Source organism: Dipodomys merriami, unplaced genomic scaffold (genome assembly GCF_024711535.1).
Source record: "Dipodomys merriami isolate MVZ:Mamm:240054 unplaced genomic scaffold, mDipMer1.0.p SCAF_40, whole genome shotgun sequence".
NCBI lineage: Eukaryota > Metazoa > Chordata > Mammalia > Rodentia > Heteromyidae > Dipodomys > Dipodomys merriami.
In genome coordinates, this window is record NW_027205604.1 from 5,651,541 (window position 1) to 5,723,629 (window position 72,089).

General features: G+C 40.5%; 1 protein-coding gene across 1 annotated transcript; it reads right to left on the reverse strand.

The window, feature by feature from the left end:
• Window positions 1-9,504: 9,504 nt before the first annotated feature.
• LOC138806521 (uncharacterized) lies at window positions 9,505-53,726 on the reverse strand. The gene is made up of 5 exons (XM_069991955.1): window positions 53,630-53,726; window positions 49,104-49,564; window positions 18,703-18,791; window positions 18,080-18,170; window positions 9,505-9,852 (listed from the first exon to the last, which is right to left on the reverse strand). Exons 1-5 carry the CDS (start codon window positions 53,724-53,726, stop codon window positions 9,727-9,729), a joined length of 864 nt encoding a protein of 287 aa, XP_069848056.1. The 3' UTR covers window positions 9,505-9,726.
• Between the last annotated feature and the right edge of the window lie 18,363 nt (window positions 53,727-72,089).

The window sequence follows — 72,089 nt, forward strand, 5'->3', positions numbered from 1 at the left end:
TGGGGAAATGTCATTCTTTCTGATGGAGGCATAGAATTCCATTGTGTATATATACCACATTTTCTTAATCCATTCATCTACTGAGGGGCATCTGGGTTGGTTCCATATCTTAGCTATGGTAATTTCATGTGCTGTTAATAGTTGGTCCTCACTTCCCTTCCCGAGGTCCCAGGTGAGTCTGGTGGTGACTGCGGTGTCCCCTGGGAGAATCCTGGCACCCAAATGCCCTCTTCACGGGCCCAGAGGCACATCCCTCCTCCCAAGCCAGGGGACCCTTTCTTATCCTTTTATTTATGACAGTTTTATTCTAAAAATATTCCTTTATATTCTTTTTATAATACTGGAAACTATGACATCATTATTGTGACTATGCTATTATACATTATCTTCAAAGTATTTGTGTGTGTGTGTGTGTGTGTGTGTGTGTGTGTGTGTGTTGGAATTTTTTAATAAAAGGAATCAGAGCCAGGACTGGCTTCAAACTGTGATCTTCAGAACTCAGCTTCTTGAGTAGTAAGGATAACAGGTCTGAGCTACCAGCACTTGCTTGAAACTTTTCATAGGAAATTTCCATAGTCTGAGAGCTGGGTGCTCAGTATGGTGGGTTCAGACACCAGAGAGTGGAGAGAGCCATGTACATGTTTGGAGGCTAGCATGAGTAAGACTATCGTGACTATGAAAGAAAAAAAAAATTCAGGCAGCTCAAACCGGGAAGTCCATAAAGCAAGGAAATAAATAGTGGAATTCCAGACACCCAGTCCATGGAATGAAAGATAGTTCCTCATGGAGGTCTAGGATGGGGGATGGGTGGTACTGGAGTACTGTTGTTTATAGCTAACAAAGTCCTTGTCACTTGTATTCTTGCTAACAAATTAAATAGTTAATTCTTCCAGAAAACATCTAAATACAATAGGCATACAAAAATACATAATCCTGCCAGGTACTGGTGGCTCACACATGTAATCCTAGCTACAAAAAAGGCTGAGATCTTAGAATTGCAGTTCGAAGCCAGCCTGGGCAGGAAAGTCCATGAGACTCTTATTTCCAATAAACTACATACAAAAAGCCAAAAGTGGCCCTAGCATTCTTATGGTCTCTAAGAACTTAAAATAAGAAATTGCAAAGTTGGCAATTTCAAAATGAAGGTGGAAATTTTCCTACAAGTAGTTCTATTTTTGTGAACTTGAAAAGGAATGACAAGAAATGTTCTCTGTAGGACTAGGAATGTAGTTGGGTGATAGCAGTGCTTGCCTAGTATATTTCAGGGCCTAAGCTCTATCTCCAGATCACAGAAGGGCGGGCAGGGAAGGATGAGGAAGGGAAGGAGGGAGGAATGGAGGAAGAAAATCCAGAAATTGATCCACTGTTATATCATTCTTGGCTTTATAAATTCATTAAATCCACTAAAAATGTATTTCTTCTCCTCAAAAAATAATATCTGTGCCCTCCCCCACGGTATAACCCCTGCTTTCACTGTATTTGATGTTGGTATAATTTGTGGAGGGGAAGGGAAAAAAACAAATCGTTTAAATAGGGATACAGGTGGACCCATTGCAACAATGAGATGTATAAGTCGTTATGTCAAAAACAAACTTTACAACTTTGGTGGGGGGGGGGAGAATTGGGTGGGGGGATGGGGGGAAGAGATGGGAAGGGGAAACAAAGGAGGCTACAATGCTTGATAAGAAATGTACTCATTATCTTGCCCATTTAATTGTAACCCCTCTGTACAGTATTTTCACAATTTAAAAAAATGTTAAAAAAATCTGTGAAGTGGTAGTTTGGTACACTTAAGATACAACAAGCATAAAACAGGAATAACAGCCATGTACACACCTCTGGCATAACTCTTCAAATCCTTGTGCTTATGCATAGATATCCTGCTTCTTATTGAAGCTCAGTGTCTTGGTCTGTTTTACTTCCTGACACCTCCTACGAGGCCTCTGTATCCATCAGAGCCTGTCCCATGGGTGATCCCTGAAGGCCATCACCCATCAGTCCATTATCCCTACTGTGTGCTGAATTTCCTCTCAGCCAGTCTTCCTGATGGCTCACTCCCTGCTGCTGATTTCCACATAGCAGTGCTTTGTTGCTCTCCTTTACCTGTGGAGGAGTGGGGGAGATGACCAGGAGCTAAAAACCAAGTGCCATATGTATAGGATTATTGGAAGCAGCATATTATTAATTTTATTAGCATATATTAATAGTTCAAGGAGGGTTTCATGGTGCCATTTCCACCCATGCACCTGATGCATACTGATCCATCTCACCCTCTCCTCTCTTCTTAAGACAATTTCAATGGGCTGCATTATTTTATTAGCAGACATGCAAATAAATTACTTCAATATTTACTCTCATTCACCCTCTTCATTAGTCCTTTCTCCTCCCACTGGTGCTCATCCGCACATCAGAGCTATTTTATTTTCCTGTCATCATGTGTGTGAGAGAATGCATATGTGTGTGCATGTGTTGCCTCAAAAGGTTTTGCTCCGGTATTTCAGATGTGTGTGTATCTCAACTGAGATTCATCGTAGCTTCCATTGAGGTTCAGTGAATTATTTTTAAATTGAGTCGTTACACTTTTATTTGGCCCAATAAGAACACATTTTTAATGTAGTCATTATATTCAATTCATATTATGTAAACAATGAACTATGTAACTTGAGGGTCCCTCCCCTCAATTTCCCTCCTCCCTCAGGAGCAGGGAAATAGAGGAGAGCAAAGGAAGGGGTGACACTGATCAAGAAGCATTGTACTCATAACCTGACTTATGGAATTATAACCCCTTTGTACAACTACTTAATAACAATAATTTTTTAAAAAACTTACCATCACCTATTAGCATCAACACTTTATTAAACACTACTTTAGTAGGGTCTGAGGTTTCTTAAATAGATTGTGTTTAGGTTTTTAACAAGTAAGACATTGCCTTTTTGGAAAAACAGAGATTTTATTACAGAGCAAGCTGGAGAGGTAAGTGGCTTTCAAGAGGGAGTTTTGGAGAGATCATTTTATATGCAAACGCTGATGGAGAGGAAATGCAGGAAGGGTTGGGATTTTTCTGGAATGGGGTTTATGCCTCTCTTCTTCCATTATATGGGGTTTTCAGAAGTGTTATGCATCAGAGCATGATGGAAGCAGCTGACTTTAGACTAGACATTGAGATACCATTAAAATGAGTCAAAGGACTGCCCTGGGGGACCAGATTTGACCCAGAAGTTTTGAGTAGTCTTGCTTCCAGGTTTAAGTGATCTCACAATGCCCTGTTCTAATTCAGCCCTGTGGTCACATCAGCCTGAATTCAGCCTTGAGCCAGGAAGTCAGGCTCTTCCCTGCCCCATTCCTATCTAGCCTACTTCATTTCTCTCTTCAGAGTTTCCATCCCTTAATCTCTAAAGTCTATAGAAGGGTAGAAGTCTGGCTTCTGGAATTATTTCCCTAACAGGTTAAACCAATGGACCCTGAGGGCAGTGGCAATCTCTGGCTGTCTGATCTAGGTGAGTCAGAGGTACCATAGGTGGCACTGAAGTGGGAAAGACTGGAAACCTTTCCGGACCATCATGTTAGCAATGGAATTGTTGCAAAGATACAACTTTTATAAAAAGGATAAAAGTATCATGAGCAAATATAAAAAAGAGAGTGATTCCTAATGGACCTAACAGGTCAGATTAGGTAAGTCTGTTTTTATTGTTATCTACATGGTGTTTGGGCCTAGAAAATATTTCCTTTAACCGAATGTAGACATTTAGTCCCAGAGTGAGAAGACTCACTGTAAATTATGAGGCAGACCATAGGAAGGAATTCAGCCTGAGACAAATCCAAAAGAAAGAAGTTGTTCTTTTAGGAGAACAGAGAGCCTAAAACAGCATGGATACCTTGGTATTACCTTATCGAAGTGCCCTGACCCTTTATCACTTTATGTCTTTCTGCTTTAGTTATTTTTAACAGGTTCTTGCAGTTATTCATGGGCTGATCTGGACTGTGGTCCTCCCATTTATTACCCCACATAAGCTGGGGTGACATATAGCACCACCATGCCCAGCTATTGATTGAGATGGGATCCCAGCTGGCCTTGACCAACAATCTGTCAGAGCTCTTCCTTCCAAGTAGCTAGAATTATAGGCATAAGTCATCATGCACAGCTGATAAATAACATTTTAATGAAACAAAGTGACACAAAAACCCGTCCATTTTAAACAAAATGTCACAACTTTAAATCAGGACAGGATGGACATTATACCAATTTTGTCTGCACTGACTGCAGGAATGCAAGTCACGGTGGAACAGAAATGATTAGACAGTACGTGTTCTGAAAGCATTTACCTTCATTATGAAATCTGTGCTGACAAGACACTGGAGCCCAGTGCATAACCTCCAACCTAGTGTGGTCTACCAATACATGAACACCCCTCTCTCAATGCTTATCCATGGAAGGCAAACTGATCAGTGTTTGCTTTGCAAAGGAGTTGATGTACCCCCTCCCAAAATGAAGATCATGAAAACTTCAGGTCTGAAAATCTATAAGAAGGGACATGGGGCTATCTCTTTGACACCTGCTGTGTGAGTCAAATGGGGAAGGTATTTTCTAAGGGGATAAAAGGTCAAGCCCATGAGCTCCATGTAGGCAAGAAGAATTGATATAGTGCTAAATAAGGTTCAATATGGAGGACATTGATCAAGATGTGTCACGCTCATAATCTGACTTGTTGAATGGAAACCCCTTTTTAAATACTTAAAATGGAAAAATAATATAATATAATAAAATACATTTAAAAGGAGCAATATATCTGTGTTCTGGTACGGCACCAATATTGTAACACCACTTAAGTAAGTCTACTAGTACATTTATTTAATTTACATACATCATCTAATTTCATGTTGATAATATCTCTGTGACTTAATGTGTCATCTTTTTTTGTGATAGAGACACTGAGAGTCATTGTCATAAAGCTAGGACTTGAGCCCAAGACAGTCTGATTCCAAAGCCTGCATGCTTAACCATACCGCCTCTTAGTTGCTGATACAGGTACAAAGCACTTGTCCAAAATAATATTGATGAAAAGATATCTGGAGAATATGCAGTCTGTCAGAATCCCCAGACATTTCAAATTTAAGCTGTGGATCAGCAAGAGTACTGGTGAGCTAACAGAGGTCTCAGCTTGATGCTGAAGGACACTGAATATTTAACACCAAGAGAAAGAGACAATACAAAGACACTGTTGAAGGTCTCATCCCCTACATTGACAGTGTCCTTACTGAGATAGGTGGCAAGGCATTTCTGTTGTTCTCAGCTTAAGCTCAAGTTACTTTGTGAAGTTTGAACCTGTTTGATCTCCATCTTTACTAAGACTGCTGGAAAGTTTTTTAGGCAAAGTTATATCCCACATCTAAAAACTGTAAAATACCATATGTAGTATGCCAATACTCATTGCTTCCATTATTAGTTTCTTACCCATATTATAATTTGGTTCTGATTTCCATAGCTATTTCTCTTACTCTTTCATTTATTTTACTGTTTCTAATCTCTTATACACTGGGTACCAAATAAGTGACTGAGTTTCTGTTTTTTGTTTTTTTGTTTTTTGGGGTTTTTTTGGTACTGAAGCTTGAACTGGGGGCCTGGACACTGTCCCTGATATATTTTTGCTCAAGGATAGCACTCTGCCACTTGAACCACAGCTCCATTTCCTCATTTTTCTGATCAATAAGAATTTTATAGACTTTTCCAGGCTGGGTGGCTTCAAACTATGCTTCCTGAGTGGCTAGGATTACAGGCGTGAGCCACAAGCACCTAGCAATGAGTTGTCTTTTGTACAAATTGGAAGAGACTCCTAACACTGTCAGAGAAGAAAGAACAAATTCCATCAACAAGGAATTGGAAGATTTTCACTGGAAACATTATCTTCACAAAGGAAGTGTCAGCAGAACAAGAAGCAAGGCCACTGTGTGATCAGGAAGGGTCAATAAGAGCCTCATGAGAGCAAAGAGAAGAACTATAGTGATTACTTCAGAGAACATCTGAACCACCCAAAGGTCCTACCATAGAGAGAGAAAGAACTTTGGAAGAATGGATTTCTACTGGTGATATCAGAAGAGTCTGGGATCTTAGGCTTTTAGCTCCTGTTTTTATTTTTTATATTCATTATGCAAGGGAAAATATCATTGTGACATCTCTACACAGGTATACAATATATTCACCCCCCCATCACTCTTCCTACCTCCTTTCCCTTTCCTAAAACAATGTCAACAGATTTCATTGCTACATTTTCATACATACAAACAACATACTTTGCTCATAATCATTCTCTTCCACTTTCCCTGTGAGCTCAAGCTGTCCAGCTGTACCACATACCAAAGCGGGAGAGAGTGAATATGAGCCAACTAGGTTGTTTACAAGCCCCACCAACCTATTATGGAGCATCAGCTTTCATTGAAGTTCTTTATACTATTTTCATACGCACTTACAATGTATTTCAAAACCATTCTTTATCTTCTCCGCTTTCCCTTCCCAGTCTCCTCCCAAGTACTCCCTCAGTTTGACTCATTTTCTATACTTTTCCATATATATATTTATAATTATGTATATAGGTCTGTGTGTACACATGAATATGTGTGTCCTTTATGTTTAGCTTCCAAAGGGCAAAACATACAATATCTTGCTATTTAAAACTTGACTTGTGTCACTCAATTATACTGTCTCTAATTCCTTCCATTTTCCTGTAAATGACATGATTTGATGACTGTGTAATATATAAATATTACATTTATAAGCTTGTAACATTCCACATATACATCCCATTATGGGGTGTATCTGCATGTATTTATAACACTTCATCTTTGTCCACTCATCCATTTTTCTGCACCTCAGGTGATTCTATTGCAAACTGTGCTGCAATAAACATAGATATACAGGAATATTTCTGGTGTATTGATATATTCTTTTGGATATTAGTCCAACAGTGATATGTCAGAGCTATCGGAAAGGTCTATTTTTAAATTTTGGAGGAATCTCTATACTCACTCCCATAGCAGTTACTCTTTGAACCTTAGACTTCTTTTAGTATCACCCAAACATTCATGCCCCTCCTTTGATCCTGTGGGTTATCATACTTGTTGAAGACTGAGCTGGGTTTCTGCATTGATTTTCCTTACTAGTTTACAATGTATGGCTCCAACTCATTATTTAGCTTTAGTTATCCTCTGTGTACAAATTACTAAGTGTTATCACTTTTCAGGAATTCGTAAATGCTCCCAAAGCTACTTGTTCAAGTAGGCCAACTTGTTAGTTGTTGATTCAGTAGTATATACCTAGAAAAGCCAAGGTGACTAACAGGGACCCAGCTAAACCTCTGTCCCAAGCATCCAAGAAGATAGTTTGATTCAAGAGAAAGCTTCTGGGAAGAGTTCTGGCTTTCTGGTTCAAAGGGTTAGCAAATCTATCCTAAATTCTGAATTCAGTGTTTCTCCAGTTGAGACTGACTGACAGAACAATGAAATTTTACTCCATTCCTAGCAGAGATCTGAAGCTTAATGGCATATGTTCATTCTCACACTTTTCCTAAATGATCACACCTATCCTATGCCAATTGAAAATATCTGGAGAAGTCCTTCATGTTTGTGAATCAATCACCCAACCAACAAGTATTTAACTGTCACCATCCATGTGTACATCAACGTAATCAGCTTCTAAGTGGTAAAACTACAAAATCAAAACATGACTGCCGCCCTTGGAGAACTTATTCTTCAGCTGAAGAGCCTAAGCTGTCCGTTAAAAACTAAAGCATGTTTATAATCAAAGTACTTGGCATTATCCATAAACATTCAAAGAAAGAAGAAAATGCCAAGAAAGGATTTTGCTAGCCAGATGCTAGTGGTTCATGCTTGAAATCCTAGCTACTCAGTAGACTGAGATCTGAGGATTACAGTTCAACGCCAGTCTGAGCAGCAAAGTCTGTGAGACTCTTATCTCTAATTAATAAGCAGAAAACTGGACATGGTGATGTGGCTCAAAGTGGTAGAGTACTAGCCTTGAGCAGAAAAGCTCAGGCCCTGAGTTCAAGCCCCACAACTGAAAAAGAAAAAAAAGTGGATTTTTTTGTTAAATTAGGACAACAATTTGAGTTAAGCTTGGAGAGGAGAATAGAGAATGAGAAAACATATTCTGGGATGGAAAGAAGAGAAGGTAAAGGTAGACACAAAGGGAGTAGCAGTTTGGGGACAATTGCTTCAAGCAGTTGCTTAAAAGGCACTAGTAAACAGTTCAGGAAGAGCAGAACAGTCCTCTCAGTATCACACATAGTCAGGAAACGCAGAACAGTTCACCCAGGATCACACAAGTTAAACAGTTTTGCACCAGCATCTCCTTATTTACTAAGTGAGCTTCATTTGATTCTTTCCCATTCTAATTGAGTCTTAATTTCCCACATATATTTCTCCTATAATACTTGAAAGCAAAGCTATGGGAATTTTGTAAAGAATGTTGTCAATGCAGTTATGATGCATTTTTAATCTCTAGTTCTCCCAAGTCATTGTGCTACAAGAAACCACATTTGTCACCTTTTGCATTGGGGTGGGGATATATCTCCTAGTTGTAAATGTTTAATGTTTCTCCTGTTTTTCTAGTAGCCACTTAAGAAACCTTCAATTTTCTTGGAGATGATAATTAACTTATCTGAGGAGTAGGAGAGGATGGGATTTGTCCTTCAGGATGGGGGCAGGGAGGTAATTAATTCATAGCCAGTACACATGTGGTCCCAGAGCAGCCAGGGACACTCCAGAAGCGACCGGAGCTAAGTGGAGCCTCCATTCTCCTGTCAAGCTAAGAGCATTGGCAACACCAGGGAGAAGGAAACAGCCCATTTTGTTTCTTCATAATAAATCTCCCATCGTATTGTCTGAGACATTGTGCCCTCCTGAGGGCTTGGTGCTTGCTTTGTAGACTTTTCCAGTTGAGTTCTTCTGTGCCTACCACCATTTCCATGAAAATGCTTTGCCGGGATCCAAAAGAGGCAACTTGTCACATCAAGCTCTTTATGTTCTGTGAATCTCCTCCCTCCCTCCCTTCCAATCTCATTTAGATCTTTTTTTCTCTTTTCCCCCTTCCCCGTCTCTCCGCACTGGTCTTCCTCAGCCATCCATCATTACCCAGGGGATCCCTTTCTATAGGTCTTTGGAGAGAAACAATTCCTGCCTTGGATTTGAAGCAAAGCATTATATGAGACTCTAACTCAATCTCAATTACTACTTGGCAGTACATTTTATGAGTGAGAAATGCAATAAAACAGCAATTTCTAAATTTAACTAGCATTATATAATGCAATTATTTATTACAGAATGCTGTTGTGTGTGTGTGTATATATATATATATATATATATATATATATATATATATATATATATATTGCCTGAGCTATTGATTTGTATGAAAAAGGCAGCATACAGGAAGTCATATAAACCAATCGATATTTAAAGTGATTAATCAAATATTTAATTTGCTTCCATAAATTTTCTTCCAATAACCATGATACAGATCACACAATATACCAATGGATTCTAATTCAAATCTATGGAAATAGAGCCTAGCAAAAGATACAAAGAAATGTCTTTCTCTTTCTGTTGTTTGGCATGCTTTAAAAGACTTTTTAAAGAGTCAGCTATGTTTTTCTTTATCGCGCCCATTCTCACGCGCCCCTCCCCTCACAGCCATAAGCTGGAAGCACTTATGAGTTACAATGATCCTTCATCATCGCTCACACTATGACGAGGCTGGTATCCACTGCAAATGATGCTGCTGAAAATGAATGATGCTCTCTTGAGAGATTTTTGTTGGGTTGGTCTTTGCTTTATAGGCTCCTTCAGGCAGAATGGGGGCGAGGGGAGGGAAGAGATGAAAATTCAGTCAGGGAAACAATTAACTAGCACAGCCTCACTGCACAGTATCATCAAATCAGACAGCAATTAGAGCTCAGCAAGTCCCCGGGTTTGGTTTCATGCGCACTTAAGGATGAAATCTGATGTGTACCAAGAGCTGATACTGGACAGCAAATGAAAAAATCAAAGAGGTAAACATTGTAAAATTTCATCCTTTTCCTAATTGCTTCTCAAGCATGTTGATTTGGGCGAGGAGTATTTTTAGTCTTTGCAAAAGGAAATTTGCCACTCTACTCAAGCCTTGGCAGATGGCTTAAGTTTTGTCTACCATTCCTTCCTTGCAACATGGAATATGGAAAAGTTAATGTTTGCTGAAATATAAATTACTTTTGTTGGTGGAAGAGTGAATTAAGTGATTGTTCTCACAGACTACCAGTGCCTTCATTTTTAAATCTAGAAATTACTAAAGCTTCAAGAAAATGGCTGGACAACAATTTTTTTAAAGGTTGAGAAACTCTTATAATATTCTGAGTTGTTGAGCTTACCATGTAAAAGAAATTTACCACTGCGTACCAGTAGCTCACGCCTGAGAACTGAGATCTGAGGATCATGGTTCAAAGCCAACCCAGGCATGAAAATCCATGAGACTCTGACCTCCAATTAACCAGCCTAAAGCTAGAAGTAGTAGAGTACTAGCCTTGAGTAAACAGTGAAGGGATAGCACTCAGCTCTGAGTACTGGCACATACACACACACACACACACACACACACACACACACACACACACACACACACACACACACACACACACACACACTCTCTTACCTTTTTCTTATAAAATTGCCAGTCTAAATTCTATAGCCTGCAAAATATTCATCCATTTCCATTTGTTTTTCTTCATTTTTTAAAATAAACTCTTCATGCTTGAGTACTTTTAAGTTTATAGAACAGGTGCAACTGTAGTTCAGAGTTCTCATATACTCACCTTGCACCTTCCCTGTTTCCATGTTGAGTTTCTTTTTTGGGGGGAGGGGATTGTTGTTGTTATTTGTTTTTTCAGTCATTGGGCTTGAACTGAGTGCTGTCACTGAGCTCTTTTTCTCAAAGCTAGTGCTCTACCACATTGAGCTACAGCTCTACTTCTGGCTTCTTGGGGGCTAATTGGAGAGAAGAGCCTCACAGACTTTCCTGCCCTGGCTGGCTTTGAACTATAATCCTCAGATCTCACCTTCCTGAGTAGCTAGGATTGCAGGTGTGAGCCACCAGTGCCTGGTGCAGTCTACCTATTTTTATGTCTTATATTACGTATACAATTGTCAAAACTAAACAACTAATATCAGTATGTTGCTAAGTAATTAGCGCCAGATTTTATTTGGCTTCCACCCAGTTTTGCATTACTGACCCCTCAAACTATGGTTCTATTGAGCTCTATGCCTCTCCAGTCCTCTAGCCTATGACAGTCTTTAGTTGTCTGTTACAACCTTTAACTGTCTCATGCATCCTACAGAATGTCCTCTAATCTGGGTTTTTCAGTTATTTTTCTCATGGTAAGCCTGTGATGATGAGGTTTTAGAAAGAATAGCAGGTGGTTTTTATGTCAAAAACGAACTTTACAACTTTGGTGGGGGGGGGGCGGGGAGGATTGGGTGGGAAGGGGGGGGAGGATGGGAAGGGATGGGAAGGGGAAACAAAGGAGGAGGCTACAATGCTTGATAAGAAATGGACTCATTATCTTGCCCATGTAATTGTAACTCCTCTGTACAGTATTTTCACAATAAAAAAATAAAAAATTTAAAAAAAAGAAAGAATAGCAGGTGGAAACATTCTTGACATCACTTCATGCCAAGAGGTCAGTAATATCACCCAACCTTCATCCTTGGTTGTTAAGTAGTTTGCCAAGCTTATTGGCTGTGAATTTATGATTTTCCCTTCTTTTACTTATTTTAAGGGGGGACAACCACAAAGTCCAGCCCATAACAAGAAGATTGAGGGTTGAGACCTTCCTGGAAAATATTGTTCACTGAAATCCTTTATCTCCTATAAGATTTGTCTTCTTCCTAATCCATCAGTTGCTTCCCTTAAGTTTAAATCATGATGAATATCTTAACTCCACAGAATAATAGGAAAGACACACCTGGAGTCATGACTCTCAAAGAGGTAATACCATTTCTAGGGCCTTTTCAACAAAATCAACCGTCATGAAAATAAAGCATGAGTAAGAACATGTATAAGGAGCTATACCAATACCTACCAGGACTCAGTGTGCATTGTACCATTTAGGTTTCTACAGCCCAACCAGGTTATAAAGACAAGCAACCAAGTGAAACTTTGGCTGAAGCATTTTAATTCTTTAGCAAATATTCCAGGGAGTCCCCAACCTCACTCAGGCAAATGTTTCCAGAAGACTGAGGAAGCAAGGATTCCTGTCCTGGGTAAAGACCTTATTCGACCATCCTGTGACCCTCTGAGGACAGCATATGGGCTATTTCCTGTGGCAATGAACTCATCAAAATGATTGTCTGGCTTTCACCACTCATTCTATCATTTCTGCCTTCAACCAGCATTTATTAAGGATGTACTATAGGCCAAATGCTACTCTGGATCTTAGGGCACAAAATGGAAAAGATTACAATAGTAAATAAGGTTCTCAGAGAATCAGTTGTTTGTTGTGTGAGACATGTCTATGGAATGCACAGGGACCACAGAGGAGCAAGTCTAGCCAAGAGATAAAAGGGCAGTAGTTGGTCACTGGTGGCTCATACCACCTTGTAATCCTAGCTACTCAGAAGACTGAGATTTGAGGATCAGGGTTTGAAGCCAGCCTGGGCAAGAAAGTCCATGAGACTCTTATCTCCAATTAACCACCAGAAAACTGGAAATGGAGCTGTAGCTCAAAGTGCTAGAGAGCCATCCTCAAGCAAAAGAGTTCAGGGACAGCACCTAGGCCCTCTGAGATCAAGCCCAATGACCAAAATAACAATAATAATAATAATAATATAATGAATGGCTGCAAATAGATACTACTTAGCCTGAGTCTCAAAAGTACAATGTTTAAGTAGAGAAAAGTAGAGAACGTGAGTTGAGTGCAGGACACTCAAGGCCATATGGAAGCCCAGAGCAGACACAGCACTGATAAAAAGCATGAACCACTGGTACCCAGCTTAACCAATTTTTAATAAGTTTCATTTCATTTTCTTCTATGTGTACGAAGGACTTTAAGGGACTTTTTAAAGCAAAAGGGAATGCTATGAAAATAACTCTTTCTTTCCCTGCTTTGGTTTATAATCAACTGAGAATCAGGAATGTGAGAGAAAATGAGCCTTTTCATTGGTAAACCAGTCATGAGTTGGCAATAGTAGAGAGCCTGAGCCTGATAATTCTGTACATCCGAAGCTAGCTTTCTTAATTTTAAGTGGGATGCCTTGACACCCCCAGGCCTTCCTCTGGGAGTATAGGGTGGTATGTGCTGTTGGAGATGAGTGAAGGGGACTGTCTTCTGCTAATTTCACCCCTTGGGTAAATGGAAACCCAGAGACAGGCCAGAGGTGTAAATTCTCCCCACATGGCAAACAGGATGCTAGGCATTTCACACAGTGAGACCAGGGGAAGATGTTCTTAGGGGAGGAACACAAAAGCACCATGCCTATTTTCCTGGGATCATATAAAATAATTTTTATCAAAATAAACTCCAGGAAATGGAAACAAGGTTTTTCTCTTGTTTCTGTTTTTGTTTTCTTTTCTTTTCACCTTGTTTGTTTATGTATCTGTCTTTGGAAGGGTAAAGGGTTGTGCACAGAAATAGAGAATGCACAGAATGAGCAAATGCAACAGAAGTACTCACTAGAAACTTTCTTGAAAATGAACTATACAACTTGTGGGTGGAGACAGGGGAAAACTGAGAGAGCATGAGGGAAAGGGTAACATTATTGAAAAACAACTGTACTCTTTACCTGACTTGTGTAATGGTAACCCTTCATATATCACCCTTATAATAACAATAAAAAATTTAATGAAATGTTTTTTCTAATACTAAACCATCACTGCAGTACAACCTATAAATAAAGGACTAAAATATTTAATAAATCATAAATGTCCATATAAGAGGGGGAATATGTAACCTAAACAGTGGGTTCTCATTCACTGTAGGAGGTAGTGAATATGGAATTAGTCAACACTGAACCTTAGAGAAAAGCTGGGCTGGGTTTCTGTGAATTTGTAATCCTTTCTCAACCAATCAACATATAACTCTGTTTTATGTGTGTTTCTGTTTAAAGATACATTATATAATAAATGTCATTAATTTGTGAACATTGAAGTAATGACCTATAGCACTAAAATCCCCACCTGAACAAAACTTTCTAACACAGGCCCAATTCCTTCCTGGCATACTTGTGTTTAGGGATAGTCAACAATGCTCCTACACCACATTCTAGACCATTTTAAAAACAAGAGTCATCCAAAAAGCATGGTGGAACAACCCCTGTTGATAGCCTCAGAGATGTAACAAGATGTCACTTTGTTTACCTCATTAGAGACACACATGTCAAATGACAAAATCCACACAGTTATGCAGAGATCCACTGATAAGCAATAATATTCATTTGTTGTCACAAAAAAATTTTAGTGAAGAGTCAGGTATGAAACACACAACATCTAACCCCATCTAAACAGGAAGTAGAGAAGGGAGAATTAAAGCCTGAGATGAGCTCTGGGAAAAGTGCAAGAGCCTACATGAAAAATAACTGAAGCAAAAAGGCCTGGGAGGAAGTGATGCTGTGGCTCAAGCGGTAGAGCACTCACCTTGAGCTGAAGAGCACAAGGACAGAGCTCAAGCCCAGAGTTCAAGCCCCACAACTGACAAAAAAAAGGCCTGGGAATGTGGCTCAAGTGGTACAGCACCCAACTCTCAAGCTTGAAGCCCTGCGATTATAACATGCACATACAGAAAAATAAAGTTCACCTCATTACCAGCAATTCTGGTTTTAATAACTAAGGACATAAATTAGGAAATTATATGCAAAGCTATGTCTATTATATTCTTTCATGTAATATTTATAACTAGTGAAGAGAACTGGGTATATCTTGTATTTTTAAAATCAAAAGACTAATTAAATGGTTATACACCCAAAGACTGAAATATTAAATAGATATTAAATGACATTAAATGATACAATCTATGTACATTGCATGTAAATTTATTTTTACTATCAAAAATTACGTATTATCATGCAGAATAGTGCCTGATATATTTATCAGTAAAATAATGCTTTAAATTATACTTATAGCTTGTCCCCATTTTTTATGAATCCACAGATATAGTCACCAATGTGTTTGGAGTAATTTCCATACAAAAATAACATTTGGATGCGAATATTATATTGTTGCAATGATACGGGAATTTTTTGCCTATACTAGGAGAGGGATTAAACGCCATGCTTTATGCTGGTTAGGGAAGTGCTCTACCCCTAGAGCAATGCCAAAGGGTTGGTTGGTTGCTTGACTGTTGGTTTCGTTATCTTTTCAGGTAGACATTTGCCCTTTTGCTTGTGGCTGGTCTCAAACCACAATCTTCCTATGTCTACCTTCCACATAGCTGGGATTCGAAGTATGCAGGACTATACCAAGTTCATGATAGCAGCATTCTTGATTTAAGAAGGAAAATCTGGTCCTTTGCCCTGTGTTTCTAAGATTTTAAGCATCAATTGAGCTAAACAGATGAACCAACTTGACAAGGAAAATGACTTGTATGGTTGGCTGATGAGAAATTGTGGCTCCATGGGCTGGGAAGGTGGCTCAGTGGTAGAGCGCTTGCCTTGCAGGCCTGAGGCCCTGAGTTCGATTCCTCAGCACCACATAAGCAAAAACAAAAAAGCCGGAAGTGGCGCTGTGGCTCAAGTGGTAGAGCGCTAGCCTTGAGCTGAAGAGCTGAGGGACAGCGCCCAGGCCCAGAGTTCAGGCCCCACGACTGGACCCAAAAAAAAAAAAAACTGAGAAATTGTGGCTCCCTTCCTTACCCTGCCTCAGGCACATGATTAGTTCCCTTCCATTTCTGCTGTGGGGTCTTAAGCACAGCGTCCCACACATAGGATGTCCCATGTGTCTGATGACAGAAGTGGAAATTGCCTGCTCTGTGTCAGAGAACAGCACACTGTGCCAGCTCAGTGTGCTGTGGCACTTCTGTCATTTTGTAGTGTGCTATTGGTAGCACTTCCTACAAAGCTACCAGTTTAGTTGAGGGTGAAGGTGTGGGAAGACAAGATTTCACCATATGGAGTGATTCTGCAGTGTATGCCCTGCCATTTCACCAGCTATTAATAAATACATGGAGCCTTTGCCTCCATACTGACTGCTAAGGTCTCTGTGGAAGATGTCTGGGTTTGTTACACAGACATTCTGATCCCAAGATCTGCTCCTTTCTTTCATCCTTGCTGGACATAATCAGTACCAAACCCTACAAATCTGGAGTGATCTGTTTTTATGACGACGTATCTTTTTGTTGTGTGGTTCTAGCTGATTGGTATGACACTGCTTCTTCACCAACACCTTGCTATGGGTTAGTGATCACCACATACTCTGAGCCAGGGAGGGCACGAAGCTTGTTGCCTCTGTCCTGAGGAACATGTGATGGAAAGAGGAACTCAGAGCCCCCCTGGGTTGTTGCTCCCCCTCAAAGGAACACCTCTAGCCCTTGCAGTCTGCATGTCTTCTAGGCCATACATCTTTCTACATTTAGAGCTCTTCCCTTGGGTTTTTCAGGGTTTACCTCATCAAAATAAGCCCCGTGGAGTCTGCCTGCCCATCAAACACCAGGCAATGGGTACTTGGCATGAAAGCCTGTGACATTTCAGAGCCAGGATGTACTCTGTCTTTACCATGGTGGATGTCAAGTATTAATTATTACACATGGAAAGATAGAGAGAAATTGTGTCTCCAACTAAATCCTAACAGGTGGCATGTGCCCAGAGCTGGGAAAGTTCATGTTTTATAATTAATGTAGTTGTTTAAATTCTGTATTAAAATGCAAAGAGGTAAATCAATAATGATGTAATATTCAAGTCTTCCTTAGACATAGTATTCATTCTAACTTCATGCGTTAAAAATAGCCTCAGAGTGAGGCAAATTTGGTTACTAGTCTGCTATAAAGACCTCCTTACTAGCTCCTGATCGTTGCTTTCCTGTCTAATATCTCTGAGCAGTTTCATGAATGACGGGGCCAATGAAGTACTACCAACTTAGTAATGTTGCACTAAGATTAAATTAAATAATATACATAATTGTACAGTCACATGTCATCAGTTCATCTTCCCTCTTAAAATCTGAAATGATGTAAAGAGTATTGAGTAAGCTCTATTGAGCTGTACTGAGTAAGCTTTATTGAACTACTAAGAGCCCTGGCTGATCACCGAGGAACTTGGTGGGCAGAAACAAGGAGCTAGCCTCTGTGGCCTGGGTGTCCCAGACTCAGACTAGTAGAGGACAAGCAAATTCACAAGTAAACATGGTCAGTAGAGTAAATTTATAATGAGCCTAAGCTTCTCATCTCTTGCTTGTAATCCTAGCAACTCAGAAAGCTGAGCTATGAGGACTGAAGTTCAAATCCAGTCCAGGCAGACAAATCTAGAGAGTCTTTTGTCTTGAATTAACCACCAAAAGCTGGAAATAGAAGTATGGTTCAAGTGGTAGAGAACCACCTAAGCATGTATGCAAGACAATGAGTTCAAGTTCCAGCTCTCTCTCTCTCTCTCTTTCTCACACACAGAAAGAAAGAAAGAAAGAGAGAGAGACAGAGAGAGAAAGAAAGAAAGAAAGAAAGAAAGAAAGAAAGAAAGAAAGAAAGAAAGAAAGAAAGAAAGAAAGAAAGAAAGAGAGACACAGAGAGAGAGAGAGAGAAGTCTGTACTGGTTGCACTGGCCTCTGGTGGCTCATGCTGATAATCCTAACTACTTAAGAGGCTGAGATCTGACGATCGTGGTTCAAAGTCAGCCCAAAGAAAGTCCGTGAGACTCTTATCTCCAATTAACCACCAGAAAACTGGAAGTGGTGTTGTGGCTCAAAGTGGTAGAGCACTAGGCGTAAGCAAAAAAACTCAGGGAAACTACCCAGGCCTGGAATTCAAGCCCCTTGATGCACAAAAGAGAGAGGGAGAGAGAGAGAGAGAGAGAGAGAGAGAGAGAGAGAGAGAGAGAGAGAGAGAGAGATGTAGAATACCTGGCTGATGAGTTCAAGGTGGTTTTCCAAGAAGCACTGAAGTCTGACACTCTTGGTGCTCTCCAGTCCAAATAAAAACATCATCTTTTTGCTAAAGAAAAATAAGTTGTAATGGATTATGAACTAGCTCAGAAAACATACATTCTTCTACCTCTGACAAGTGGATGTCCAAACCACACAGTTCTGACTATCTACGATTTTATTACATTTCTTCAATCAGAGTCTATTTACTCTGTTGCTTGGAAAAGAACTCTGGGATACAGCCAACTTGGATGAAAGCAGAGCACAATAAAACACAAATTTTCTCAACATTTCTCTGGATACTTACGGTAAAATTTCAACCATAGAAACTTCAGTTTATTGATTATATGTGATCTATGCAATATCCTTTTTTATATATAAATCCACGATTGTCAGAAATGATTCTGAGATTTCTTACTAAGTTAACTAGACTCTTTGGATCCAATAACTGCAATGTTTGCAGAAATAAATCAGTATAAGTATACTGACTGTAATTTTGGCCAAAGGTCCAAGATGATACTAGTAGATTAACCTTAAAATTTGGCAAACCAGTAGTAGCCTCAGACAATATTACAAAACAACTAAACAAACTATTTGCTTACCTTGTAAAATGAGGCCTAGGGAGCAAGACTGGTATAACTGCTCTGTAAACTTTGCAGCCGTCAAGCCAGCCAGTGTGCTCAGTGTGGAACTGAGTAGAAGATCAAAATAGAAGCAATTAAATAATAATGAAGTTTGAGAAGGCTGGAAAACAGAAACCAGCCACAGCTGAGAGGCAAAGGACACTTTCTGCATTCAAATTTCATTTACTCATATCACGGTACAGAGATAACTATAATTGACTGAAATAGTGAAAGTTTGATGGTTTTCTCCAGGATCCATAGAACTGGGGATGAGCAGGTCCCAGGTATGAGAAATCTCCAGTTCTAGATATCTTCTCTGGTTTAATGCAGATTATGTTTAAATAAAATCATATTGTAGATGAGTTCTTTTATTTACAGATCTGTCCTGCCTCCTTCTTCCTTACCCAGTTCTTTATGTTCTGTTTAATTTTTACCTATTTTTGTGGCTTCAAACTTATTTTAATTGTGAAAATACTGTACAGAGGGGTTACAATTACATGGGCAAGATCATGAGTACATTTCTTATCAAGCATTGTAGCCTCCTCCTTTGTTTCCCCTTCCCATCCCTTTCCATCCCCCCCATCCACAACTTCCCCCCCATCACCAGTTGTAAAGTTTGTTTTTCAACATAACGACTTGTACATCTCATTGTTGCAATGGGTCCACCTGTATTCCTGTATTGTTTACATACAATTTGTTTTCTTCCTTCTCCTCCACAAATTATACCAACATCAATATACCATGGGAGAGGGACATTCAAAGCAACAAAGAAATCATCTTATAATATGTTAGAAACAATGGCAAGAAAGAAAAAAACATTTGAGTCCTTATCTTAGGGTTCATTTCACCTAACTTCAACTTATCTGACCGTTTCTGCTTGTCTCAGACATATGCTAGTTATTGCAAATAAGGGACCTATGTTTCTTTGGGCCTGGCTTACTTCACTTAATATAATTTTTTCCAAGTCTTTCCATTTCCTAACAAATGGGGAAATGTCATTCTTTCTGATGGAGGCATAGAATTCCATTGTGTGTATATACCGCATTTCTTGATCCATTCATCTACTGAGGAGCATCTGGCTTGGTTCCATATCTTAGCTATGGTAAATAATGCTGCAATAAACATAGTTGTGCTGGTATCTTTAGTGTGGTCTTGTTTGTGATCATTTGGGTAAATGCCTATGCAGAGTCTTTTGAGGAACCTCCATACTACTTTCCAAAGTGGTTGAACAAGTTTACACTACCACTAATAATGCAGTAGGGATCCCTTCTGTCCACAGCCCCTCCAGCATCTGTTGTTATTAGAGTTCTTGATTTTTGCCATTCTAACTGGAGTGAGGTGGTATCTCAATGTTGTTTTGATTTGCATTTCTTTTATGGCTAGGGAGGTTGAGCATTTCTTCATGTGTCTATTGGCCATCCTTCTTTTCTCTTCAGAGAAGTTTCTCTTTAAGTCTTTAGCCCACTTATTTATTGGGCAGTTGTTTCTTTGAGAATTTGTTGTTGGGGGATTTAATTTTTTGAGTTCCAAGTATATTTTAGATATGAGACCCTTGTCCGTTGTATGTCTAGTGAAGATCTTCTCCCAATCTGTGGGCTTTCTATTGATCTTGCTAGCTATGTCCTTTGCCATGCAGAAGCTCTGCAATTTCATGCAATCTCATTTGTCCAACTTTGATTTGTTGTGTTTCTGGGTCTCTTTTAAGAAAATTTCGGCCTGTGCCAAGGAGACCTAGGGTTTCTCCTATTCCTTCCTGTAATGTTTTCAGTTTCACTTTCCTTAACATAGGAAAATTTTCATGAATAAGTTGCAAGAGGAAAAGAGGGTTTTGTTGAATGGTTACTGTGTTGTCAAGCTTAGAGCTCAGTACTTTATATTGATTAGTTCACTTAATAATAAGAAAAATGTCTCAAGCATTTTAACCCAATTTTTCTGCATGAAAACATGACATTTTAAAGAGGTTGAGTATCTTGTTAAAGTCAGAGAATGGGTTTCATAGAAGTTAGAGGTTAGGGTGTCTAAACTTTCAGACCTTAGGTAGTGTGTCCAGAGCTTAGGACTGTCCCTTTCATTCTTCACATCTCAGACTCCTGAGTAGCTAGGATTACAGGCATGAGCCACCAGTGCCTGGCAACCTTTTCTTTTGGGAAGCAGATTTTTCCAAAATTAAAAGCAGGAAAAGGGGCTGGGAAGTGGCTCAGTGGTAGAGTGCTTGCCTTGCATTCAGGAGGCCCTGGGTTCGATTCCTCAGTACCACATAAGCAGAAAAAGCCAGAAGTGGCTCTGTGGCTCAAGTGGTAGAGCGCTAACCTTGAGCTGAAGAGCTGGGGGACAGCACCCAGGCCCAGAGTCCAGCCCCCACAATGACAAAAAAAAAAAAAAAAGCAGGAAAATACCCACAAGATGACACAATGATTTAAATACAACTGACAATAAATAACACAGTGCTGACTGGAGCTTCTCCAAATCAAATGAACTGCTTAATACACACAGGGGAATGTTTTTGTTGTTGTTGTTTGTTTTGTTTTAAGTGAAAATTCTATTTTTGAAAAATTATTTTTATCATGTTTTGCCCTAAACTATAGTAAATCTATAAACAAGGCAGGCTTACTGAACTGAGATTGGAGTCCAATTCCCTGGACATGCATGTACTCTAGCATTGAGCCTTTGTTTTACCCAAACAAGTTATCACCAAGTTTCCCAGACTGGCTCAAGTTCACAACGATCCCACCTAAGTACTGGGACTGTAGGCATGTGGCACAATACTTGGTTGGCCATGTCCTTCCTAAACTAGTCTTTCTATGTTGTCACCATTGTCTTTTTGGAAATTACAATGAACAGTCAAATGATGGAAACTCTTTCTTGCTTTGCAATAGCAGCTGTTCATTATGTAGTAAAAATATTATAAAACTAAAAATAGTGGTCCAATCTATGACCTATTTACATAAAACACTTGTTACTATGGAGGGTAAAGGTACCTTCGTTTGCTCTTTTCCTGCTAAATTGCTATCAATTCTTATCAATTGCTGATAAGAATATTTCTGGATTAAAATAACCAGTTTTGATGTAGATCTGGGGTTAGAATCATCACATACACACACACACACACACACACACACACACACACACACACACACACACACATTCTAACATCACCAGTTCTATGGTAACAATTTGTGGGAAAAAATAGGACATTAAAAGCTTCCCTGGGGGTGGCACAGACATGGAAGGACAAAAATGGAAGGACAAAAGGTGAACAAACGCAGCAGTGGCGCCCACTAGACACTATGTTGAAAATGAAGTATACGGTTTGTGGATGGGGGTGGGAAGGAAAAACTGGAAGAGAGACTGAGGGAAGGGGTGACATTGTCCAAAAAGAAATGTATCTTTTACCTGATATGTAATTGTAACCTCTCTATATATCATCTTTACTTTAAAATTGTTTTAATTTTAAAGCTTCTCTCAGATAGGAATTGGTTCAGTACTGACTACTTGCAAACACCTAATAGGCAATGCCTAGATATTTCTGTAGTTAAACCACAGTTCTAGACAGTGTTACTATACACACACATTATTCACCATCTCAAATCAAGTTTTTTTTTATTAACTATTGATTAGTTAACAGTATTATTTTCTAAATCTCTTTCTCCTATTGGTTTAGGGTACTTCATTTGCTATAAAATAGAACAAGACAATCTGAAGCCAACTCTAAGATGTTGTGCTTTGAAACAATCTCAGAATCTAATCTCCAACTTATTTTTTTAAGTCTAAACATAATAGCAAGAAAGAAGGATACAGCAATAATTTAGCAGGCAGGAGTAAATGAAGGTACCTTGACCCTCCTTTACCCTCTCTAGTAACATGTTTTATGTAAATAGGTCACAGACTGGACTTTGTTTTTAACCATTATTTTTTGTTTTATAATATTTTCACTAAATAATGAATAGCTGCTATTAAAAACAAGAAACAGTTTCTATCATTTCACTATTCAGTTTTAATTTTCAAAAAGACAATTTTGACAACATAGAAAGACTAGTGTAAGGATACAGCCTTCTGTACAGCACATCAAGTATGGGCATTTTGGCTATAAGACATTCAAATTCCAGCTATTATTTGTATATCTGAGACAAATTACTTTGGAAGTTTCCACATTATGATCTAAAAATTGTCTGTTAAATTAGATGTATGGAAGTTGAAAAATGAGTTTTCTCATATAAATAAAATCTTTAAGTGGCAATTCCCTCCAACTGGCCTCAGAAGTCAATTTATCTTATAATGTTATCAAGCTATTAGAATTTTGAAAAGTATTAGCTAATATCACTACACTTATCTTTGAAATCATGTAGCAGCTACTATAATATTATCCAATCTCATAAGTCGCCATAGAAAAATAACAATGCAAGTAGAGTAAGATAGAATCATTTTTACTTCTAGAAGGCATGTGTGAATGATTACTCTTTGGGGGCTCTTTTATATCTACTTTCCTCACAAGGCCCATTTGGCTAGGTATTAAAATTTTGGTTAACTCTATCCGCCTCAAGCCCCACAGATACTGTACTATTGTTGTTAAATTTTTATACTAAAAGCCAAGGCTTCTTGATTTTTAATCTATTATGTTATTGTTGGGGTTGTTTGTTCGGGTGAGATGAGGGCAAAAGAATTTAGGATGCCTCTCCAAAAATGCTCAAGAATACACCTATGTTGAAGTTTGCAAATCAGCGGAGTCAGATCTTTCTGCAGTTGAGAAATAAGTGAATTGCTTGATATATTAAACTGTTTTCGACTTATTTAAGCAGAGAAGTAATATTTGAGTTAGAATTGATTTTGTGAGCATGTTTATGAACTAAATTTGGTAGCCAATTTTGAGCAAGACAGAGATGGATATAGATAATACATCAGTAATCTCCTGGCAAACATTGGGACAGAGAATACACTCCAAAGGGATGGACAAGAGGAAGTAGGAAAACCTAAAACTGTATATATATCTTGGAGTTAGATAGGAAGAAAGAGGGAACATTTAGGATTAATGCTTACATAACATCCACTGACAGCATCACTGGTATAGTTGGAAATTGTGATTAGGCAACAGAGGAAGGAATAACTTGAAGTATGTATGTGTTTCACCATCTAAAACTATGCAACAAATCTCCCTAAAAGTCAAGAATTTAAGATGGCATGCACATTTATCTCACCGACCTGCAATGGGGCAGAACTCAGTGAGGATGGCTCCTCTGTCTTCTCCGAGTAGTTACAACTAGGACAACTTGATTGCAAGCTGGAGGCTCCGCATCCAAGATGGCCAACTCACATGACCAGAAGTTGGTGTTGGCTGCCTCCACTAGTGATGCCGGGTCAATACAGCCCTTAAGTGGCTCTCCATTTGGCTGCTTGACTTTTCAGTAGTAAAGGGCCCAAAAGCAAATGTTTCAAGAGCACAGAAAGTGGAAAGTTTTCATCATAGCACCACACTCCTTCCAGTATATTTCACTGGTCTACCAGTCCTAAAGCTCAGACTCCACAGGAGGGTCAATAGCCCTCACCTCCCAATGGGATGAGTGAAAATTTGCTACCCAATTTATTAATGGCCAATTTTCCTAACATATTTACTGTTATTTTCAAATAGTTATACATGGGATTACAATTTAACCTAATCCGTTTATGTGTACAATGTTGAATCTGGATCAGCATCACTGCTTCCATTATTTTCCTCCCACTCCCACCGACCCCCTTTCACCAATCTCAAGTTTGCTATTTCTACTTTCACATTTGTACATCATCTTACCACTGTGTTCACTCCCCTTTTCTCTCTCCATTTATATATACTCCTCACATGAGCCTGCCCTTCCTCAGTCAAAACATGTTTCCTGATAATCCTTTTCTTAAACTGCTTTTCAATTGCTCCGTGGGGTTGCCAGCATGGAATCTCACTCAGGCATATGCCATACTTTGTAAAGTTTGATCTTTTATACATGCATGTGACCCTACATGTATTTACACATATGTTCATGGTTTAGGTCTAAGATCCACATACAAAAGAAAGCATGCCCTTTGTCTTTCTGAGCCTGGCTTGCTTTGCTCAAACTAATTTTTCCAGGTCCATCCATTTTCCTGCAAATGACAGATTATATTCTTCCTGAGTTGTGAACAAAATTCCGTTGTCTATATGTCGTACTTTTTCTTGATCCACTTGTCCATTGTAGGGAACCTTAGCTATTGTGAATAGACTGCAATGAGTAGGGGGATGCAGGTGCCCCTTTTATGTCCTGGCTTACATTCTTTCAAATAAATGACCAGGAGTAGCATCACTGATTGACAGTGAAATTCTATTTTTAGTTTTTTGAAGTCTCTATTCTGATTTCCATAGTGACTGCACCAATTTGCATTCCCACCAACAGTGTATGTCCTTTTCCCCAACATTCTTGCCAGAATTGTGGGGTTTTTTTAATAAGTTTCTTATTGTGAAAATACCATACAGAAGGGTTACAATTACATGAGCATGATAACAAGTACATTTCTTATCAAGCATTGTTGCCTCCTCCTTTGTTTTTCCCCTACCATCCCTGCCCTCCCATCTCCACAACTACACTGTCCACCCCCCACCGCCACCCCACCACCCCCACTAAGGTTGTAAAGTTCGTTTTCGACATAGCGTCTTAGAATTGTGTTTATATTCTTTTGTTGTTGTTGTTGTTAGTTGTGGCATTTGAATTCAGGGCCTGGGCACTGTCCCTGAGCTCTTTTTGTTCAAGGCTAGTACTCTAACACTTTGAGCCAGTACTACTTCTGGCTTTTTCTGAGTAGTTTATTGGAGATAAGAGTCTCACAGACTTTCCTGCCTGGGCTGGCTTTGAACCACAATCCTCAATCCTAAACCTCCTTAGTCGCTAGGATTACAGCCATAAGCCACCAGCATCCTGTGTGTTTTAATTCTTGATAATGGTTATTCTGAGGAGAGTAAGATGGGATCTCAATGATGTTTTGATTTGCATTTCCTTTAAGACCAAGGATGTTGAACATTTCTTCATGTATTTATTGGCCATTTCTGCTTCTCAGAAGTGTCTTTTTAGCTCCTATGCCAATTATTAATTGAGTTATTGATTGAGGGATAGATGTTTTAAGATCCTTGTATATTCTGTTATTAGTCCCTTGTCAGATATATCACTAGCAAAGATCATTTCCCATTCTGTAAGCTGTCTTTTAATTTAGTGACAATGTCTTTTGCTATGAAGTAGGTTTTTAACTTAATGTAATCCCATTTGTCAATTCTCACTCCTATTTGCTGAGCTCCTGGGATTCTATTCAGGAAGTTTCTACTTATGCCAGTAAGTTCTACTGCTTTCTTTACATCTGCCTATAGTAGTTTCAAGGTTTCAGGTCTTACATTATGGTCATTGATCCACTTTGATATTGGTAAATGTGAGGGATAGGGGGTCAAATTTCAGTTTGCATGTGGACATTCTAATACTATATAGATAAGAATGGAGAGAGTAGACACTTTTTCAGGAACAGGGAGGAGGGATGGCTTCAGGTTATACCCAGTTAGTACAATATTGGCTATGAGTTTGTCATATATAGACTTTATTATGTTATGGTACATTCTTTCTATTCCTAATTCACTCAGAGATTTTAGCATAAAAGTGTGTTGAATTTTGTCAATGGCCTTTTCTGAATCAATTTCAATGATCACATGATTTTTATTCCAGATTGTTTTATTTTATTTTATTGAGGGGGGGGGATCCAGTCTTGGGGTCTGAACTCTGGGCCTGGGTGCTGTCCCTCAGCTCTTCAGCTCAAGGCTAGCACTCTACCACTTGAGCCATAGCACCACTTCCAGCTTTTTTTTTTCTGCTTATGTGGTGCTGAGGAATCGAACCCAGAGCCTCATGCATGCAAGGCAAGCGCTCTACCACTGAGCCACCTTCTCAGCCCTTCCAGATTGTTTTATTAATTTATGTTTGGTGATTTACATATGTTGAACCAGCCTTGCATATCTCACATTAAACCACTTGATTATGGTGTATGATCTTTTTTTATTAGTTGCTGAATTCTGTTGATGAGGATTTTTGCATCTATATTCATCAAAGAATATGGTTTATAGTCCTCTTTTTTGTTGTCTCTGGTCTTGGAATAAGTTTAATGATAGTTTCATAGAATGAGTTCAGTAATGATTTTCCCTTTAGATTTCATGGAAACATTTGAGAAGTATTGGCATTAGTTTCTTTTCAAAGAATTTGAAGAAATTAGCTATAAAACCATCAGATTCCAGGCTCCTTTTTATTGGAAGATTGTTTATTTAGTATAATAGAATTATTTTGATGATTTATATCCTCTTGGTACAATTTTAGTAGGTTGAGGTTATCTAGAAAGGCCATCTATTTCTGCTAGATGTAATAATAATAGGCCTTTCGATTTCACTTGTTTGTTGTGATAGCCTCATTTTTGTCTCTGATTCTGATTGTTATTTTCCTCCTCCTTTTAGTAATGTAAGCTAAGACTATTTTATTTATCTTTTCATAGAACCAACTTTCTGTTTCATTGATTTTTTTTTAGTATAGTTCTTTTTAGTCTTTATTTCATTGATTTTTTTTCTTTGTCCTAATCTTTATTATTTAATTCTATTTGCTAGTTTGGGTTTTTCAAGGTATGCCCATGTTTTAAAGCCTTACATACTATGGGATAAACGAGGTCACTATCTGATAGGTTCAATTACTAGCTTGAGTTTAGGAAAAAAAAAAAAAAAAACGGTTTAGCCAGGTGCCAGTGGCTCAGACCTGTAATCCTAGCTACTCAGGAGGCTAAGATCTGAAGATCATGGTTCAAAGCCAGCCCTGGCAGTAAAGTCCGTGAAACTCTTATTTCCAATAAAAAAAAAACACCAGAAAACCGGAAGTGGCACTGTAGCTCAAGTGGTAGAGCACTCGCCTTGAACTGAAGAGCTAAGGGATAGCGCTCAGGCCCAGAGTTCAAGCCCCACGACTGACAAAAAAAAAAAAAAAAGAAAGAAAAGAAAAGAATGAGCCAACATGAGCTAAAAACAGAGGAACACTTACTATAGTTTTAATAAATGTTACATTTGCAAGCCCTCCAACAGGGAGGTTTCTATACCTTATTTTGTATTCCTTTTCTTAAAGAGACACCCCATAATTAAGCTTCATATCCCACAAAAATCTGATGAACACTTGGCTGAAGTTTACATCTTTAAAAGAGATGGTATTAGCTGAAGAAAATATATAGAATGGAAAAAGCAGTGGGCGAAGAAGGAAAGCTTGCAAATATTGGTCAATATTCACACAACTAGATAGGATGAGGAGATTAGGAATGATATTTTTAGAAAACAAGTAAATAAGTAGTAGAAAGTGTCAGGAAAGAGGAGCCTAGTAATCATTATCAAAATAAAGCATGAAAGCTGCAAAAAATAATTCAGAGATGGAAAGTAAATATTAATTGGAAAACAAAATAGAGACAGCCAAAAAATGTGGCTGAAAACCACTAGAAATGAATAGAGAAGTAAGGAAGGTTGGAAGCCAGTTTCTGAGTTTGTTTTCAGCAAAAATGCAAAGCCTTAGTAGTGTTGTAACTATTAAAAAAAATTGAAGCAATATTTTTAAAACATTCCCTCAATGAAAACACCACACTCAGATGGCTTCACACAAAACTCCTTCCAATCTTCAAGAAAAGAAATCATCTGTCTTATACAATTTCTTCCAGAATAAAAGGAGGGAATATGCCCCTTAAGTCGTTTTACATTAAAACAATGCCAATGTGGCCTGTGGCTCCCACCCATAATCCTGGCTACTCAGGATCTGAGAATTGCAGTCAAAACCAGGCTGGGAAGGAAAATCCATGATACTCTTATCTCCAATAAACTACCAAGAAGCCAGAAGTAGAGCTGTGGCTTAAGTGATAGCCTTGAACTAAAGAAGGTCAAGAACAGCAGTCAGGCCCTGAGTTCGAGCCCTAAGACTGACACCAAAAAAGTTAGAAAAAGGATAATTCTCAATTTTCTTTATTTATTAATGAAGAAAGATACAAATATCTTAAAATGCTAGCAAAGCCAAATAGAACTATACAAATAAAAAATATATTCTGATCAAGTTGTATTTATCTCAGGAATGTGAAGTTAGTTTAATATCCGAAAAGTCTGTAATATAATTTAATATATTCACGGATTTAGATGAACCTAATGAAACCATTTTGGTAAATGTAGTCAAAGGAATTGATAAAATTCAACCTAACAAAAATTCATAGTAAAAGACTACAAAGGAAATGCCTTAGCCTGGAATCTTTAAGACATATTGAAAGTCTGGTTTTTAAAGTCAAGAATGGGCCACTCCCACTATTTATCATCACCTCTTAGGAGATTCTGTTGGTGCAAAGTGCCTGATGTCATCCTGGGCTTCAGAAATAATTCTGCTTTTTGGACTGCTCTACAAAGTCAGTCTCTACCTGATGCCTTGGTATCTTCTTAAGCTGAATTGCTCAAAGAAATCAACTGGTCTTTAGAGTTACAGATGCCCAAATTCTACCGTAGAGACTCCTGTTCAAATGGTCTGGGGTATAACACAGGCATCTGGGTTTTTATAACTTCCCTAGCCTAAATGCAACTCAGCCTAAAATGCAACTCAGATTGAGTAAAAATCTGAGAGAAGAAAAGCAGAGAAAGGAGGGGAGTAAAGGCTATAGCATGATTCTCAAGCCCAACTACACATTCAAATCTCCTTAAGGAGCTTTTAAAACTCCCAATGCTGCCAAGCACAGATGACTCACACCTGTAACCCTAGCTACTCAGGAGGCTGAAATCTGAGGATCACGGTTCAAAGCTAACCCCAAGCAATAAAGTCTGTGAGATTCTTACTCCAATTAACCACTTAAAAAATGGAAGTGAAGCTGTGGCACAAAGCGGTAGAGTGCTAGCCTTTAGCAAAGGAGCTCAGGGAGGGCTGGGAAGTTGGCTCAGTGGTAGAGTGCTCGCCTTGCATGCTTAAGGCCCTGGGTTTGATTCCTCAGCACCACATAAGCAGAAGAAAAAAAAAAGCCGGAAGTGGTGCTGTGGCTCAAGTGGTAGAGCGCTAGCCTTGAGCTGAAGAGCTGAGGGACAGCACCCAGGCCAAGAGTTCAGGCCCCACGACCAGACCCAGAAAAAAAAAAAAAAAAAGAGCTCAGGGACAGCGCTCAGGCGCTGAGTTCAAACCCCACAACTAACAAAAAAATAAAATAAAACAAAAGCCAACTCCAAATGCTGCCAAGTACAGAAGGCTCAGGCCTGTAATCCTACCCATTCAGGAGGCAAGGACTGTGGTTCAAAACCAGCCCAGACAAAATGTATCAAGACACCACCTTCGATTAATCAGCAAAATACTGGGCTGGAGGCATAGCCAAGTAACTGTGCCAATTGTGTACAAATGCTCAGTTTGAGAACCTGAGGGCTTGAGTACTGGCACAAACAAGCAAAAACAACAAAAAATTCCAATGCTCCTCTTACATTCTATATTGCATTTTAAACCAGAATATATAGAGGTAGGCACTGAGTATGGTTTTCCAGAAGCTTTCTTATAGCAAGCCAAGTTTGAAAGCCAAGCAAATATCAATAGCTTGATAATCTGTACATCTTCCCTATACCTTCTAAGCACATGCTTTTTAAAAATATTTTTTATTGTAAAAATACTGTAGAGGGGGGTTACAGTTACATGAGTAAGGTAATGAGAACATTTCCTATCGAGCATTGTTGCCTCCTCCTTTGTTTTTACCCTACCATCCCTTCCCTCCCTCCTCCTCAACTATTCCCCCTCCCCCCTCCTTGCCGAAGTTGTAAAGTTCACTTTCAACATAGTGTCTTGTACATCTCATTGTTACAATGGGTCAACCTGTATCCCTGTATCCCTCTGCATCTTCTCTTAAAAGCCCAAGCCAACCCTCTTCCATCACACTTGCATTCATCCTTACTTCTTGCTGGTAGGCAGCAGCTCCACAGAAGCGAGGGTTATCTCCCTGAGCTAGAAACAGGATTGCCTTGACACAACCTGCAAGGGATAAATTACACATACTAGCTCATAAGAAAAAGAGAGGTTGATGATTTTTAAAAGTTTATGGGGTTCAATAGCCCAGGATGTGTCCAGGCCAGCCTCTAATAAGACATACACTAGAAACAGACCAACACTCTCATGAAACTGAAGACAAGATCACAGTGGCAGTTTTCCATCAGGATGACAAGGGTCAGAAGAGATGCCCCCTGACCTCATAGCCACCATATGAGAAGAGAGACCTTCCCACACACAACGACCCACATAGTAAGAAGGGACTTTCCTGACTTAGAGACCAGATGGGAATCCCCTGCCAAAGAAGCATCTAGAAAGTAAGGTATGTCCTTCCTTAAAAAAGATTATGCATGTCTTAGCCAAGGAAATCAGTCCTCCCTAAAACCAGATCTCTCTGACTTTTCACCAACTGTCTCATGGCATCTCTTCACAGATGAGGAAATGGAACTTTCCCCTGGTCACACAACCACAGAGAAGCAGAACCCAGTTTTCAGCCAAATGTATGTCAGAATAATTCCAAAAACTACTGTGGTTTTTCTTGGTTTTTATTTGCTTTTTTTCCCCCTCTTGCAAAATGTACTAGTGGTCCATGCTTGTAATCTTAGCTACTTAGGAGGCAGAGATCTGAGGATCATGGTTAGAAGCTAGTAAGGGAAAAAATATCCATGAGATTCTTTTCACCAATTAACCGCCAAAAAGCCGGAAGTAGAGCTCTCTACCCACTTAAGTGGGTAGAGAAACAGCCTTGAGTGAAAAAGCCAAGCAAGAGTGCAGTTCTCTGAGTACAAGACCCAGTACTGGCAACTTATTTTAGTAGTTGTTTCTTTTCCTCCTCTTCCTCCCACTCCTTTTTCTTCTCCTCCTCATCCTGCCCCTCCTCCTCTTTGATTTTTTTTTCCTACACTGGGACAAGTCAAAGGAGCTAATTTTAAAGAGAAAACTCAAAAAAGATAATAAAGAATGGCAATTGGTTCTCAAAATGTTTCCAAAATAACCCTCACCATCTTGAGAAAGAAAACATCTTTGATCTTATATCAAAGCCACAGAAAATAACAGCATGAACTTTTTCTATGTACCACTACCAAGATCAAGGCACCTGGGATTTACCCTTTTTTAAATAATGTCACCACGAAACTCCAGTTCAGCTAGGGAAACCCCCACACCCCTGGAGAGCACACCAGACCTGAGCTCCGCTCATCAGCGTTCTCAGGCTGCTGAAACCCAGCTCCACCAGGCAAAAGGTGAAGGTGTCTAAAGGAGTCCAATCTCCTCTGGGAAACTGCCAAACACAGCCGCCTTCTCAAGCTGACTCAAGTGTGGCTAAAGTGCAAACTGGGCGTCACTTGAAAACAAGCGGAAAGGCTGTGCGTGTCAAGGCACGGCAAAGCCAGCTCTGCAGTTGCTTCAATTGAAATCACTCCTGACTCATTGCTATGCCAATTTATTCTGTTGCTTATATTCATTAGATTAAGATGATTTAATTAGGTGGTGAAGTGTAGGCTTGTTTGGCATGTAGCAGTGCTCCTGCATTTTTTTTTTGGTTGTGTCCATATATTTAAACCTCAAGGGAAAGAAGAATATTTTTATTCCCACGGCATCCTTCTAGAACAAATTAAAGATTGTTTTCTCTTACTGCCTACCTCATGAGCTCACTGCTTTTTGGCTGCATAATGGGAAAGAAATCATTTCAGTAATTGCCGTCGCATGAAAAGCTCTAGGGATTGATATGGGTCCTGGGTCACAGGACTTAATTTTAGTTCGTATGAATAAAAATAGTCATGGAAAAAGAATTCAAAGATGCATTTTTTTTTCTTTCAGGGCTGGCTCAGTCTTTAACCAAGTATGCCCTTTTCCAAAAAAAAAAAAAAAAAAAAAAGGCCAAGTATTCAGATACATAGTCTAACTCTTCTATCCCATATATACACACTCAGGAGGATAGCCACAAATGTCAGCAGTAGAGCACTTCCCTTACCTCAGCAAGACCCTGGATTGTATCTTCAGGGCTCCACAAAAACAAATGAAAATGCCAGACACCTGTAACTGCTCAGGAAGCTGAGATCTAAAGATCAGAGTTCAAACCCAGACCACGCAGAAAAGTCTGTGAGACATTTATCTCGAATTAATCAACAAAAGCCAGAATTGGAAGTGTGGTTCAAGTGGTAAAGCGCTAGTCATGAGCAGAAAAAACACTTAAGGGATAGCACCCAAGTTCTGAGTACAATCCCCAGTACCAGCACACACACATGTGCACATGCACCCCACCTGTGCATAAAAAAATTCATAGCATATTCCAATTTTTTTATTGTGAAAATACTGTATAGAGGGGTTACAATTACATGGGCAAGATAATAAGTTTCTTATCAAGCATTGTAGCCTCCTCCTTTGTTTCCCCTTCCCATCCCTTCCCATCCTCCTTCCATCCCCCCACCCAATCCTCCCTCCCCCCCCCCCCCCGCACCAAAGTTGTAAAGTTTGTTTTTGACATAACGACTTGTACATCTCATTGTTGCAATGGGTCCAACTGTATCCCTAGTTAAACAATTTGTTTTTCCCCTTCCCCTCCACAAATTATACTGACATCAAATACAGTGAAAGCAGGGGTTATACTGTGGGGGAGGGACATACAAAGCAACAAAGAAATAATCTTATAAATGTGTTAGAAACAATCGCATGAAAGAAAAAAAAACATTTGAATACATATCTTAGGGTTCATTTCCCTAACATCACCTTATCTGACTTTTTCTGCTTGACTCAGACATATACTAGATATTGCAAATAAGGGAAACCATGGGACCTATGTTTCTTTGGGCCTGGCTTACTTCACTTAATATAATTTTTTCCAAGCCTTTCCATTTCCTAACAAATGGAGCCATGTCATTCTTTCTGATGGAAGCATAGAATTCCATTGTGTATATATACCACATTTTCTTGATCCATTCATCTACTGAGGGGCATCTGGGTTGGTTCCATATCTTAGCTATGGTAAATAATGCTGCAATAAACATAATCGTGCTGGTAGCTTTAGTGTGGTCTTGTTTGTAAACATTTGAGTAAATGCCCAAAAGTGGGATTGCTGGGTTATCCCAATATCTTATAAACAATTAGTACTCAAAAATATTTATTTTGTCCAGTCACCAGTGGCTCATACCTGTAACCCTAGGTACTTAGGAGGCTGAGATCTGAGGATGGTGATTCAACGCCAGCCTGGGCAAGAAGGTCCATGAAACTCTTACCCAATTAACCACTAAAAGGCTAGAAATGGAGCTGTGGCTCAAGTAATAGAGCACTAGCTTTGAGCAAAAAAGCTCAGGGATAGTGCTCAGGCCCCTAATTCAAGCCCTGGACTGATACCAAATAAAAAAGTATTGGTTTGATGTTTAATATGATTTTCAAAGCAAGTCTTTTCAAATTCCCTCTACATTAAAGACTAATCTTTCGTAACAAAAATATGTTCTTCACAACAGGAACCAATATACAAGGACACGTGCACCTCCATGTTCATTGCAGCACTGTTCACAATAGCTAGGATATGGAAACAGCCCAGATGCCCCACCACAGATGAACGGATCCAAAAATTGTGGTATCTATACACAATGGAATATTATGCAGCCATTAGAAATGACAAAATAATGGCATTTGCAGGAAAATGGATGGAGCTAGAAGGAATCATGTTGAGCGAGGTAAGCCAAGAGCAAAAAGACAAACGGTACATGGTCTCCCTGATAAGTGGATGCTAAATCCAAAATGTTAGGTGATACGACAAAACTAACAGGACTTAAGAAACAAAGAATTCCCACTCATCTGGTTGAACCACTACTAAATATCCCCATGCTGCTGATCACATGTATGAAGTATAACATGTGTACACTGTTATATGTTATAGACTGTGATAGACAATTTGCTCCAGGAAAGTTAGAATGAACTTGTGACTTTAAATGAGCATCATTATTCCACAATACTGTGAAATTCCGGAAATTATGTAATCACTTAATCACAATCAAAAAAAAAAAAAAAAGAACTTGGGGAAGGTAGGGAAGGAAGGGATGGTAGGGGGAAAACAATGGAGGGGGTAACAATGCTCAATAGGAAGTGTACTCATTACCTTACTCATGTAACTGTAACCCTCTGTATAGTATCTTTACAATAAAAAAAAATATGTTCTTCAGAGGGCTGGGAAGGTGGCTCAGTGGTAGAGCGCTTGCCTTGATGCAAGAGGCACCACAATTACTCAGCACTACATATGCAGAAAAAAAAGCCAGAAGCGGCGCTGTGGCTCAAGTGGTAGAGCGCTAGCCTTGAGCTGAAGAGCTGAGGAACAGTGCCCAGGCCCAGAGTTGAGGCCCACGACTGGACCAAAATAGTAATAATAATAATAATAATAATAATAATAATAATAATAATAATAATATGTTCTTCAGAAAGGCAAAATCAAAGTTCAGCAAAATAATACACCAGGAGCAGGTACTTAAAAGAATGGGGTCAAGGGGGAACAGTGAAGGGGCTGGGAAGGTGGCTCAGTGGTAGAGCACTCGCCTTGCATGCCTGAGGCCCTGGGTTCAATTCCTCAGCACCAGATAAGCAAAAAGAAAAAAGCCAGAAGTGGCGCTGTGGCTCAAGTGGTAGAGCACTAGCCTTGAGCTGAAGAGCTGAGGGACAGCGCCCAGGCCCAGAGTTCAGGCCCCACGACCAGACCCCCCCCAAAAAAGGGGGGTAACAATGAAGACAAATGAAAATGAGAAGAGGGATGAATGCAGTCAAGAATCCAATGTACATCCTACAAAATTAAAAGAATGAGGAAAGGGATGGGTGAGAATATTGAAAGAGGTGACACTGCTTTGTTAAATGGCAACTCCTTTGTACAACTACTTAAAGATAAGCCACGCCTCCTTTCATTCAATTCATTCACACACTCTTCTCAGGCCCAACTCTAGAGCTTCAATATCAAACTCATCTTTTTTTTTTTTTTTTAAGCATGGCAACTCTTCACATTCAACTTCATCTTCTGATGAAGGTGTTAGTCATCACTCAGCAGCTCTTGAAATCCTCTGTCCTCCTGAGAAGTACATTTTGATCTGTCTTCCTTACTCACTTGCCACCATGTAGCTCTATGATTCCTCTTCTCCTAAGACCTCACAGAATAAATGTATTTCTTCGCCTATAGGCAAGACTGTTTTGCATGTTTATACATTGCTATTTAAGATATTACTGCACAGTAAGAGATTAAAAAAAAAAAAAGAGGAATCCACTAGCTATGTTGGATTCTTCTTTTTTTGTTTGGGTTTTTTTTAACTGTACTTTTTTTTGTCTTTTCTTTTTTGGTACTGGGGATCGAACCCAAGACGTTGCACTTGCTAGGCAAGCACTTTGCCACTGAGCTACATCCCAGTCCTATGATGGATTCTTCTTAACAAGAGTAGTTCCCTGTCCACAGCCTTACTTTGTATGACATTACAAAAACCCCAGCAAGACAAACTCCTGTCTACAAACCTTGCAGTTGAAGTGACATGCCATCAAGAGCATGGAGTTCCGCCTGCCTGCTCATCCCCACTGGTAGTGTAAACTGAGATTACAGTGCTCTAGGCCATAAGAAAAGACCAATTCACACATCACATCAAGAGAACCATTAAAGGTCTTCTTGTCTGCAGAAACAAATTCTAGGTCTTTTCTTACATTGTTGTAGTTGCTGTATTGAGTGTTTATAACCCATCTCAAAATTTTTCCTTGCTAGGTTGCTGGTAGCTCACGCCTGTAATCCTACCTACTAAGAAAGTGAGTTCGATCTGAGGATCATGGTTCAAAGCCAGCCCAGGCAGGAAAGTCTGTGAGACTCTTATCTCCAATTAACCTCCAGAAAGCCCAAACTAGAGCTGTGGCTCTAAGTGGTGGTAGAGTGCTAGCCTTGACAAAAAGAGCTCCAGGACATGCTCAGGCCCTGAGTTCAAGCCCCACGACCAACCAAAAAGAAAAAGAAAAAAGAAAAATTCCTGGATGACTCAGCTTCTTTTGCTCTCCTAATGAATTTTGCAGTTCACTGAACTCTAGCTCCATGTCAGACAGCATCTCTAACATTCCCTTCCCCTGACCTTGTGCTTTACATGAACAGGAGAGGGCCTAGAACAGCCTGCCAGCCATCCAGCAGTCAATTCATTCCAAATATTTTTTATTAGTGGCTTACAATACATCATCCTGGCATTGAAGTTACTCCTCTAGGCAAAGCAGAGATGTACTCCCTCCTATGAAAACTACCCTGCAGGGAATAAGCCCCTTTTCTGACCTGTAGATGAAGTTCAAAGCTGACACAGCTGCGTCCTTGTATTGAATTCTGATTGTCACACCAGCTTGAGCCACAGCTACCTTCTATTTCACAGATATCTCTCGCTTCCCTCCTGCAGCACAGAAGAATCAAGGTCTGTGTAGTGGCCCCTTCTGGATTTTATTCTATACACACATAGCCAGTTCACATCTGGCACTAGAATATGCTGAGACATTGTTCAAACCCCAGAGTCAAGTCCACAATACAACTACATAATGTTTTGATTTGTATAGGGGAAGAGAGGAGTTCTAGATAAGAAATATATTACATAAATGCATATTTCTTTCTACTGTAAAAGTTAGAAGTTGATGCAATGACAGGATTTTAAAACTGAAAATGTTAAGATTTACCTGCTGGCTGGGGTGTATACCTTAGTGGTAGAGTACCTAGTATGTGTGAGGCCTAGGTTTGATCTCCAGTACAAGATTTTTTTAAAAGGTGGGATGTGTGTGTGTGTGTGTGTGTGTGTGAGAGAGAGAGAGAGAGAGAGAGAGAGAGAGAGAGAGAGAGAGAGAGAGAGAGAGAGAGAGAGAGAGAGAGAGAGAGAGAAAAGAGAGAGAGAGTTTAAGAGCAAAAGTTATTTAAAAAATCTACGTGAGCAGCTACTGCATGAGCCTTTGCCTTTGGTACAACTTGATATGGCAGATTATATAACTAAAAATGACAAAACTAGGAAATCTTTTAGTTGAGTCTAGTGGACATTAGTTTATTCCAAATAGAAGCTATTTACCCAGCAACTATGCAAAGAGGACTGAAGCCCTAGTTGAGAACAGGCCCTTCCCCAAGCTCACATCTGAAGGCATTGTGTCTTCAACTAACTGAGGGAACCACTCCCCAAATTCAGGGAGAAAGGGGTAGATTGGAATCTTTGTGTCATCCCAAAGTCACATGCTGAAGCCTAATCTCCAATGTAATGGTATTTTGGAGGTGGCTTCTATTGCTATCTTTGCTAGCTACAAAATTTATGAGGTAACATATTTCTCCATTTGTGTAAAATAATCTCTTAATTCTTAGAAACTTGTACTTTTAAAGTTTGTAAATATTAATATTTAATAAATTCAAACCTGTAATATTTGCAATTTTGTGTAAAAGGATATGTGCTTTTTATTGTATGTATTAATATGGGAATTTGGCTTCCAACTGACGGTTCAATCTTGTGATTCTAATTCAAAATATGCCATCCAGTAACTGACTTAAGACATGTATTTTCTTAAATATAACATTTAGAGAATTAAGAGATTTTTTTAGTGTTCCTGTGTCTGTAACTTTGGCTAATAGATTTTAAACAGGTATTGAAATGCTAACAAAAGGCTTTATTAGTTGACAAAGAATATAAGTCTATCAAAGGAAGATCAAGTACAGTTAAATAATAAATGAAATTTTAAATGTTCCAAACTATTTGGAGCATTTGTAAAAATGACCACATATTACACATTACTCAATATCTCCTTAAAGATAATTGCTGAAATTTACTGGCTTTATATTAGAAAAGTAAGATTCTTAAACTGAATTTTAAAAGCTTTAAAAATGACATTTTTCTGGGTCATAATAGTAATTGATTACTTTTGATATTTTTTTAAGTGAGGTATCTTTTCTTCACAGAAAAACTTCCTTTAAAATGAATAGTTAACATGTTGAATTGAAACCCCTTTCTACAATAACTTAAAGATAATAAACATTTTTAAATAAATAGTTATGAAGGCCACAGTCAATGACATCCATGAGGGCGTAAGAAGAGAATGATTCATTCTCACAAAGAAAGGCAGGGAAAGTGTATATATATTATATGACTGAGAGTTAACCTAAAATAGCATGCTTTCTCCACTCCTTGTCCCTCCCAGTAAATACAGACAAAATGCTGCCAGACAACAGGAATAAAGCCCAAGATCAGAATTAATCAATAATGATTTAGTATTGAACGCTTACTCTGTGTTTTACATTATGGGAAAATACAAAAGCATGTGGTATTATAATCCAGTGAACAGGAAAGTTGCAGGAATCTGAAGCAATTAGAGAGTAGAATGAGTCAGTTCAATAAACATTTACTGAGCACCAACCTTGCAAGAGATAGAGATTGGCTCTGGGTACAAGGAGGGGGGTGGGCTCCAAAACAAACAATAAGCTTTATAATGAAGTGCTAAATTGTGTGTTGCAGAAGTCAAGTGAGAAGCATTTAAAGAGAGATACCAAAGTATATTGGAACAGCTGAGATTTATGGATGAGGTAAGAATTGATCTGGGCTTTGAAGGATGGAAAAGACTTCAATAGGCAAAAAGGGGCAGGGTTAGCCGGGCCTGAGAACCTTCAACAAAGAGACCAGCAAAGTAAAGATGCTCCTCACTGAATTATAGTGGAATTAGATTATGGTAAGCTTCCAAATTATGCAAGACCCAAAGTAATGTTAATTACTTATCTAAGCTATGAAGGGCTGAAACTAAAAACAATAAGTACTATTAAACATTGAGAGAAGGTAGCATAACAAAAGAAATCATCTAATGTTTTCTATTCAATTTTGGTTAACCTTTTTTTAAAGTATAAGCATATATTATTCAGTATTTTAAGGTAAATATCAGAAAAGTATTAAGATGGGAGGATTGGAGACTAGAGAATGGTGTTCTTTACCCCAAGTTTCTCTTACTCCATGTGAGTTGATATTGCTTTGATCTAAATATGAACATGAGACAAATACACTCAGTGATTAGGGCAAGCTTGTTTGACCTGGGGATAGATTTACTCTGATACTGTTATGGTAATCTGGGCCAGGACTGTGGGTAATTCCTTCTTGTCTAAAGATTTTACTTTTCATAGTTTCAGTTACTCAGAGTCAACTGTGGTCTAAACACATATAGTAGAAATAAATAATTTTAGTTCTGAATTAAACACTATTCTGAATAATATTATACACTTCACACCATCCCACCCTTTGCCCCGCAAAGCCACACTGCACATCCTAACTGCCTGTCTCTTAATTGGCATCAGATCAACTATTACACAATGCTCTTATTTAACCTTATTTAATGCTTATTTTAGTGGGGAAAAAAATGGCCCTCAAACTCAAGAGTAGTGATTCAAGGAAGATACCAAAGCATACACTCTGAAGGACTGATCAGCTCTGATAAGGGGTGAAAAAAGCTGCAGGCCATATAGGAAACACACACACACACACACACACACACACACACACACACACACATACATACACACAAACACACACACACACACACACACACACACACACACTCCATAAGAGGCTTAGTAGTAGCCAGGGCTTAGTGGTAGCATAGTAGTATCCACAGAGAGTTTTGGAACTTATCCCCTAGGAATAAAAGGAAACTATTGTGGATTTTGGATTTTGGATTTATATGCTTCCTACTGTTCCTCTTAAAGAGGACTCCCCTCCAAATCATATAGGCTTTAGCTTTGTATACCGCTACTTTAAACCTGGAAGGCTGAGGCAGAAAGATTACCAGTTCAAAGCCAACCTGGGTTACACAGCAAAGCTGTGTCTCAAATTTTTTTCTTAAATACATGTACATGTGGAAATATTTCAATGAAACCTATTTGTACAATTAATTTATGCAAATAAAAAGTGAGAAAAGTAACTAAAAACAAACAGAAACAAATCCATATTTCTTCCATTAAGTAATATTAGAACACTTAGATTTTTATGCAGGTAAATAACCTGGGGAGTGAGGGTGGGTAGTGGTTTACAAAGCACTCCCTTAAGCTAGGCATGGGGCACATGATTGGGCACATGTAATCCCAGCACTGTGGAGGCTGAGCAGGGAAGATTCTAAGTCAAGTCCAGCCTATGTTAAAAATGAGATATCCTCTCTTTATTACTGAGATATCTTTTCATATCATTGTTTTTGCTTTCTTGAGATATCCTCATTCAAAAAAAAAAAAAAAAGCCAGAAACAGCTACAGGCTGGTGGCTTGTGCCTATAATTCTAGCTACTCAGGCGTCTGAGATCTGAGGATCACAGTTCCAAGCCAGCCCAGGCAGGAAAATCTATGAGACTCTGATTTCTAGTTAATTACCAGAAAACCAGGAGTGGCCCTGTAGCTTAAAGTGGTAGAGTGCTGGCCTTGAGCAAAAGAGCTCAGGGACATTGTCCAGCCCCAAGTTCAAGCCCAGGACCCACAAAACAACAACAAAAAGTATCCCCTTGACATAGCATAAGAAAATCTGGAGGGACTGAGAACAGAGGGCCCAGATGGGAGCTGCTGCAGAAACGGCTAGGCCTGGACCAAGTGATTACAGAAGACACAGAGAAAGAGACAAGCTGCTTTAAAATAGAGCTGACCTTGCAGATTCATTAGCTGCCCCTCAAACACCGACTGATGGTTAATCAGGATACTCAGAAACTACATGTTGAAACAGACCCTGACTTGTTAAGTCTTCCTTTGGCAACTTTCCCACAGTTCTCATCTGAAAAGTTGACCAGTAAAATCCATCAGAGATGAGTGTTGATGGCTCATATCTGTGTGACTACTCAGGAGGCTACTCAGGAAGCTGAGATCTCAGAACTGTGGTTAGAAAACAGCCCAGGCAGGAAACTCTGTGAGACTCTTCTCTACAATTAGCCACCCAAAATCTGAATTGGAGCTATGGCTCAAGTTCTAGAGCGCTAGTCTTAAGTGAAAAAGCTAAGGGACAGCACCAAAGCTCTGAGTTCAAGTCCCAGTACCCCGCCCCACCCCACTCCCACACACAGATCATTCCAGATGAATGCATCCTATGTGACTCCAACCAAATATTATGGGTAGGATTCTACCAGTAAGTTCTTCTGCCAACAAGTAACTTCTTTTAATACCAAAATCATAAATTTTCTAGATATGGATAAATATTAATATTCTTCTATATAAAATAACACATGCTGATGAGAGATCAATAAGTGGATTGTGTCGTGTGGACACAATTGCTGTTCTGGATCATGTTTCTGGCACTGCCTGCTAACTCCTTCCCACTGTGGAGGAGGACCAAACCAAGGAATTTGGGGAAGGACATCTATATATTTCTTGCTGCTCTTGTGAGCTTCTATTTCTCAATCCTATCTCCGCAGTATATTTTTAGTTGTGTATATAATATAGGGAGTCTGAATACACAAATGGTTGATCTCTGAATTTCTCTGAGGAAATAAGAAATTTGAAATTGTGTGTGTGGATCCAACATTGCACAGCTCACTAATGATGTACTCTTGTGGTTTCCCAACTGACTGATTTGACTGTCGTGCATCTGGGTAGATTAATAACCAAGCTTGAAACTTGGTAACAACTATTTCCCTTCATCCTGTATTCCTTAGTTGGCTGATTCAGAGGATGCTTTGTGTTTTTCTGGCTTTGGTTGGAAATAGAGCCAAATATTCTACCTTCTTATTTAAAAAGCAACATTGTGACTGCATAAGGAAGCATTAAATTTTCACTAGCTCATCATAATGCCTACTGAGTGCAGAAATGTGTTAAGAGGTGGAAATACAAAGCTAACTGTGTGTACTGCCATCGTGTAGCAGCTCCGAAATTGTGAGGCACTAGACAGACCAGGACCTTTGGAAGGCAGTGAGGGAGACTAATCTCCACTTACCAACTAGTAAAAAAGGAAAGGGAGAGACCTTCAACATCTTGCAAATTTTATTGCCTTCCGGAGTGTAATCATTTTGACACTGTTTCCTGTTTCATCTCTATGGATCCTAATATTCTTCATATCTTCAAGCTCTCTCTTTCTCCACAGTCTCCTCCTCTGAAACTATTGCAAATCTTCAAAACTAAAGAGAAGAGAAAGAGCATAGAAAACAAAAGAGAGTCTCTGAACATTATTGGCTGTCTCCTCTTGAAATACTTTGAGCTACCTTCTTCCAAACAACAACAGAGGGATGGTTGGTGTAACTGGGAATGGGCAGGGGAGCTGACCATCCCTAGAAATGCATGGGAATTGTTCTTCCAATCAGGATGTGGCTGAGTAGTTGAAGTGCAAGGCGGGAAGAGAACATAGTCATGTCCACATGACTCTCACTGGAATCGCAGTGGGAAAGGGAAATCCAAGACATCTGGAGTGGAGTCAAGTTAGAGCCCTGAGAACAGCCCACATTACAGGTGCTGATGTAGCTACCAAAACCTAGCTTTGCAAGGAGCCAAGTTGCCCAATCCCTCTATTCCCCCCTACACCTGCTACCCTCCTCTCCCCTTCACACTTCCCTGTATGGAGTTCTGACAGTGAGATCCCAGACAATGTGCCACAAAATATAGTGGTCTTCAATTTAAACACAGTGAACAACTGATTTTGTAAACATTGGCTGAGTTGACCACTACATATTTCCCCTTTACTCAGAAAAGTTCATGAGACTCTGATCTCCAATTAACCACCAGAAAACCAGAAGTTTGAGCTATGGCTCGAAGTGGGAGAGTGTTATCCTTGAGCAAAAAAACACGCAAGCCCTGAATTCAAGCCCCACAACCACCAACAACAACCACAAAGCCTAGCCTGGATTTGCTTTCAAGCTGGGTACACATATATTTCTGTGGATGCAGAAGACTTTTTAAGGGGTACAAAAAGCAGTTTTTGTTTGTTGTTCTTTTGTGTGTGTGCTAGTCCTGGGGTCTTGAACTCAGTTCCTAGGTGCTGTCTCTGAGCTTTTCTGCTCTAAGGCTCGTGCTCTACCACTTGAACCACAGCTCTACTTCTTGATGTTTTTTGCATAATTTCAGCAGTGTCTTGTGGCGGTTCCTGCCTGGGCTGGCTTTGAATATTGATCCTCAGATCCAGCCTTCTGAGTCACAAGGATTACAGGTGTGTGTGAGCCACAGGTGCCTGGCTCAGAAAGTGTAGTTTTAAGGAAGCCGATTTCCTCAACTTCTGCAAGCACTATCTATCTAGAAAAAAGAGCTTGAGGTCAGAGTGGCCCCTTTATCTCCTATCTCCTACTACATTGAAGAAATACAGACTTCAGATTTATTCCAGACCTTACTGAAACAAACTGGCCAAGTCCTAGGTGTCAGCAGAGCACTGCCAAAGAATAAACTCAGTCAAAGAAAAAATGGTGAGCAAGTGCAAAGCTCTAAAGACTTGAAATAAAGACATTTTGCTAATTAGGTATCTTCTTACACTTTGCCCACTATAAGACTGAACAAAGTAGAATCTAGTTACAACTGATTTTTGTGTGTGGGTACTAGTCCTTGGGCTCGAACTCACAGCCTGGCCCTGGGTGCTGTCCCTGAGCTTCTTTTACTTAAGGCTAGCATTCTAAAAGCTCCACTTCTAGCTTTTTTTTTTTGGTAGTTACTTAGAAAAAGAGTCTCATGGACTTTCCTGTCTAGGCTGGTTTCGAACAGTAATCCTCAATCTCAGTCTCCCGAATAGCTAGGATTACAGGATAAATCACTGGCCACAACTGATTTTTTAGTAAGTCAAGAGATTCTTTAGCAAAAGATTCAGCAGTGTGAAGAATATAGGAATACCTACATTCCATGACATTCTGTGTGTGTGTGTGTGTGTGTGTGCGTGTGCACATGCGCATGCACAAGCATGCATGTGTATTCTCAGCTGCCTATGAGAACAAAAACAATGGAATTGATGTCAGATGTGTCTGTGGAGCAATAGGCTGAACAGGTGCTCCTGGATACATGCACTAATTTGGAAATGGGCTATTCATCTCATTAAAATGTATGTATTCAATAAAAATTAGAACTATCTAATCTAAATAAGAATTCATTCTTATTTTGTGGGTGAAATATAAGCATGGCTGCGTGAATTCCAGGAGGAAAAGAAATGATGCTGCCCGTGAGAGAGCACCTACTCATGAATTTTTAAAGCGAGTGATGGCTGCTACCCAATTGCCGTGCTATTCAGGTCGCCTTAGATATATTTTTAAAAAGTGATGCAACAGATTTATCTTGAAAGGTCAATTTTCGCAATTCATGGGCTAGACTGTCCTTTGAAACCACTTTTAATTATGATGCCAAACAAAGCTGTCATTTCTAAAAAGAGTTTGAGATACATTGTTTTTCAACGTTTTCCTAGGGGGTCCATGCACCAAGGAATCTTTAAATCTAAAAATGACAACTATCGCAGAATAACAGCTCCTAACCTTTTCACAAGGAAAGTCACCTATGGACCTATGGGCCTTTTTCTTTTTTTTTTTTTTAAGACAACAATAGTTTTATTTTATCTTATACTCCCCCTCTCCAAAAAAGCAAAAAAAAAAAAAAAAAAAAAAGAAGCAAACAAAAAAGTAAGAAAAAACTAGTAGGTATTCAGTAACATCTGTAAATTACTAAATAAACCAAAATATTCATTAAAATAGCATCTTACAAACTGGGCAGTTGTAGCTCATGCTTGTAATCCTAGCTACTCAGGAGGCTGAGATATAAGGATCACAGTTCAAAGCCAGCCAAAGCAGACAAAACTAAGAGGCTCTCATCTCTATAATTAACCAGCAAAAAAATCCAGAAGTGGAAGTATGGCTCAAGTAGTGTAGCACCAGCCTTGAATGAAATGCCAAGCAAGAACATGAGGCCCAGGGGTCAAGCCTCAGTACTGACACAATATATACATATATGCATGCATGCATACATACATACATCATACATACATACATTAACCCATACATAATTGAAGAGTATGATCTACTCATCTAGAGAGGACTTGGGGTCCAGCGATTTCCAGGAGCTCTGCGCTCATGCACAATGTCTGGCCTCCGAACCACACTTCACTAGAGAGCCTCCTTGGACCTCTTTGCAAAGAGGTCTTTCCTGTAGGAAAACCAGAAAGTATCCAACAAGCCCTGGCAGGGCCCACTCCACAAAGAAGTACACAGAGTTGCACGTTTTCTCCAACCAAACAGGGAGCTTAAATGAGTGAAGAGTCAGAGGCTAGATCAGAATCCACAGCAGTCTGTGTACTGGGCCTGAAAGGGATAGTTACATTTAAACACCACCTAACTGGGGACATGGCTTCCATTATATAAATAAAGCTTTTTCCTTTTCAGGAAAAGCTGGACATCTTTTTTTCTTTGTGAAAACTCTGGGTGTTTATTCCAGTTTTAAAAAGAAAAAAACAAAACAAAACTGATCAAGCCAACCTAAACACAACTGGGCCTAAATTTAGTTACCTCTTGTTTGCAATATCTGCATCAGAACTACTCCAAGTAAGGACCCAAGTTCAAGAAGTGCCTGTTACATTTTCTGTAATGAGAGCCACACAGCAACTGAGAATAACATTTCCAAATAATCATGGCAGCTTGACAGAGTAATTTTTAATCTAATTTTCTAAATCTAATAAGAAAAAAAATTGAGCTAAGCACTGGTGTCTCATGGCTATAGTCCTTTCTCCTCAGAAAGCTGAGATCTGAGTATCAAGGTTCAAAGAAAGCTAGCTGAGGAAGAAAAGTCTGAGAATCTTCTCACCGATTAATGAGCCAAGGACAAAAAAAAAACTGGAAGTAGAGATGTGGCTCAAGTGGTAGAAGAAAGCTAAGCAAGAGTTTGAAGCCCTGAGTTCAAAGCCCAGTACTCACTCACTCACTTTCTCTATCACACACACACACACACACACACACACACACACACACACACACACACACACACACACACACACACACATACACACACACAATGCCTTGTATTTTTCATATGTTTTTTAGTTACTGTGTTTTTCATGAGACAGACTCTAGGTATGTAGCCTGCTACAAAGGGACTAGAACTTGTGATTCTCTTGCCTCAGCCTTCTAAGTGCTGGGATTACAGGTTGAACCACAATACCCAGCTTGTTTTTCAATTTATTGAAAATCCATTGCCATTGGCAATGGACTGAAAAGCTTTCCCAAAGATAGTTTTTAAAATATTGCAATGCAGCTGGGCACAGGGGCACATGCCTATAATCTCAGCTCAGGAGGTTGGTCCTTGAGCCCAGATGTTTGAGAACAACCTGGGTACCATAATGAGACTCTATCTCAAGAGAAAAAACAAAAACAAAAAAGCAATGCAGCATTGTCAAGTCTTCATCCATCCAAGCTAGGGGTCTATTTGAAGGTGCTCTCTTTCTGAATCAAGATAATTGGTTCATAACTGAATGTCAGCCTCTGGAATTGTGAACTAGCTGTCTAAAAGAGACTAGCCTGTGAACAGTGAACCCGAAGTACACACAGTTCTAAGTGAGGAATGTCTGGCAGTAAAGTCACAGAGGTGGCCTCTTTTCTCTAGAGGAATGGGAGAAATATCAGTGTCACTCTTGCAGGACTGTTGTTGGCCTATCAAGTCACCAAGGTTCCTCCAGGGCCAGCAGAGAGAAGGGTGGCCTGAGGCCATGGGTCATCTAGAGTTTCTACCCCAACAAGGCCCTGGCCAAGGGACAGAGGACATCCTCTCTGTATGTTTGCATGTCTGCCTATCCCAATACTCTAAGCTCCTCCAAGATGAATTCTCCAGCTTCCCATCTCCCCTCTTCACTGAATTCTCTCCTGCTGCCAAAGAGAAGGCAAAGATCATCAGCCACCAGTTCTGAGAGTTGACAGAACCGCACACTAACTTCCTTAGTAATCCTGGAGCTAGTGCCCTGGCTAAGCACTAGCCATTCTGCTAGTCTCTGCTGCTGGAGCATAAACTCCGGACTGGGAAAGTGGCTCCCAGGTACCAAAGTTCAGCAACAAGAAATAGGTGGCTGGCATCCAAAGCTCGCATGGAGCCTGTCTTGGCAAGCCATGGAAGTTTGAGTACAGTCTAGAGGGTCAGGCTGGGTTAAGAAACATCCTTGTTTATAGGTCTAAGAATTTGTTCAAACACACTGGTTTTAACACTCCTCTCTAATGGGCTCAGGAAAACTCCCTTGTAGTCTAAGGCCCAACTTTTCCCACATCGGCTCCCCTCTCCCCCCCCCCCCCCCAGCCCAAGCCCATGCTGAGCTAGCTGTACATGCTGGCTTCCACACTCACCCCAGGGGAAGTTTCTCTAGGCAGTGGGGTGGAGGTGGGGGAATGGAGTAGTGTTCCCGGAAGTGCAGGCCTGATGGGAGTTTCTCCTGCAGACCAACTGGAAGGAAGTGGTCATGATCTACTACAAATGCAGAAGAAAAGTGTCACATTGTTAACAAATATATCTGCTTTGTTGTTCCCGGGCAGCTCTAAAGACTTTCCTATCAATGGAAGGTCACTCACTCCCTGCCTGAGCTACTGGGGAGATAATAAGAACTCTCCCCCTTGAATTCTCCAAGTAGCCAGTTTAGGCTGGGCTGATACTTTTTCTTTCTTTTTTTTTAAAGAATGACATCAGCCCAGAGTCAGTGAAAGAAAAAGGAAGAGAGGCAGGGAGGGGAGTGGGGAGAGGAGGGGGACAGAGATGGGCTGGGAGAGGTACAGAGAGGCTATTTAGCCAAACAGAAAAGGTATCAGATAGTTGTGTAATGGAATTTTGTATTTTTTCAGTGTAAATGAGCAAATGTAGTATCTATGCAATTAGTTACACAATTTCAAGTACCATTACTGCAAGAGGAAGAGAAGAGAACACTCAAAATACATAAAATTATTTTTTAGATCATTCTAGGAAAAGGAAATGCCAGAGTAGTAAGATAAAGACATCTTAACAACAAATTCATCTATTTATTTCTCTCCTTCCAACACGAAGACGGGTCTCCTAAGGCAATTTTGCACATAAATCTAGGACATGTTTTTATGTGCCTGCTTGCCCTGCTTGGAGCTTAAAGAAAAACACAGCAACCACACTCTCCAGTTCAGCCTTGCTGAGAGAGACCTAATCACCCGTGCTGACAATTACATAATTGGGAATGGCGGACACCATCCCCAAGTCTCCAAGGAGTCAGCATTTGGCTTCTTGACATAGAAGATGCCTGCTGCCTGCCTGCATTTCTTTCTTTCTTCCTCCATTCCCCCCTCCCCCCCCCCTCTGTCTCTCTCTCTCTCTCCCCTTTGTGAAGATCACTTTAAAAAATGCTTCTTAAAAACCAAGTGAATGTCTTTGGTGGAAACAGAGGTCACTTAAGGATGATTTATAAGTGCACCCCCAAGCCAAAACCAAGCGTGTACCGATATCTTAAAGTGCATCCACACTCTGAGCGGCCGAAGCCCACCATCTGCTTCTAATTGGTGTCCCAAGATGCTGGGCCCAGGGGCAAAGGCCCAGGCTCCGGGCAGCGCCCCTCCCAGCGGCCTCGGGCCCGGCGCAGGCCCTTCCCGGGCCGCCCGAGTGAGTGCTCCTCTCTTAGGTGGTGCCAGGTACTCTGGAAGCAGCCGTGTAAGAACACACAGCCCCGGTGATGTCAGCGTGTTATTGACTTTCCAAGTCTGAATGACTGAGCAGCGGAGCGGGGGTGGGGCGCGATCCGCGCGGCGAGGACCGGCCGAGCGAAAATGAGCTCGCAGGCGGGGGAGGGGCGCTCGCCGCCGCCGCCGCCGCGGCCGCGGGCGCGGGGCTCGGCCGCCGCGGGCGCGGGGTCGCTGCTGCGGGTCCCAGGCGGGCTCCAGCCGCTCCACACCCTCCGATGCTGCTGTTTGTGATCAAAACACCCCCAGGGCAGAAATAGCTGCGGCCCGGTTCCCACTTCCCCTCCCCCACCACGCTCCACCACGTGGCAGAGCAGGGCTACAAAGCAGGGGGAGGGGAGGACTGAGGCCCGAAGGGAGCGGGGCAGAAAGGCCCCTGCCCCCATCCCCCCCCCCCACTGCTCCCTGCGGGCAGCCGAGCCGGGCACAGCTCAGGGTCCCCTCCTCCACTGGAAACCTGGGAAACTTGTCAGCAGCGGTGACCTTCCCAAGCCAGGCTTGTGCCTTGCTGGTTGGGGGCTGGTGGTGCAGGTGCCCTGGGGTGGGGGTGGGGGGACTGACCAGCCTGCGGTCAGTCGTCTTCAAAGGCTGGGTGTGGACCTGGCCGCCTTGCCCATATATGGAATTGCCTTGAAAGGCCTGGATCCCCAGGCCAGCTCCAAACAGGCGGGGCCTCCCCCCACCCCTTGCTGCCCCGCAGGCCCGGGCTTAGCTGCTGCCCCCGCAGGCCCCCTCAGCTTGGCTGGGGCTTGCGGTGCTGGGGTCCCTTTTCAGTGGGCTCCAGCCTGGGGAAATGCTAGCAGGAGTGGGGACCCACCCGCTGGGAAGGGCTGCCAGGCCAGTCTTCTCCTCCCAGGGAGAACTGGGTGGGTAGATGGTGTCGCTGACTGCAGCCTGGAAACACCGCACACTGCTTTGTGAGCATGGCCCAGGGGCTTCACCCTGTGCAGTCACCGCTGTGCTCTCAGTAATTGTGAAGGATTGGGGGGGAGGGGCGGAGGGGGAGGGGAATCTAGATCTTGCCCAGGGGACTACGTGTTGTGTGTTGGTGGCATCCCCTTTCTCAGGTCAGCGCTTCCATGGTTCTTTCTGAAGCACAGTTGACTGAAGGGCCAGGCCCACCATTTCCTAACCTCAGCCCTTCCCCCGCTCCCAGCCTGGCTTTGGGGATCCTTGCAGGGCCAACATCCAGGCCCAAAGGGCAGCTGGAAAGAGCTACTTTGTCAAAGAGCTGGGGGTTGAGGGCAGGGAGCAGTGCCCGGAACCTTGCCATTCACCACAGTCAGTCCCACCCCTCCCCCCATCCTGCCACAGGAGATTGGTCCAGGAGTGATGCTCTGACACACTTTAGTCCAATCAGAAGCCTTGGGGGCTTTTGAAATTGATAATAATAATAATAATAGAAGACAATGTCTCTCCAGGGAAGAAGTCTCAAGGCTTTTATAAAGTGGAGACCCCATTTCCCATCACGTGGGGAAGAGGCTACTAATACAAAACCAGAGGTAGGCATTAGACAAAGAGATGGCAAAACACAGCCTGAGACTCTGTAGGAGAGCAGAGCTGACAGGCCAGGAGGGGTCTTGAGATGATTGACAACAATGGTTCTTATGTCCCTGATAAAGCCCTCACCGCCCCACATTTCTTGCCAAACTCTCCATCTGGAGATAGGCCCAAAGAGGAGTCCAATGGAGTCCTCTTGGGGGGCTGTTGTCATACCACAGGGCTCCTCCATAGCTCCCTCCTTGGGTTTTGGGCTGCTTGAAAGCTTGCGCCTGTGCCCCCCACTTCTTTTCATTGTTTACATGGGAACCCAGGGCATTATGGGAAGAAGAAACATTTGAGGAGGAACTCAAAGCCTTAGGGGAAGACACATTCACAGCATCTCTGTGGCTTTGAAACTCCCAGGACCGTGTGCAAACCTGCAGAGGGCAAAGCTGTGTCCTTACAGCTTGGTTTGAGTATACAGGAAGTGGCCTGGTGCTTGTTCAAACAGGAGACCGGTTAATGTAAAAAGGAAACATTACGTATTGCTGTAGACTTCTAGAAGCCTTTTCTGTTCTGCCTTAGTAATAATGAGGGTTTATTCGAGTGAATAGAAACAAAAAGAGAAAGAAATTTTACCCTCTCTACATTGCATTTAATAAAAATCTTGGAGAAAATGAGTGAACTGTCAAGACTTAAACCCTGTGGGTTTGGTAGGAGGGAGGCTGAAGTAATGTACACTATTCAACATTTATGGGACAGCAGATCCACATTTTATCTGAAAATAAAATGCAGTAATGGCTTAACCTCCTTTTTACTTACTCTCTCATTTGTTTCCAAAAGGCTCTTTTTTCCACTCTTTTTTTAGTCCATGAGTCACTTCCAGTTAGATTCAAAGACAAAAGCAGGCTAATTGTATGTCCCTGAGTCAGTTTCCCACCCTGCCTTATCATGCACACCCTTCTAGCTCCAAGAAGGCAGAGAGGTTTCCAGATTACCAGGCACTCAAGTGGAACCTGTTTCAGCATCGGGTAGGCTCCCTGGCCAGGCCAGTGGGGCCCTCCCTGTACTTCTGGCACCTGGCAGCGGATCAATGCGATAACACCTTGGGGCGTTTCCCTCCAGTGCCATTTTCAGTCAGGAACTGTGGGTGCAATCCACCATGTTCCTAAAGCACCCTGTTAAACTCAGGGAAGTAAGGGTGAATACAAAGGGAGCCCCAACCCTCTAGCACACTACCAAATAATAAAGAAGAGAGAATCACTATTAGATAAACTTTGAGGACTAAAGGAGGAAATATTAAGACATTTTCCTGTCTCCATACTTTAATGTATCTCACTAGAATTTTTTTTTCTTTTGCTAGCAGAGGAGAGCCTGAAGGCTGTTCCCTACTGCCACAAATTATGCTGTTTGAGTTTCTGCTTCCCTGTATTTGGGGAATGTCAGGGGTCATCACATATAGAATGAAATGGGTCAACCTCACCCAGTGGAAAAACTTCATGATCTTGGCAAGCCACCTTGTGAGTTTTTTGTCAGCAACATTTCACCTGATGAGCTTGTGGATTTTTCAAATTTTAATTTAATTGTGTTTATCCATCAGTATTGTGGGCTTGAACTTACGGCCTGGGCACTGTCCCTTAGCTTTTTTTTTAACTGGTACTCTGCCACTTGAGCTACAGCTCCACTTCTGTCTTCTTTTGGTGGTTAGGTAATGGTAAGAGCCTCACAGACTTTCTTATCCTGGCTGGCTTGGAACTGTGATCCTCAGATCTCAGCCTCTTGAGTAACTAAGATTACCATCAGTGCCAAGCTGTTCCCAATTACTTGAAACGCTTTATTCAAGGTCTGATCCACTCTCTTCTCTTATTTTCCAACCATTTCTCTATTCCCCAACTCTCCTTCCTCTCCCGAAGATCTTAGCTTTCTAGATAATGGTATCCCATCCATCTTGCTATTCTGCCAAAGAAGTAATTCTTTATTTGTATCATTATCATTATTATCCTTAAGTAGTTGTGCAAAGGAGGTTCAATCAGAGTACAATGTCACCCCCAAGAAGCATTCACTGTGTCAAGACATCAGCACGTTTTCCTTAAAACTTACCCAGCTCTGCACTGTTCCCCATCTGCCCTCATTTCCCCACTGCCCCTGGGGCAGTAACCCCTGCTGGAACTCCATGGCACCAAGTACAACTCACACTCATTTCCCCCCTCCCCCACTTCCTAAGCCTGACACCATCTGCTGGCTGTGTGCATTCTGTTCACTCTGCCTCTCCCAGCCCAAGCCCCTGCAGCCACATGAAACTGCCTTCTCCTTCCACCTTCCTCTCTTCTGGCCTTTGAAGTTAGAGGATTAGCCAGAAGATTCTCTTGGCATTTCTTCAGACAGGCTCTTCCATATCTGCCTTAGTGTTTTCTATCTGCTATAACAAAAAGAATACCATAGAGTCAGTGACTTAAACATCAGACATGTATTTCTCACCATTCTGGAGGTTCAAAAGGCCAAGATCAAAGGATCAATTAATTTGTTTCCTGGTAAGGGCCATCTGCTAGTTTATAGGTGGACATTTCATGCAGGGCAGAAAAAGAAGCCATTGGTTTTCTTGTCCCCTTCTTTACTTTTTCTTTTTTGTAAAAAGATTTGCCATTTAATAAGGCAGTTTGTGGATACAATGTCACTCTTTCCAACATTCCAACATACCCCTTCTCTCAAGATCTTAATTTTGTAGGATATACAATTCTTGACTGCTTTTATCCCTCCCTTCTCCTCTTCTTATACAGGTTAATCCTGTTACCTTGTGACCTATTTACCTTCACTATGATATTCAGTCCACAGCAATGGACTGTTTAGTTTCTGTTCCATGGCCAACGCTTTAGAGAGGCAGTTCAGGACCTCTGCATTCCTCATCTTTCATACCACCAAGTTTATGACCTGTCTACACAACTTCTCATCACCTACTGAATGATTGCCCTAGTTCTTTATCAGTTGACTCCTTTGTTCCCTTAGAACATAACTTCCTGGATGGCACACATCTTATGGGGCCTGTTCATTGCTCATAGATGAGTGCCTTGATTCATAACCATTTAATAACAGGCCCATAATAAGTCCTTTCTAATGAACTGGTACAGACAATAGAGAAGATTCAGGATAGGCATAACTAAGTTTGCTCTTCGAGGGAAAGTAGTTTTCCTGGTGGACTAGGAGATACGTCTTCTGAAAAAAGAAAGTGAATGTAAATGTCGCATTCTCTCTTGACCCCATGTGGGCCTCCAGCCATTTTCTTAACCCTCTGCTTTTCTCATAGCACAACAATGTTTTTTGCAGGGTTATCTAGACAATATTGTCATGCCTTCCTTTCATTTTCTCCTTTTGATTACCATCAGGCATTTGCCCTGAAACTCTCCATCAAAACTGGCATTTTTTAAGGTTACCAATGACCTTCTGTATCATTAAGTCCAACAGTCAGTTTTTAGACTCACCTTAGTACATGTATGAGCAGAAGATTGCTAGAAACCTAGAAAACTGCCCTCTACAAAGTTTTCTCCTTCTTCGGAAGTAGGTATGCTGAATCTGATGAGCGCCATGTTGGCCACATGGTGGATGATAGGGTATTGGGTTCAACTGGCGCCATATTGTCTTCATGGTGGAGGCAGGAAAGTCCTACCTCCCAGGCGATGGGTGTGCCTCAATTCCTAGAGGCAGGGGCAGGGACTTGGACAATGGGTTACTGGACCTGCCAGTCTTAGGTCGTGAACTCTCAAGCTTCTTGTGACCCTACCCCTGACCTGACCCTCGTTAGGCCCAAACCAACTCATTACGCCATGCCTCATGTCCTGTGTCTCGTTTCCTCTCTCTTCTCTGGTCACTATGACGTCCCACGTCAGCTTTCCATTGGAGCTGATCTGGCTTGTTAGTATTGTTTGTCTGCTTTTTCTTTCCTCTCCATTCTCATGGCTGTTTTCTGGCAGTGTTAAGTGTATTTTCAAGGCTGCAGATCTTTGGGACAAGAGTCCATCTGCAGATTCTGGCCTTTTAATAAACACTGCTGATTGAGCCTCTCAAAATGTGGCTTCTCTGTTTTCTCACCCAATACTTCCTAACTAGCTTCCCAGTTTCCTTGCTGAGGTCTTTGCTGTCCCCATCTTTGATTTTGAAGACTAGGACACTTCTTACTCCTTCATCTGGCTATCCCTCCCAATTCTGCCACTGCTGCTGATCTAAACCACAATCCTCTCTCGTGATGAAGGCAGGACCTTCCCAACTGACACCCCCACTTGCACGGATCATTCTGTCCACACACTACAGGCACAGTGATCTTTCCAAAGTATAAGCTAAGGACATGCTACTCCCCTGCACAAAAGCATCCACTGCTGCCCACAGGCCTTGCAGTGATATTCAGGACCCTCCCATACCCAGTTCCGCTGCTCACCCTCATTTCAATATCCTATACTTTTTTTTAGCTTTCTCAGTGTACTCAATCACACTAGCATTTTTCCTTTTTTTGAAGGGTAAGGAGAGGTATTACTGGGGCTTGACCTGACCTGAGTGCTGCCTGTTAGCTCTCTCACTCAAGGCTGGAACTTTACCACTTGAACCACAGCTCCACTTATGGATTTTTGCTGTTTACTGGAGATAAGAATCTCATGGACAGGAAACTGCCTAGACTGGCTTTGAACCTCAACCCTCAGATCTCAGCCTCTGAGTAGCTATGGTCACAAAACCAGTGCCTGATTCTGTCCCTCATCTGTAAACAAAATAGCCACTTCCTGTTTCAAGACCTTTAAGGGATCCAGTGCTTCCGCTTGGAAAGCTCTCCAAGGAGCCGGCAAACCTGGCTCCCTGTATCCTGCAGCTGCTGATGAAGTAAAGCTGTAGACCTGTAGCATTCCCTTTCCTCCTCAGAGAAACTTCAGTGTACAAAATGCAGCCCCCACTGTCATTACCCAAATAATTCCTGACTCATTTGGAATTTTCCTATAGGTCTTACCACTTTGTCATGCAGATAATGTAACATACATGCTGAACAAATAGCTAAGTTGAGAAACAAAGTTTATAGACAGGAGTCTCAAATTTTGCTACAGGGGGTTGGGCACTAGTTAATAGCAGCGGCAGAACTGGAGAAACAAGTCAAAGTCATAACGTTTTCAAATTCTGTGCATGTTACACTAAGTTGTTCAGATTTGATCCTACAGGCAAATAGAATAGCACTGAATCTGTTCAGCAGTGATCAGTGAATGTACTTAAAATGGCTCTCGGAACATAGTGGAATAGACTGGGGTACAGCCTAATACAGCCAGAGCCCAGGTGGCAGAACATGGGCAGTTGGCTTGATAAGCAAGACTCTCTCCGCCTGAGCCTCTCAATTCAAGCTGTGTGAGCAGTTGCTAACTTTGCTCATTGGCCTACCTGACAAAGGCTCCTGGTGTGTGCCAGAAGGAAGAAAAGAAAGACAAACTCTGAAAGGAGGAGGGAAAGGAGGTCCTCCAGCCTTCCTTCATTCAAGCTGTGGTTTTCACTTGAGTGTATATTGTAAGAATGATAGTCACCCTTGCAGAAGCCACAGAGATTCCACAGGATTTTCCCAAGGAACTATGTCATCTATGGACTCAAAGATGCAAAATACTCTAGTATGCTGAAGGGCCTACCACTTCACTGGTTAAAAAAGGAAATAACACTTATATCTTGAAATAACACTAGGCAACTTTTCCAGTGAACTCTTGAGAATATAGTTAAAATACAATCTGGGGCTCTACTTTTCTCCTTCTAACAAACACATACTGGATCTTAACTTTTCAGAGATCAAAGGGTCCTGGTGTTATTCAGCCTGGTTCCAGGGGTTCTCTAGAACTGATCAAATGACTCATCTCTCCCCAGTTTACTCACTTAAGTATGTGCCCAGACACACAGAAAAACACCAGAGGATAAATCAGGTGCTTTCCCCTGTGACTTCTGCACTGAGTGAGAGATGGTATTTTGTTTACCCCAACCACCAAGAAAGTATTCAGACTTGGAAGAATATTTATAGGGCCACCAGGAGTTCCCCTTTAGTCCCCCTAACCCTTTACATACCCCCTCAGAATGTCTGTTTCTATATAAATAGTCCTTACACACCCCACCTGTAGTTCTTCCTTGACAGGCACCCAATATGGTCATGCCAATATCTGAATGTTACAAAGTCCAAACAATTCATTTCACAGAGATACAAAGACTTCCACAGATGGAAATACTTCAGAAATTACCTAGTACCTTTAACCTCTTCATTTGCTATATGAGAAAGCTGAGGCACAGGAAGCACAAGGAAGGAAAAAGAGAAGAAAATAGATGCTCACTAGACTACTGTCTTCATTCATGTTGGTGGCAGGCAGCATTCCTGCTATATGGGACTTCCTCTATTCTTCTCTGGGGTGAAAACAGACTTTGAAGTACATGTATTGGGATTCTCCACCGGAACAGAAACCAAAAGGATATATAAACATATATATATATATATATATATATATATATATATATATATAAATGTATATATATAAATATATATGTGTGTGTGTGTGTGGATAAAGATTCATTTTAAGGAATTGTCCCTGTCATTATAAAGCTGGAAAGTCCAAAATCTGCATGTTAGTCATTAAGCTACAGAGTGGGGGAGGTGGTGAGCCAAAGCCAATGTTGCAATTCAAGTCCAAAGACCATCTGATAACAGAATTCCTACTAACACAGGGAGACGTCAATCTTTGTTAAAAGCCTGACGGTCAAGTGATTGGATGAGGCCCTCCCACAACAATTTGCTTTACTCAACACCCCCATACTGTATTTAGGACTGGGGACAGTCCTCAGTGATAGAGTGCTTGAGGGCCTGTTTCAAGCCCCAGCACTGCCAAATAAGTAAAGCAAGTAAGCAAACGAATCCACTCATTTAAATAGTAATCTCACCTTCTCAGAAATACCCAGTCCTGGGCTGGGAAGGTGGCTCAGTGGTAGAACACTTGCCTTACATGCATGAGGCCCTGGGTTCGATTCCTCAGCACCACATAAGCAAAAAGAAAAAAGCCGGAAGTGGTACTGTGGCTCAAGTGGTAGAGCACTAGCCTTGAGCTGAAGAGCTGAGGGACAGCGCCCAGGCCCAGAGTTCAGGCCCCATGACTGGAACAAAAAAAAAGAAATACCCAGTCCTGTTTTACCAAATATCTGATTACTGTTGGGCCAAGTTGAGACATAAAGTTATCACAGTAGGTAATATCAAAACTTTACTAATATACTTTGAAAACTGGGTACCAGAACATTTGAATGACTTAATCATTCTAATTTTAGTCCTTGCTGATGAGCTGAGACTGACACCTGGGGCTTTTACATCCCAAATTATCTATTTTCTACTAACCCACGATTTTTTTTCTCCAAGAAAATAAACATTTTTGAGTGTCTGGTATCCTAATATCTTACAGGCTCTGTGATAAATCATTTACATCAGTGCTATTTAACAGATTACCACTGTATAGGCAAGGAAATTAGAAACTTGAAAGTGTTCAATAACAAGCCTAAGGTAACAAATAAATGCTAAGATCTGATCTAGGTTTTTGTGGTTCAAATACATATCACCATCTGCCTTTTTTTTATTTTTCATGACTGTACTACTATGATTAAACCAGGTCCTTCTTCTCTTCCTTAGGTTTTTTTCCTCTCAAAGCTCAAACCACTTGAGTCACATCTCCACGGCCAACCTTCTGTTAGTTAATCAGAGGTAAGAGTTTCTGGGATTTTTCTGGGCTGGCTTTGAGCTTGATCTTCAGATCTCAGCCTCCTCAGTAGTTAGGTTTACAGGCTTGAGACACTGGTACCTGACAAATCTGCCAATTTTATATAGTTTCTGTTATTCCTCTTTTGGTTTGGCAAGATGTAATTTCTCCCAAAATTAAAAGAATAATTTTTTCCCCAGAATCTTCCTCCATTTATTCCATTTCCTCAGTGGAAACTGGATTCCCAAATATTGGAATGGCTTACTCATTCAAATTTTACCTCTAGCTGATTAGCTGAGACTGATTTTTTTCATATATGAGGTGTCAATATAAAATGAGGAAACTGATTTTTTTTAACACACAAACTCTCCCATATCAAAATAAGTAAAATGTCAGTCTCCCGCAGGCAATGATATACTTACTCCATCACTCAAAACTTCTGTGGCTCCTCTTTTCAGCTTGCCTTCAGGGCCTCTAACACTTGCTTTTCCAAAGTAGTTTTAAATGTCAGCAAATGTTCATTGTTTGATGTGATTTTGGGGAAACAGCCCCAAGTCATGTGGGGCCCAGTTGGATGGAGGAGGCACTTTACCATGCTGATACGACTCAGATTAAGAGAAAAATGAGGTGAGACTATGAGAATGAGTGATTCTCTCGACATCACTGGGAAAGCGGCTTCAGGGGTTACCCAGTCTCACTTTGAACAATGACAGCAGAGTCTGAACAAGTGCTCAAGATGGAGAAAGTTTCTCAAGTTGACTGTACTGGCTGGACAATGAGCCATCTGTCTGTCCTATTGATTAGGGTAATTCCATATGTAAAAGTTGTTTAAAATTATTCAACATTTGTGTATGTACGTACATATGCATATAGACATATGTGTGTATATAACACACATGTATATGCATATACATGTGTATGTATGATGTGGAATGAGTTACTCTGACATCCTCACTATTTCATTTTGGCCAGACAAGCATCCAGACAAGAATATCTAACCCTTGTAGTTCAGAGAAGATGATTAAGAAGCTAGATCTAAAATACAGCAGGACATGATAAATTATACAAGTCTCTAGGCATTCACACACAGTGAGACTAAAGGAATATACGCGGGGAGAAACATGAAGGCACAATGCCTATGTGCCTCTGATCATATAAAATAATATTTATCTAGATGAATTCCAGGCACTGGAAACAAGAGAGTTTTTTCTTTGTTTTTTGTTTTTTTTTTGTTTTCTTTACTTTTTGTCTTGTTTATTCATTTATTTGTCTTTAGGAAGATAAGGAAGGGCACAGAAAAGGAGTGTCAGAGAGTGAACAAATGCAGCAGTGGTACAAATTGTGGGCAGGGATGGAAGGGAAAAATTGGGAGAAAGTGAAAGAGGAGGTGACATTATCCAAAAAGAAATATACTCTTTATCTGATTTATATGACTGTAATCTCTTTTATAATTTAACAATAAAAAATTGAATTGAAAAAAGAAAGCACTGAAGACAACAACAAATGTACTCATTACCTGACTTACATAACTGTAACCCCTCTGTACATCACCTTCATAATAACAATAAAAAATAAAAATAAAGAATTCCTTTTTTATTCTAATGCTATAGTCTAAGGATTTTTCTTGGAAGTTGAATGTTGTCTTCTTTTTCAATAAGCATAAATGAAATGTATGGAAGGAAAATCTCTTCCCCAAAAGCAAATTAGAGAAGTGAAGGTCTTGAAAGTTGAACCCAAAGAGTCTTCCTGCTGTACAGCTGTCTCGATGTCCCTCATAATCCACATGTGGAAGTCCCCTTAGAGTCTACACATAATTAACACTTGGCAGAAATAGGCAGTATCAGCCTGGGGCTCTCTTAAATTTCACTTAAAGAATTCAGATTTCCATGGGGGTAATTAGAAAAGGGGGACTTAAGGCCCCACTGCTCTCAACATATTCCCAGTTGCTGAATTTTACATGAACTTATAAAGATGTCCTCAGCCAGTTGAAAGATACATATTATGCATCTGCTATATCTAGGCACAGTGGAAATGTTCAGTAATATTCAACTTGAATTTACAAATATTCTATTGTGAATCAAAGTGCCGACTTTCATACATGTTAGTGGGATCACTAAAGATCCTAAATGAGATCTACCTATGAAGAGGGCAAGAAATGACTAAGGAGTTGGAAGGGACAGAAAAATAGGGAGAGATGATGCTGATTAAAGACTAGTTAAGACATAGATGGCTACAGTTGGAGAAGACTATGTCCAGCAAGGACACAAGACTCCAGCAGTAGAAATGGACCATGCATAGTCAGGTCATTACTAATAGAGACTGAATGCAAATATCTAACACTAAGGATATTTACTGCGAGACTGCAGTAAACCTGCTTGTCATTAAGCGTGCATTTTAGGGACTTGGCTTCATTTGAGGCACTGCATTGGAATGTATATATTTAAGGTATATGTGATGTTCTGACATAATTTTGGTTTACTGGTCAAGCAAATCAACATATCCACTTTCTTGCATACTTATCTCACACACACACACACACACACACACACACACACACACACACACACACTAACAACACTGAAAAATCCACTCTCAGCAGGTTTTCATGCGATCTTGTAACTATGTATAGTTTTGATATCTAAAGAACTGCAGTCCTTAGATATCTGAACTCATTTAGCTTTATACCTTTAGACTTTCCTCATCTTCTATCTTCTCTGTGTATTTGATTTTTGAAGATTCCCCATACATCTGAATTTTGTATTTATTTTTCTCTGTCTGGCTTATCTCACTTAGCATAGCATACAGGTCTCTAGGTCTACGAACATACAGATTTATCCTCCAGATAAATCCAGATTTATCCACATTGACTTGATTATTTCACTTTTCCCATTGAAGACAAGGTTTTCTACTGAGAATACATATATATTAGCGAGTAAGTGTAAGTGCCATCTTCTTGGTTTCTGAGCAGATAATACGTGTGTATGGTGTGAAGTCTAAATGGTGTGCTAGGACAGAAAGTAAGAGCTCTGCTGCCTCTGTGAGGAGGCCTTTGGGTGGAAAGCCAGAATGAAGAAAGCATTAAGTTAACCTAGTCAAATCAAAACCATTTTGCGGATACCTAAATTTTTTTTCTCCTGCACAAGCAACTTACTTTTTGCTCAGAGCACCTATTACATGAGTGTGTTTAAACCTGTCCTTGTCGTACTTTTCCCCAAATGGCTTTCATAACTATTTATTTCTTTGTAATGTTAAAGATAATTTGGGGAGACCACTTTGGCCTACACCTATTACTTCCTTTTGGTCTGTTCCTTTTAAGATGTCCTAAACTCAGCTACTTGAGAACATATTCACTTCTGGGCTTTGTACAGGGAGCTCTGGAGTCCAAGAGGCACATAGCTACAGACTGTCACAGGCTGAGCTCTGGGCCCTGTCATCAAAGAAAGTCAATAGAATAGAGAAGAGCTCACAGGAGTTCATTAGGATAAATTCCCCTCATGCTACTCAAAATCCTGTGGAATTACAAAAAAACAAAAACAAAAATCAGGAACCCCAAACATACACATATCTTAGATTTTTACCTTGTCCCTTACTAGAGAAAATATTGGGAAGTGACAGAAAACCACAGGGGTAGGCTAGCAAGTGAAGGAAAATGGCATGTCCCTTTTTCCTCAACTCACAGCTTTAAAAAGAAAATCTATAAACTTTATGCCTCTTGATAGGCAGCAAAACAGATGTTCTGCAGATAAAGACTGCTCTGTACCCCACTAACAGGAAGGATTAAGGAGATTATTGAAAATGTTGGTGGTAAGGCTGGAAGCCAGATGTTCTTGAACTTTCGTGATTGAAACCCCTAGCTAGAAATGCGTGGTTCATTGTGACTCAGAATACACATACATAAATGCCTGTTCCCCCACACACACAACTGAAATTAAAGGTGTGTAAACATTTAACACACACAGACATGCACACATGGGCACCTTTTATTTCAGTGGGGGATGGGTGATTAAAGGCAAGTAAACCCTGCCTAGATGCAGAATTCTCAGATATTTTTTTTCTATTCCATTTTATTCTATTTCATTTTTATCCCCCCAGCTTGTCACAATGCTCTAAGTATATTTTATTACATGCTGTTTGAGAAACACCACTCTGTGCTGGCCTCTTAGGCTCAACCTTCTGACCCTGAAACCACACTCTCTGCCCTTGCATGGTACAGCATTAGAGCAAAAGCCACTGAGTCAGAGGGCCTCCTTCCTAGAGAGGAAATCACAGTTCCCCGCAGGCTGCAGAACTGTACTATTTCCACTAAAAAGCTACATCCCACAAAGTCTTTATCTGGATGGTAGAACCTTAGCTGCAAGAGACTACAAGAAATGTGGTTTGGGGCCTTCTAGTCCTCAGGAGAAGAATGGGTGAACAATAGTAAGCAGGACTGAATGGGTTCAAACTCCTGATCCTCCTGCCCCAGACTCCCAGCTATTAAGATTTCAAGTGTGTGTCATCACATGCAGCTTGAAGCTGAGTTTTGAAGAATGAGTGGCCATGACTAGGTAAAGTAACAGAAGACAAGCATCCTAGGGCAAAAAAGCAGCCCAAGGGCATGAAGTAGGGTAGGAAGTGGGAAGCACTTTGCACTGTCCCAAATGGTTGAATGAAAGTCATAGGAAGCTAAAGAAAAGGTAAGTTCCAGCCGGTGCCTACTCTGCTAAAGACAGAGCCAAACATCATAATAATGACTTACCAGAACACCATAGATTTATTGCTGCTTCTTTGCCGTGCTTTCTTAAGGTTTCTAGAGTAGAATGCATGGATTCAGTAATCTATTTCACCCTCATTTATCAAACTTCCTGTGCTCAGCATTGTTAATTATATTGTGGAGACTGGGAGCATGAAGCATGGTAATATATTATGATACAAATACAACCCTGAATAACCATCTGGAAATGGATCATTTATAACAGCACTATTATAGGTAAGTGAGTGTTTTCTGAGAATTCCAAGGAATGAATACCCACACATAGTTTATAAAATATACTTTTAAAAACTGTCAACAAATGATGAATTTGTAATTTTGTCCTATCAATAACAAAGCATCTTTATGTGAATTCACAATTGTCATGACAAAAGAAATGCTCTAAGGCTAAACTCTTTCATTGTTAGTATTATAATTTTAGTCTAACTCTTGAGCTGAATACTACTTAGAAACTTTTTGCCAGTTCTAGAATAGATAGCAGGGTAAAACTCATTTAATTTCTTTGCACCATAATCTGATAGCTGAATATGCTTCAGAGATTCTTTTAGGACTAGCTGGGGAATGAAATCAATCATAGTGCATAAATTACAAGAAAAGTGCTGTTGGTGTCACTTACCTAAGCTCTGTGAATGTAAGTCTTCTAATTTCCTGTTAAATCAGTAATGTTACCAATCTCACCCTATTATTTTAAATAGGACTGTAACTGCAGTTGCTAGGCATTAAAAGAGGGCAGACAAATGTGAATAGTTAATGAGTCTCACCAACTAATAGCAAGTTTGAAAGTGTCAATAATAGGGTTATATTACCTTGACTTGCAAAGCTCCTCCCCGGTGTGTACAAAAGAAGGTTTCATTCTACTTCCTTTTTAAATTTAGGCCCCTATGCCTTCCCTAAATCAGTATTGCAGGTGAGGATAGGCATTCCTATTGCCATGGTGATTTCCTATCTCCCTCTAAGATAATGACCCTAGATGATACAGGAAGTCCTGGCTGCACTTTCCCTGGTAATTTACCCTCCCCCACTGCCTGTGGCTACATTTCACTGACTCATAATTTCCAAGTATGATCAGCATGCTAACAGGAAAAATACAGTCACTGGGCAAAGGAACAGCCCTGAAGAGCTGGCCAAGACCTCTCCAGTAACCAGCACCACTGATGGCAGAAAGGAAATAAGGACAGCAACAATAACAAGAGCAGTACAAAAACCTAGAGTACAAGGACATTTTAAGAATCACAGCCTGGTTTGTTTGTTGCTTCCTCACCACCCCAATAATGTCCCAGTTCACACCAAGCTGAATGGCAAGGTACGGTTTATTTATCAGTCTGTTTACTTACTTTTCTCTAAAAGATAATAAAATCGGCAACTGTCAAATCACATTGTTTAATGATGCAGTGTCTTAGGAGCCAGTGTTATCACTACGATTTTGCTACACCTGAGTTCAAATCGATGGGATATCTTATGTTATGGGGTAGGTCAGTGTTGCAGTACATGGCATGCATCCTGCTGTTGTGAAACCTGTTCTCACATGGCACATCTACTGTGCTGTTCACCCTGTGCTTTAACAGGAAACAGCTCCACCCTTCCACTTTGCTTAGTAAAGCCTCTTTTCTTTTTAAGTAAAAATAAAAATGCAGCTTTGCTAGGTACGGATGGCTCTCACCTATAATCCTGGCAACATAGGAGGCTGAGATCTATCCAAGGATCAGCATTCAAAGCTAGCCTAGAGAAGTCTGTGAGACTCTTATCTTCCATTAACCAGCAAAAAGAAAGAAGTGGAGGCATGGTTGAAGTGGTTGGATAGCAGCCTTGACAAGGGAAAAAGCCCAATGAGAACATAAAGTTCAAGGCTCAACAGAGGCACATGCATGCACACACATACTTGCGCACACATGCCCCCCCCAAACACACACATAAAATTTGAAATGAAGCTTTCTACATTACTATTAAATTCATGTTCTTCTTGTTACCATATTGCGTATTTGAAAGTACCAGAGGTTCTCTGAACCCCTGGCTAGTGTCCATTTCCTTCAATGATACTCAGAACGTTTAGTGGATAAGAGAGACTGTGTTATAACACAGATAACTATTCCTAAGTCAGTTGTCAAGCTGGAAGATAAACCTAATGAGCTTGATTATAAAGTGATTCAAAAAGTCTAACGAGATGCTAACTGGTGATAAACTCAAGTAAATCTAGGACTTGAACTGTTTTTAGTCATTTGGTTAGTTCTCTAATTGCTTAATAGACATTCTCAGAAGAGAAGTTTCTTTGGTGTTGTGGGATTTAAATGTGAAAGCAAAGAGATAAAGGAACAGACTGGGAAGAAAGTAAATTCTAGTACAATTTGTCACCATGAGAACATTTGACAGAATTGGTGATTACTGCCAAGGAAACTGGCAGATCTCTCTTTGTGTCAATAAAATCCAGGAAAGTCCTATGGGTAGCCCTGGTCTGTCTTGAATCATGTATCTTTACAACAGTATTGGAACAAACAATACTGTTTAGTATTATAAACTAGACTAAAATGCTTGAACCCATGAGAGTCTATCAATCATATGTGTATTGAAAAGATACTCAGAGAAGCAAACTCAATTTTCACCAATAGAAACTGAGTCACAAACAGAAAAAAAAGCTACAGAACTCATACTAGCTTTCTAGAATTGGGGAGGCTGTGGCTATAGTCACTGCTGCATCTAGCTTTTATCTATCTTAACAAATTATAAGATACTTACATATAGATTAAGGATCTATTTTCAAGCCCTGTTACTGAGATTGGGAAGTTTATATATTGGGAAATTCAAGGGTGTATCTTATCATGATGTTTATGGTAAAATCCTTTCTGATACAACTCCTTAAAGCAGCTGAGGAATTCCAGGGCTGTACACCTTGTGATGTTATTATTATCCAAGAATCTTTTTGTGTTTATTCTCTCCAGTCAAAGACTGGAAACGAGGAAAAAAGACACTAAAACTCTTCATGAAAAATTTAAATAGTTCATAGTCTTCTACTCAGATATTGAGTTATTTCCTGTTTCCATGTAAAAATGTGTTTAGTGAGACATGATCTTTCAAGAAACATGCCTTGGCTTGGCTCCAGTGGCTCAAACCTGAAATCCTAACTACTCAGGAGGCTGAGATCTGAGGATCAAGGTTCAAAGCCAGCCCAGGCAAAAAGTCCTTGAGACTGTTATCTCTAATAATCCACCAGAAAACTGGAAGTGGCGCTGTGGCGCAAGTGATAGAGCACTAGCCTTGAGCTGAAGAGAAAAGGGACAGTGCACAGGCCCAGAGTTCAAGCCCCACAACCAAAAAGAAAAAAAAGAAAAAAACAAAAGATAAGAAAAAAGAAAGAAAGATGGAAGGAAGGAAAGAAAGAAAGAAGGAAAGAAAGAAACATGCCTTATCAGAAAATGGTGTAAGCATTTCCAACACCAATTAATGTCCTTGTATGATCATGGCAGGAACAAAACAAAATGAAACAGTGGTTAAGCACTGGTGATTCACACCTGTACTCCTAGTTATTCAGGAGGCTGAAATCTGAGTAGCAGAATTCAAAGTCAGCCAAGGCAAAAAAGTTCATGAGATTCTTACTGTCAATCCACCAACTAAAAAGCTAGAAATGGAGCTGTGGTTCAAATGGTAAAGTACTAGCCTTGAGAAAAAAAAAAGCTAAGGAAGAGAACCCAGGACCTCAGTTTAAGCTTCAATATTGGCACACACTCACACACACAAAGACAAAACAACCACAAAACTCTTTGTAAACTTAAAAGCACTATACATATTAGAAATTATTCTTGGTGCTCTTCTTTTACCTCTTTCTTCAGAAGGATCATGTGTCAGTTATTCAAAATTTCCAAGTAGGGTGCGTAGGTCTCAGATGACCTTGGCCTGGGCCCAAAGTCTGCACTGTAACTTGAATTAACAAAAGAAGGAAGGGGAAAGGATGGGGGTGGAGACTCAGCCAGCTTTGCAGATTCAGCTTTCCTGCCTTGGGCCTTCAGGGACATGGAGCCAGAAACAGGACACATTTGTGAAGAGTTATTAGCATTGGGGTGGAGGATGAAACTAAGTAGTAGAGCATTAACATGCACAAAGTCTTAGGTTTAGTCCCCAGAACAGAAAAGAAAGAAAAAAAGAATTATGAACATTACAAGCTAATGTTTAGCATGTGCTTGGCTACATGCCAATCCTAGTCTGAACAAGTCAATAAAATACCTTTTCTCTCCTTCCAGAGAACAAGTCCTAATATGTTTCCCATTTTAGCAATGAAGGCTCCAAGGTTAGTGAAGGGAGGTAATTTGCCCAGACACTGAATGGTAGAGTTAAGATAAAAGCCCAGTGCATCTGATCGCCAGCCTCCCAGAGACTAGTGCAAACCACAGGAATATGGTCTTGGAAAAGTTGTCATTTGGGGTGATTTTTTTTTCCAAGGTAGAAATTGGCCTATGTAGCCACTAAGGACATTTACTCCATTAATGTGACTTCTAGTTGAAAAAGTCAGAAGATTATCTTATGTATTACAGTCCTAGCTGCTAAAACAAACTTCCAAACCTTAGGAAACACCAAGTTTGCTCCTCATTCATGTAACAATGTATTATAGATTAGTGGGGATCTTTGCTCTTCATAGTCCTTCAGAGGCTCAGGTGTCTACTTTTAGGGCAGATCCCTGACCTCCTACTCTCAGGTCCCTAAAGTCTTTTAAATTCAGAGGACTGGCAGGAAGGGAAGGAAAAAGGTACACAGGATTTGATGTATCAGATCTAACACATTCCATTGGTCCAAGTTCAGTCATATGCTGACAGAAATAATACTTAGCAGTGGCCTAAAAGAGTCAGAAGATGCAGATATTGGGGACCATTGGTATCTTCTGCTTCAAGAATCAAATCTTCATTGGACTTATATGGTTCCTTACTTCCTTATTGTTCAGCATTTTTTTACTTTTTTTTTAAACAGTTTTAAGGAAGAATGTGTAACAATTTTTTGAACGATACATAATTTATTCATTTCTAAGCATTGCACTGTACATTTTGATGCATTGTTTTGCTCTCATGCCCAGTATCCTGGAAATACCCTTCTTGATTTGCATTAGCTGTGCCTTTGACTTGCATTAAGCAAGAGAGCGAGACACAGCTGCATGACCTTCACTGTGAAATCTACAGAGAGAATGTTACCAAATTACTCAAGTCCGTTATATTTCTCACTTTGTTTAGGGAAAACTGACATTTTTATCCATAGAGCAGGATTTAAAAACATTTATCTCTAGACAGTGACTCACATTTGTAATCCTAGTTACTTAGGAGGCTGAGATCTGAGGATCTCAGAAAAGCCTGCCAGGGCAGGGAAAGTCCATAAAACTCATCTCCAGTTAATGGGCAAAAACCTCAAGTGGTAGAGCAACAGCCATGAGCAAAAAAGCTAAAGGCCAGCACTCAGGCCTGAATTCAAGCCCCAGTATTGGCACATACAATAAGAATTTCTGCATACAGATGTTTACTATCTTTATTATTTTCCTATCAAAACAAAATGATTTTGTCCTCATGTTGTTTCTGATATTTATTGTATTTTTAAATTTTCTATAGAGTAAATCGCAAAACCCTGTAGCATAAATAATAGCAAATAATACCATGTTTCATGGAGTGCTGCATATGAGTATGATCATACTTGTGACTTGGAATCAATGCTGCATTCCAGCTCAGTTATAAGGGTTACGCAGAAGGACAAATGTGATAGATACTCTCCAGCTGTCATACTGTCTCCATGCACAGGAAACCCCGAGAGCAGCTGACCCTCCAAGCTAATCTCAGGTCTATGATATTCTTGGCAGTAGGATAACAAAGTCCTAGAGGTAGAAAGTGCTTTGTATATTATGCGTGATAAACTGTTATTTCAGTCAGGGAATTGTTTAAGGAGGAGCTAAGGACACATAGGACTTGTGGGAATCATTTTAGCAACGAACCATGTCTTCTGGGGCTATCTAGCTGAGTGACCTTGAGTAAGATGCTTAGCCTTTCTGGTCCCTTTATATCTAGTATGTAAAAAAAAAAAAAAAAGGCATGGGACTACTGAACTAGCTAATCTCTTCCAACACTATAAACTTGTGATGAGTGTTTCATACAAATGAAAATTGTTATAACTGCACAAAATCCGACAAGCCTTTTTAGAGATATTTATCTCTGTGATTGTGTGAGAAAAATCTCTAGAAGATAAAGTGGGAAAACCAGGTTAGCCTGGTTATTAAAGGTATTCTAAAACCCCCAAGTTAAATGGACTGCTTATCTTTCTACTTTGAACAACAGGCCAGAGTGTTACCCTGTGAAAGTGGAGGGTTGTACAGATGGAGTACATGGGTTGGAAGTTGGATGGAGCGTCCAGTTATTAGTCCACACCCTGGTTCAGGAACTTGATACATCCCCAAGAATGCTGTTGCAGAACTTATAAAACATTCTGGACTTGAGAAATTGGCTTGCTCCATTGGTGGAGTTGGAGAGGTCTGTGTTGTCAGCTCACTCCAGCTCAGTGTCAAGAACCATCAGCTTCCTGATTGCTCAAATCAACATGGAAAATCCAAAGTATATCTCAACTGTAATTCAGGAAGAGGGTGAGCCTGCCACACTGGATCTTTGCTTACAGGTCAGCACCTAGAGCTAAAAATCCATTTTATGGTGAAACATGAGATTAGCTAACCTCTCAGGCTAGCTGAGGGCCAGCTACAAATGTTTCCTGTGTGTATTGTGAAACTCTGAGACGACAGCGCAGTTCCTCATTGCTCCCTGAAGTTCCCTTCCTCCTAACTTCCATTGGTCACACAAACCATTATCTGAGGCAAGCTGACCACACCGCAATGTTGTAATTTCTCTTCGTCTATGCTTCCAAATTAAATCTGCTTGGAAATAAAGAAGACATTTCTTCTTTTTTCTGTGCTGAAGGAGTTTGTTTCTTTTGAAACTGTCAACTAATTTTATTTTGTATAAAACACTCAACCTGTAAATACTCTATCATGACAAAAAAAAAAACACAAAACACCTTGGGAACAGAGCTAGGCACTAAGGACTCAGACATTCTTGATGTGCAAAGGCTGTGCAAAATGCGGGCGGATGCCCAAGGGTTCACATGCATAGCCAGGACCCAAGACCCATTAGGACAGTAAACATTAACTCTATTTACTTTTACTCATACTGGATGTATGCAAAATTCCCTTCATCTTACTTTACAATTTCTCCATCCATCCCATTTCTTTCTTCTTCCTTCTTCCTTTCTCCCTCTCTCCCTCCCTTTCTTCTTTCTTTCCTTTCTTCTCCTTCCTTCCTTCCTTACTCTTCTTTTCTTCCTTCCTTCCTTCCTTCCTTCCTTCCTTTTCCCAACTACGTGCTCCATTTCAGACTTCACATCTCTTCTCATTTTATTCTAACTGCATACCAAGAGTGAAGGCAATGGTGCATTATCTGGTAGTCTATGAGCATCAAGGAGAAACTGACTAGCAACTAGCTCAAGCAAGCCATGGGGCCAGAACTCTGACGACTCACATTCACATGTGACTCAATTGTAAAAAGCCAGGCCTAAAACATCTACAGTCTTAGATCTTTCTTTTGTTATCACTTAAGCACAGCTGTAAGACTTCTAACAGAAGAGTAGATGAGCCAGGCATGTAGGCACACATTAGTAATTCCAGCACTCAGTAGGCAGAGACAAGAGAGGATCACAGGCTCAAGGCCAGCCTGGACTATGAAACTGAAAGGAGGAAGGAAAGGGGTAAGGAAAGGAAAGAGGAAGGAAAGGAATAAGAGAGAGGAAGGGAGAAAGGAAGGAAGGAAGGAAGGAAGGGCAGGAGAGAGGGAAGGAGAGAGGGAAGGAGAGAAGGAGGGATCCGTTTATCAATGTCTTGCTATGATAAGTTGATCTTCAACCTGACCTCCTAATTTCTTCAATAATAAATCTATTGGCATGCATTAAGTTAGGAAAGACTGACCTACCCAAAAATTAAGGCTGGAAATACCGTCATCCTTGCCAAGAGCAGGTTGTTTTTCCTGTTTCAATTGAGCATGAACATTCCAAAATGATACCAAACAGAAATGCTATCTTAAATTTTATCACAGCACTAGCTAAGGAATCCCAGTGTACACTGTCAATTTATATGTATCACACAGCAAAGCAAAGGGCATTTCAAACCTGAGAAAGTTAAAGCCTCATAGGAGATGCCTGAAGACAGTTTCCTGAGCTATGTTTTCAAATCTCATTTGTTAACCCAGATTCCTCCGAGCCCACCTGGCACCTCATTTGTTTTGGGGAAAGCATGTCTATGACCAAGACACAGAATGGCTAGGCTGGGTAAAACACAAATCAAACCAGAAATTCCTGCTCACCAACACCTGAGGAAATGACAGCTCATTTGAGGGCCTGTGGTAGACTCCAGACGAAAGGCCAGGTTACAGTAAAAAAAAAAAAAAAAAATGTTTACAAGCTGCATACCACACAGCTGGAAAGGAAGGGCTGAGCTCTCTTCTAAAGAATGTGAATTATGTGTACATCCAATCAAGAATAACACATTGATTTGTATCCAGTAACAATTTCTCAGGTATAGGTGACTTACAGCTTATAAAGCATTTCTCGTAACTCTCACTGGCCCTCTACACGGTGTTCAAACAGGGCTGTTATTTTTCCAGGTTATTTTAGAAATAAGAACTAGAAGCTTCAGAAGAAGAAAGATTGGCCCCCTCTGAACCAGATGTGAGGGGCCAGCTGTGTGCACACACTCAAGTGTCACTGAGCAGTTGCCTTTATCCCAATTCAGTCATT

Bases quoted from the DNA above. Each gene is read 5' to 3' on its own strand.
- LOC138806521 (XM_069991955.1), bottom strand. From the start codon at position 53,726: ATGAGGAATGCAGAGGTCCTGAACTGCCTCTCTAAAGCGTTGGCCATG. The intron at 18,171-18,702 runs GTAAGCAAATAG...ATTTTTCTTTAG, and splicing joins CCTAGGCCTCATTTTACAAG to CAAAAAGATGATGTTTTTAT. The intron at 9,853-18,079 runs GTATTCTACATC...TTCTGCCTGAAG, and splicing joins ACCTTGAACTCATCAGCCAG to GAGCCTATAAAGCAAAGACC.